Genomic DNA, 72089 nt, shown 5'->3' on the forward strand with positions numbered 1-72089 from the left:
TTTTTAAAAAATCGCTCATGACATAAATATTAGAGTTAAGAAATAATTTTTGTACCAAATTATAGCTTAAATCTTCCTCTTTCAGGAAATATTAAAGTTATTGTTTTAACACCAAAAAGATTTTGTATAAAAATTTTCACGTAATCATGTGTTTTTGGGGTTTTAGGAGAATCACAAAAAATAACGATAAAATTCAAAAAATCGTGGATGCTTTATTTTTGAAAATAATAAAATGAGTTTTTTGCCAAATTAAAGCTTAATCCTTCCTCTTTAAGAAAATATATAACCCGTTGTTTCAATTTGAAATCGATTCCATCAAAAAAAATTTAAAGAAAATACTGCGCATTTAGGTTAAACGGAAACATCTAAAAAATGATGATTTTTAAAAAATCGCTCATGCCATAATTATGAGAGTTAAGAAATAATTTTTGTAGCAAATTATAGCTTAAATCTTCCTCTTTCAGGAAATGTTAAAGTTATTGTTTTAGCACCAAAAAGATTTTGTAAAAAAATTTTAACGTAATCATGCGTTTTTGAGGTTTTAGGAGAATCATAAAAAATAACGATGAAATTCAAAAAATCGTGGATGCTTTATTTTTGAAAATAATAAAATGAGTTTTTTGCCAAATTAAAGCTTAAACTTTTCTCTTTAAGAAAATGTATAACTCGTTGTTTCAATTTGAAATCGATCCCATCAAAAAAAAATTTAAAGAAAATATTGCGCATTTAGGTTTAATCGAAAACATCTAAAAAATGATGATTTTTAAAAAATCGCTCATGACATAAATATGAGAGTTAAGAAATAATTTTTGTACCAAATTATAGCTTAAATGTTTCTCTTTCAGGAAATGTTAAAGTTATTGTTTTAGCACCAAAAAGATTTTGTAAAAAAATTTTAACGTAATGATGCGTTTTTGAGGTTTTCGGAGAATCACAAAAAATAACAATCAAATTCAAAAAATCGTGGAGGTCTTATTTTTGAAAATAATAAAACAACTTTTACACCAAATTAAAGCTTAAACCTTCCTCTTTAAAAAAATGTATAACTCGTTATTTCAACTTTAAATCGATCCCATCAAAAAAAAATTTAAAGAAAATATTGCGCATTTAGGTTTAAACGGAAACATCTAAAAAATGATGATTTTTAAAAAATCGCTCATGCCATAATTATGAGAGTTAAGAAATAATTTTTGTACCAAATTATAATTTAAATCTTTCTCTTTCAGGAAATGTTAAAGTTATTGTTTTAGCACCAAAAAGATTTTGTAAAAAAATTTAATGTAATGATGCATTTTTGAGGTTTTAAGAGAATCGCCAATAAAAACAATCAAATTCAAAAAATCTTGGTGGTCGTATTTTTGAAAATAATAATATGAGTTTTATGTCAAATTAAAGCTTAAACCTTCCTCTTTAAGAAAATGTATAACTCGTTATTTCAATTTGAAATCGATCTCATCACAAATAAATTTAAAGAAAATATTGCGCATTTAGGTTTAATCGGAAACATCTAAAAAATGATGATTTTTAAAAAATCGCTCATGCATAATTATGAGAGTTAAGAAATAATTTTTGTACCAAATTATAGTTTAAATCTTCCTCTTTCAGGAAATGTTAAAGTTATTGTTTTAGCACCAAAAAGATATTGTAAAAAAATTTTAATGTAATCATGCGTTTTTGAGGTTTTTGGAGAATCATAAAAAATAACGATGAAACTCAAAAAATCGTGGATGCTTTATTTTTGAAAATAATAAAATGAGTTTTTAGCCAAATTAAAGCTTAATCCTTCCTCTTTAAGAAAATGTATAACTCGGTTCAATTTGAAATCGATCCCATCAAAAAAAATTTAAAGAAAATATTGCGCATTTAGGTTTAAACGGAAACATCTAAAAAATGATGATTTTTAAAAAATCGCTCATGACATAAATATGAGAGTTAAGAAATAATTTTTGTACCAAATTATAGCTTAAATCTTCCTCTTTCAGGAAATGTTAAAGGTATTGTTTTAGCACCAAAAAGATTTTGTAAAAAAATTTTAACGTAATCATGCGTTTATGAGGTTTTAGGAGAATCATAAAAAATAACGATGAAATTCAAAAAATCGTGGATGCTTTATTTTTGAAAATAATAAAATGAGTTTTTTGCCAAATTAAAGCTTAAACTTTTCTCTTTAAGAAAATGTATAACTCGTTCTTTCAATTTGAAATCGATCTCATAAAAAAAAATTTTAAAGAAAATATTGCACATTTTGGTTTAAACGGAAACATTTAAAAAATGATGACTTTTAAAAAATCGCTCATGACATAAATATGAGAGTTAAGAAATAATTTTTGTACCAAATTATAGCTTAAATCTTCCTCTTTCAGGAAATGTTAAAGGTATTGTTTTAGCACCAAAAAGATTTTGTAAAAAAATTTTAACGTAATGATGCGTTTATGAGCTTTTAGGAGAATCATAAAAAATAACGATGAAATTCAAAAAATCGTGGATGCTTTATTTTTGAAAATAATAAAATGAGTTTTTTGCCAAATTAAAGCTTAAACTTTTCTCTTTAAGAAAATGTATAACTCGTTCTTTCAATTTGAAATCGATCTCATAAAAAAAAATTTTAAAGAAAATATTGCACATTTTGGTTTAAACGGAAACATTTAAAAAATGATGACTTTTAAAAAATCGCTCATGACATAAATATGAGAGTTAAGAAATAATTTTTGTACCAAATTATAGCTTAAATCTTCCTCTTTCAGGAAATGTTAAAGTTATTGTTTTAGCACCAAAAAGATTTTGTAAAAAAATTTTAACGTAATGATGCGTTTTTGAGGTTTTAGGAAAATCACAAAAAATAACGATGAAATTCAAAAAATCGTGGATGCTTTATTTTTGAAAATAATAAAATGAGTTTTTTGCCAAATTAAAGCTTAAACCTTCCTCTTTAAGAAAATGTATAACTCGTTGTTTCAATTTGAAATCGATCCCATCAAAAAAAAATTTAAAGAAAATATTGCGCATTTAGGTTTAATCGAAAACATCTAAAAAATGATGATTTTTAAAAAATCGCTCATGACATAAATATGAGAGTTAAGAAATAATTTTTGTACCAAATTATAGCTTAAATCTTCCTCTTTCAGGAAATGCTAAAGTTAAAGTTTTAGCACCAAAAAGATTTTGTAAAAAAATTTTAACGTAATCATGCGTTTTTGAGGTTTTAGGAGAATCATAAAAAATAACGATGAAATTCAAAAAATCGTGGATGCTTTATTTTTGAAAATAATAAAATGAGTTTTTTGCCAAATTAAAGCTTAATCCTTCCTCTTTAAGAAAATGTATCACTCGTTATTTCAATTTGAAATCGATCCCATCAAAAAAAAATTTAATGAAAATATTGCGCATTTAGGTTTAATCGAAAACATCTAAAAAATGATGATTTTTAAAAAATCGCTCATGACATAATTATGAGAGTTAAGAAATAATTTTTGTACTAAATTATAGCTTAAATCTTCCTCTTTCAGGAAATGTTAAAGTTATTCTTAGCACCAAAAACATTTTGTAAAAATATTTTAATGTAATGATACGTTTTAATATTTTAGAACAGCCACCAAAAAAAAACCATCAAATTCAAATAATCGTGAACGTCTTATTTTTAATATTTATAAAATAAGTTTTATAACAAATTAGAGCTAAAAAATTCCTCTTTAAGATGATATGACCCGCGTTTGATTTTATAATTAATTCTTCGAGATATACGTTAAATAATGAGGTGATTAAATTTTGAGATATCATTAATTTGTATGAATTAACATAAAGTTTAAAAAATCATTCTGAACCTATTTTTAGGTGTAAAGAAATGGTTTATATCTTGAATTAAAGCTAAAAGATTCCTTTTTAAGATGATATAATCCGCGTTTTGTTTTATAATCAATTCTTTGAGATATAGGTTAAAAAATGAAGTGATTAAATTTTGAGGTATCATTAATTTGTGTAAATTAACATAAACTTTAAAAAATCATTCTGAACCTATTTCTAGGTGTAAAGAAGTGATTTATATCTTGAATTAAAGCTAAAAGATTCCTTTTTAAGATGATGTAACTCGCGTTTAATTTTATAATTAATTGTTCGAGATATAGGTTAAAAAATGAAGTGATTAAATTTTGAGATATCATTAATTTGTATGAATTAACATAAACTTTAAAAAATCATTCTGAGCCTATTTCTAGGTATAAAGAAGTTGTTTATATTTTGACTTAAAGCTACAAGATTCCTTTTTAAGATGATATAACCCACGTCTAATTTTATAATTAATTGTTCGAGATATAGGTTAAATAATGAAGTGATTAAATTTTGAGGTATCATTAATTTATATAAATTAACATAAACTTTAAAAAATCACTCTGAACCTATTTCTAGGTGTAAAGTAATGGTTTATATCTTGAATTAAAGCTAAAAGATTCCTTTTTAAGATGATATAACCTGCGTTTGATTTTATAATTAATTCTTCGAGATATAGGTTAAAAATGAAGTGATTAAATTTTGAAGAATCATTAATTTGTGTAAATTAACATAAACTTTAGAAAATCATTCTGAACCTATTTCTAGGTGTAAAGAAGTGGTTTATATCTTGAATTAAAGCTAAAAGATTCCTTTTTAAGATGATATAACCCGCGTTTGATTTTACAATTAATTCTTCGAGATATAGGTTAAAAATGAAGTGATTAAATTTTGAAGTATCATTTATTTGTGTAAATTAACATAAACTTTAAAAAATCATTCTTAACTTATTTCTAGGTGTAAAGAAGTGGTTTATATCTGGAATTAAAGCTAAACGACTCCTTTTTAAGATGGTATAACCCGCGTTTGATTTTGTAATTAATTCTTCGAGATATAGATTAAAAAATGAAGTGATTAAATTTTGACGTATCATTAATTTATGTAAATTGACATAAAGTTTAAAAAATCATTTTGAACTTATTTCTAGGTGTAAAGAAGTGGTTTATATCTTGAATTAAAGCTAAAAAATTCCTTTTTAAGATGATATAACCCGCGTTTTGTTTGATAATTAATTCTTCGAGATATAAGTTAAAACGTGAAGTGATTAAATTTTGAGGTATCATCAATTTGTGTAAATTAACATAAACTTTAAAAAATCATTCTAAACCTATTTCTAATTGTAAGGAAGTAGTTTATATCTTTAATTAAAGCTAAAAGCTTCCTTTTTAAGATGATATAACCCGCGTTTGATTTTGTAATTAATTCTTCGAGATATACGTTAAATAATGAGGTGATTAAATTTTGAGGTATCATTAATTTGTGTAAATTAACATAAAGTTTAAAAAATCATTCTGAACCTATTTCTAGGTGTAAAGAAGTGGTTTATATCTTGAATTAAAGCTAAAAGATTCCTTTTTAAGCTGATATAACCCGCGTTTGATTTTGTAATTAATTCTTCGAGATATATGTTAAGTAATGAGGTGATTAAATTTTGAGGTATCATTAATTTATGTAAATTGACATAAAGTTTAAAAAATCATTTTGAACTTATTTCTAGGTGTAAAGAAGTGGTTTATATCTTGAATTAAAGCTAAACGCTTCCTTTTTAAGATGATATAACCCGCGTTTGATTTTATAATTAATTCTTCGAGATATACGCTAAATAATGAAGTGATTAAATTTTGAGATATCATTAATTTGTGTAAATTAACATAAACTTTAAACAATCATTCTGAACCTATTTCTAGGTGTAAAGAAGTGGTTTATATCTTGAATTAAAGCTAAAAGATTCCTTTTTAAGCTGATATAACCCGCGTTTGATTTTGTAATTAATTCTTCGAGATATATGTTAAGTAATGAGGTGATTAAATTTTGAGGTATCATTAATTTATGTAAATTGACATAAAGTTTAAAAAATCATTTTGAACTTATTTCTAGGTGTAAAGAAGTGGTTTATATCTTGAATTAAAGCTAAACGCTTCCTTTTTAAGATGATATAACCCGCGTTTGATTTTATAATTAATTCTTCGAGATATACGCTAAATAATGAAGTGATTAAATTTTGAGATATCATTAATTTGTGTAAATTAACATAAACTTTAAACAATCATTCTGAACCTATTTCTAGGTGTAAAGAAGTGGTTTATATCTTGAATTAAAGCTAAAAGATTCCTTTTTAAGATGATATAACCCGCGCTTGATTTTATAATTAATTCTTCGAGATATAGGTTAAAAAATGAAGTGATTAAATTTTGAGGTATCATTAATTTGTGTAAATTAACATAAACTTTAAAAAATCATTCTGAACCTATTTCTAGGTGTGAAGAAGTGGTTTATATCTTGAATTAAAGCTAAAACATTCCTTTTTAAGATGGTATAACTCGCGTTTTGTTTTATAATCAATTCTTTGAGATATAGGTTAAATAATAAAGTTATTAAATTTTGAGGTATCATTAATTTGTGTAAATTATCATAAACTTTAAAAAATCATTCTGATGTTATTTCTAGGTGTAAAGAAGTGGTTTATATCTTGAATTAAAGCTAAAAGATTCCTTTCTAAGATGATATAACCTGCCTCTAATTTTATAATTATTTTTTTGAGATATACGTTAAGTAATGAGGTGATTAAATTTTCAGGTATCATTAATTTGTATAAATTAACATAAACTTTAAAAAATCATTCTGAACCTATTTTTAGGTGTAAACAAGTGGTTGATATCTTGAATAAAAGCTAAAAGATTACTTTTTAAGACGATATAACCCGCGTTTGATTTTGTAATTAATTCTTCGAGATATACGTTAAATAATGAGGTGATTAAATTTTGAGGTATCATTAATTTGTGTAAATTAACATAAACTTTAAAAAATCATTCTGATCCTATTTCTAGGTGTAAAGAAGTGGTTTATATCTTGAATTAAAGCTAAAAGATTCCTTTTTAAGATGATATAACCCGCGTTTGATTTTGTAATTAATTCTTCGAGATATACATCAAATAATGAGGTTTAAATTTTGAGGTATCATTAATTTGTGTAAATTAACATAAACTTTAAAAAATCATTCTGAACCTATTTCTAGGTGTAAAGTAATGGTTTATATCTTGAATTAAAGCTAAAAGATTCCTTTTTAAGATGATATAACTCGCGTTTGATTTTACAATTAATTCTTCGAGATATAGGTTAAACATGAATTGAATAAATTTTGAGGTGTCATTAATTTGTGTAAATTAACATAAACTTTAAAAAATCATTCTGAACCTATTTCTAGGTGTAAAGAAGTGGTTTATATCTTGAATTAAAGCTAAAAGATTCCTTTTTAAGCTGATATAGCCCACGTTTTGTTTTACAATTAATTCTTCGAGATATAGATTAAAAAATAAAGTGATTAAATTTTGACGTATCATTAATTTATGTAAATTGACATAGTTTAAAAAATCATTTTGAACTTATTTCTAGGTGTAAAGAAGTGGTTTATATCTTGAATTAAAGCTAAAAGATTCCTTTTTAAGATGATATAACCCTCGTTTAATTTTGTAATTAATTCTTCGAGATATACGTTAAATAAGGAAGTGATTAAATTTTGAGGAATCATTAATGTGTATAAATGAACATAAATTTTAAAAAATCATTCTGAACCTATTTGTAGGTGTAAAGAAATGGTTTATATCTTGAATTAAAGCTAAAAGATTCCTTTTTAAGCTGATATAGCCCACGTTTTGTTTTACAATTAATTCTTCGAGATATAGATTAAAAAATGAAGTGATTAAATTTTGAGGTATCATTAATTTGTGTAAATTGACATAAACTTTAAAAAATCATTCTGAACCTATTTCTAGGTATAAAGAAGTGGTTTATATCTTGAATTAAAGCTAAAAGATTCCTTTTTAAGATGATATAACCCGCGTTTTGTTTTATAATTAATTCTTCGAGATATAGGTTAAAAAATGAAGTGATTAAATTTTGAGGTATCATTAATTTGTGTAAATTAACATAAACTTTAAAAAATTATTCTGAACCTATTTCTAGGTGTAAAGAAGTGGTTTATATCTTGAATTAAAGCTAAAAGATTCCTTTTTAAGATGGTATAACTCGCGTTTGATTTTGTAATTAATTCTTCGAGATATAGATTAAAAAATGAAGTGATTAAATTTTGAGGTATCATTAATTTATGTAAATTAACATAAACTTTAATAAATCATTCTGAACCTATTTGTAGGTGTAAAGAAGTGGTTTATATCTTGAATTAAAGCTAAAAGATTCTTTTTTAAGATGATATAACTCGCGTTTAATTTTATAATTAATTGTTCGAGATATAGGTTAAAAAATGAAGTGATTAAATTTTGAGATATCATTAATTTGTATGAATTAACATAAAGTTTAAAAAATCATTCTGAACCTATTTCTAGGTGTAAAGAAGTGGTTTATATCTTGAATTAAAGCTAAAAGATTCCTTTTTAAGATGATATAACCCGCGCTTAATTTTGTAATTAATTCTTCGAGATATAGGTTAAAAATGAAGTGATTAAATTTTGAGGTATCATTAATTTATGTAAATTAACATAAAGTTTAAAAAATCATTCTGAACCTATTTGTAGGTGTAAAGAAGTGGTTTATATCTTGAATTAAAGCTAAAAAATTCCTTTTTAAGATGGTATAACTCGCGTTTTGTTTTATAATCAATTCTTTGAGATATACGTTAAATAATGAGGTGATTAAATCTTGAGGTATCATTAATTTGTGTAAATTAACATAAACTTTAAAAAATCATTCTGAACCTATTTCTAGGTGTAAAGAAGTGGTTTATATCTTGAATTAAAGCTAAAAGATTCCTTTTTAAGATGATATAACCCGCGTTTGATTTTATAATTAATTCTTCGAGATATAGGTTAAAAATGAAGTGATTAAATTTTGAGGTATCATTAATTTATGTAAATTAACATAAAGTTTAAAAAATCATTCTGAACCTATTTGTAGGTGTAAAGAAGTGGTTTATATCTTGAATTAAAGCTAAAAAATTCCTTTTTAAGATGATATAACCCGCGTTTGATTTTATAATTAATTCTTCGAGATATAGGTTAAAAATGAAGTGACTAAATTTTGAGGTATCATTAATTTATGTAAATTAACATAAATTTTAAAAAATCATTCTGAACCTATTTGTAGGTGTAAAGAAGTGGTTTACATCTTGAATTAAAGCTAAAAGATTCCTTTTTAAGATGATATAACCTGCGTTTGATTTTATAATTAATTGTTCGAGATATAGGTTAAAAAATGAAGTGATTAAATTTTGAGGTTTCATTAATTTGTGTAAATTAACATAAACTTTAAAAAATCATTCTGAACCTATTTCTAGGTGTGAAGAAGTGGTTTATATCTTGAATTAAAGGTAAAAGATTCCTTTTTAAGATGATATAACTCGCGTTTAATTTTATAATTAATTGTTCGAGATATAGGTTAAAAAATGAAGTGATTAAATTTTGAGGTTTCATTAATTTGTGTAAATTAACATAAACTTTAATAAATCATTCTGAACCTATTTGTAGGTGTAAAGAAGTGGTTTATATCTTGAATTAAAGCTAAAAGATTCCTTTTTAAGATGATATAACCCACGTTTTGTTTTACAATTAATTCTTCGAGATATAGATTAAAAAATGAAGTGATTAAATTTTGAGGTATCATTAATTTGTGTAAATTAAAATAAACTTTAAAAAATCATTCTGAAGCTATCTTTAGGTGTAAAGAAGTAATTTATATCTTGAATTAAAGCTAAAAGATTCCTTTTTAAGATGATATATCCCTTATTGGGTTGTATACAAAATTCTTGGAATTATAAGTTAAAAATTGGAATTCAAAATTTTATTATTTATTACAAAATTACACACTACAAAAAAAAAGCTTTATAATCAGTCTTATCTTACACTAATAAAAAGATTAATACTTAAACTTAAAACCTATTCAAGTAATGGTCCCCAAAAATATTTGCTAATTCTAGTTTCATCCTCAGAAATAAAAAAATCTTTCCCATACTTCAAAAATTCGTGTTTATCAACACTCCCATCAGCGTTAGTGTCGATAATTCGAAAGGTAAAAACGGCGTCTTCATCTTCATGCCCAAGACATTCAAAGAACAATTTGAACTCTTTCAGGGTTATCTTTCCAGATTTGTCGCGATCAATCGCCTCAAACAAATATGGCAGAAAAGCGTCAACCTTTTTAATCCTGGAGGGGTCGTTAACAACGTGTTGCATATCTTCTAAGTAACGCTCCACCGTTACGATGTTGTAAGGGGAAATTTCACCCCATTGAGCCTCCCATGTTCGCTATAATCAACGAATAAATATAAAACGATTAAAAAAAAATTAAAAACGTACTTTGATAAGACCCCGAAACTCTTTGGCACTCTTCTCACTGATATGACCCAAATTGATAAAATTATCAACGAATAATTGGAAGTCTTCGTACGATATAACGCTGTCTTTGTTAAAATCAAGCAAATTATGAATGGTGCGCATTTTTCTTCTCCAAAAATCGCTTAATCCCTATTATTATTATTAATTTAAATTTATTAATTTAATGTGGTGATTAATTCTTACTCTTAATCCCTTTTTTGGGTCGCTTTTAGCATCTTCATCAGAATCTGATGATAAATAATATTCTGGTTTTTTCTGGATCGGTAATTTTTTTGTTGTATAACTCCTTGAAACGTAATTTCTTTCTTGATTTCTTTGAATATGATTAAAACTCGTTAAAGTCAATAATTTCTGGAAAGATCAAATTTTGTGATTTAAATTAATTTTATTATTAATTAATTAAATCTTACTTTATCGCCTTGTTTAACGATGGATTTGATGTTATTAACACCTTGGAGCTTCCTCAAAGTTCCAAAAACTCCACTTAACACAGCTTTGGAAGCCATCACCACACAAAAATTATTTTTTCTTCCTCGAAGTCGAGATAACGAAAATACTCCAACAACAAGAGGTCTTTGGCTCGTTCCATGCGTTTATGTACAGCTGGTTCAAGCACAAGACTCTCCCTCCACTTCTTTTGATATTTACAAACATAAAAATTAAAAGATACAAAGAAATTTTTACCTGAATTTTGTGAAATTTTCTTAGAAGTAATTTTTTTTTGTTTCGTTTTAAAAATGTTTAAAATTCTAAGTAAAAGGTGAAAAGAAATTTACGGTTTTTAAAGGTCTTTACGTGGTAAGCTGGGGTCAATGTCGTTCTAGGCCTTTCTAGTGCGTTGTGTCTCTGTGTACAAGCGCTTAGGCACGTAGCAAGCTTCAATTTCTTTAAAAATTGATGCAAAGCAATTTATGTAAGCAAATTAATATTTATTAATAAGTTGTTTATATGGTAGAAAAAATTTTTCTTTAAACGCGTTTAAAACAAATAAAAACAACAGATTAAATGTTCCTACTTATAATGAGTTTGAAAGATAAAAATGTTACATCATTTAAAAATAATTATTATTCGTTTCGTTATCTTCCTAATTATTGTTTGTATCGAAAAGTTTTTAAATAAAACTTGCAAAGAACTAAAAAATGAACAACTTTTATTAATACAATTTTTTCAAATTACTAATTTTTTGACTTAAAAATAATTATTATTTCTTTCTTTATTTTCATACTTATTGGTTGTATCAAAAAGTTCTTCAAATAAAACTTCTTCAGAATTGTGAAAGGAACAACTTCTATTAATACAATTTTTTGAAATTATTAATTTTTTAATTTCCCTCTGATCACGACTTAAATATGTATAATTACTATTTGTTTCGTTATCTTCATACTTATTGGTTGTACCAAAAAGTATTTGAAACAGTACTTGTTAAGAATTATGCAAGGAACAACTTTTATTAATACAATTTTTTGAAATTTTTTAGGCCCCCTAATTTTAATCTTCCTCTTTTTATCGAAACACTGGAGAGTACCCTTTGTGAGAGTATTGTTACATCTCACTCGACAATTATCGTGGGCGATATTAATGTTGATCTTCTTAAGCTTGATTCTCCCTCAACAACACTTCTTCACTCATTTGCGACTTCTATTGGCTTACATCAGTTAGTCACCGAACCCACAAGAATTACACAAAATTCGCAAACTTTACTCGATCCAGTTTTTACAACAAATGATAAGCTGTTTACTAGTATTGATGTTGTAAATGTACCTAATATATCTGATCATGAACTAGTAAAGTGTGAGCTGGCATTTGATATCGGTAGGCCTGCTGCAATTTATCGTACATACAGGGATGTGAAAAACATTAATTATCCTCAATTCTTGAACGATCTGAAATCAATTCCGTGGAGAAACATATATGATCAAGAAAATGTGAATGATAAAATAACTTTTTTCAATAATTGTTTACTTACTCTGATGGATTTACATGCACCTTTAAAAACTAGACGGTTTACAAAGTCCCTGGCTAACAGATAATACTAAACTACTAATGTCTATTCGAGATGATGCGCTTAAAAAATTCAAAAAGTCTAAACTAACTCAAGACTGGGTTTCATACAATTTGCATCGCAATCTGGTAACATCAACGGTGCGGGCTGAAAAGAAGGCATACTATGATTACGCCTTACGTAGTAAAGATCCAAAGGCTCTTTGGAGAAAGATTAAACTTCTAAGTATAAATAAAAAAATCGATAACAAAGTGCCTAACATTTTTCTTCCAAACGATTTAAATAATTATTTTGTTCACGATGATTCTTCACTTTATATCCAGACTGATCCCGAATTACCCATATTTTATCAAAATAATGTAAACCCTAGAGTGCAGATAATGCAAGCTTTTATGCCTGTTGATGAACATGAAGTATCTATAATAATTAATAACATTAAAACTGCAGCGGTGGGTTCTGATGGTATCTCAATCTGGATGATTGACTTGTGTACCCCTTTTCTCATTCCTTATATTGCTCACGTAATAAACGCTGCTGTTCATCAATCAGTTTTTCCGGATGCCTGGAAAATGGCTGAAGTAATTGCATTACCTAAAGTATCTTCCCCTTCTGCCTTAAGGGATTTTAGACCGATCAGTATCCTCCCAGTAATGTCAAAAATTTTAGAGAGAGTCTTGGAAAAGCAACTTAGAGCACACTGCGAAAGGTATAGTATACTGCCAGATCAACAATCTGGGTTTCGTTCGGGTTTCAGCTGCGCAACAGCTTTAACAGCTTTAACAGCGTCTCTTGTATGCCCATAGGGATGTCTTAAGTAAAAAATTAAAAATTATGCTGTGTGATAGCTTGGTTCTAAGCAAATTAAATCACTGCGACGTTGTTTATGGTCCAAATTTAACGGAGGCGAATGGGCGTCGTATCCAGAACCTTCAGAACGGTTGTCTGAGGTTTATTTACGGAATTCGTAAATATGACCATATTAGTCATAAGTTGGCAGAGAGTGGGTGGTTGAACATGAAAAACAGACGTAAACTGCATGCAACTTGCGTTTATCATAAAATCATTAAAAGTCAGCGGCCTCCTTACTTGCTGCAACGCCTATGTTTCAGAAGCGATGTCCATAACATTAATATAAGGAGGAAGGATGTATTGACGGTACCACGCCGCACCTCGCACCGATCCTTTTCCTACCAGATAGCTAAAACGTACAATGATCTACCTATGAACCTTATAGGATTGAACTGTATTTCGTTCAAGAGTAAGTTAAAATCCTCCCTCCTGCTTGAGTCATCATGATTTTTTTTTTATATTCTGAGTTACTAATGTATCGCTTTATACTGGCATGTCGTCGTATTTTGTTTTTTTTTTCATTTTGTTTATTAGTATTGTTAAAAACATTCTCATTTTTGCTTTATATATATATTTTCTATATATTCTGGATTAAGTGGAAGAGCAGTTGGTTAATAACCAAACTGAACTTCGTCCAGAAAATAAGTCTATTTTCTAAGAGTGTATTATTATTTTCTTTCCTTTTTTTGCGACTTATTAATAAAGGCATTATTATTATTATTATTATTATAAATTATTAATTTTGTAATTTCCCACTGAACATGACTTAAAAATAATCACTATTTGTATCGTTAACTTCCTAATTATTGGTTGTATCAAAAAGTTTTTCAAATAAAACTTGTTACGAATTCGGAAAGGAACAACTTTTATTAACACAATTTTTTCAAATAACTAATTTTTTAATTTGCCTCAGAAAATGACTTAAAAATAATTGCTATTTTTTTCGTTATGTTCATACTTAAAGGTTGTATCAAAAAGTTCTTCAAATAAAACTTGTTAAAAATTGTGAAAGGAATAACTTCTATTAATACAATTTTATGAAATTGTTAATTTTTTAATTTCCCTCTGAACATAACTTAAAAATAATTATTATTTGTTTCGTTATTTTCATACTTATTGGTTGCATCAAAAAGTTCTTCAAATAAAATTTGTTACAAATTGTGAAAGGAACAACTTTTATTAATACAATTTTTTGAAATTATTAACTTTTTAATTTTCCTCTGAACACTGCTTAAAAATAATAACTATTAATTTCGTTATCTTCATACCTATTGTTTGTATCAAAAAGTTCATCAAATAGAACTTGTTAAGAATTGTAAAAGGAACAACTTTTATTAATACAATTTTTTGAAATTATTAATTTTTTTAATTTTCCTCTGAACATGACTTAAAAATAATTACTATTTGTTTCGATATCTTCATACTTATTGGTTGTATTAAAAAGTTCTTTAAATAAAACTTGTTAAGAATTCTGAAAGGAACAACTTTTATTAATATAATTTTTTTGAAATTGTTAATTTTTTAATTTTCCTCTGAACACGACTTAAATATAATTACTATTGGTTTTGTTATCTTCATACTTACTGGTTGTATCAAAAAGTTGTTTAAATAAAACTTGTTACGAATTGTGAAAGGAACAACTTTTATTAATACAATTTTTTGAAATTATTAACTTTTTAATTTTCCTCTGAACACTGCTTAAAAATAATAACTATTAATTTCGTTATCTTCATACCTATTGTTTGTATCAAAAAGTTCATCAAATAGAACTTGTTAGGAATTGTAAAAGGAACAACTTTTATTAATACAATTTTTTGAAATTATTAATTTTTTTAATTTCCCTCTGAACATGACTTAAAAATAATTACTATTTGTTTCGATATCTTCATACTTATTGGTTGTATTAAAAAGTTCTTTAAATAAAACTTGTTAAGAATTCTGAAAGGAACAACTTTTATTAATATAATTTTTTTGAAATTGTTAATTTTTTAATTTTCCTCTGAACACGACTTAAATATAATCACTATTGGTTTTGTTATCTTCATACTTACTGGTTGTATCAAAAAGTTGTTTAAATAAAACTTGTTACGAATTGTGAAAGGAACAACTTTTATTAATACAATTTTTTGAAATTATTAACTTTTTAATTTTCCTCTGAACACTGCTTAAAAATAATAACTATTAATTTCGTTATCTTCATACCTATTGTTTGTATCAAAAAGTTCATCAAATAGAACTTGTTAGGAATTGTAAAAGGAACAACTTTTATTAATACAATTTTTTGAAATTATTAATTTTTTTAATTTCCCTCTGAACATGACTTAAAAATAATTACTATTTGTTTCGATATCTTCATACTTATTGGTTGTATTAAAAAGTTCTTTAAATAAAACTTGTTAAGAATTCTGAAAGGAACAACTTTTATTAATATAATTTTTTTGAAATTGTTAATTTTTTAATTTTCCTCTGAACACGACTTAAATATAATCACTATTGGTTTTGTTATCTTCATACTTACTGGTTGTATCAAAAAGTTGTTTAAATAAAACTTGTTACGAATTGTGAAAGGAACAACTTTTATTAATACAATTTTTTGAAATTATTAACTTTTTAATTTTCCTCTGAACACTGCTTAAAAATAATAACTATTAATTTCGTTATCTTCATACCTATTGTTTGTATCAAAAAGTTCATCAAATAGAACTTGTTAGGAATTGTAAAAGGAACAACTTTTATTAATACAATTTTTTGAAATTATTAATTTTTTTAATTTCCCTCTGAACATGACTTAAAAATAATTACTATTTGTTTCGATATCTTCATACTTATTGGTTGTATTAAAAAGTTCTTTAAATAAAACTTGTTAAGAATTCTGAAAGGAACAACTTTTATTAATATAATTTTTTTGAAATTGTTAATTTTTTAATTTTCCTCTGAACACGACTTAAATATAATCACTATTGGTTTTGTTATCTTCATACTTACTGGTTGTATCAAAAAGTTGTTTAAATAAAACTTGTTACGAATTGTGAAAGGAACAACTTTTATTAATACAATTTTTTGAAATTATTAACTTTTTAATTTTCCTCTGAACACTGCTTAAAAATAATAACTATTAATTTCGTTATCTTCATACCTATTGTTTGTATCAAAAAGTTCATCAAATAGAACTTGTTAAGAATTGTAAAAGGAACAACTTTTATTAATACAATTTTTTGAAATTATTAATTTTTTTAATTTCCCTCTGAACATGACTTAAAAATAATTACTATTTGTTTCGATATCTTCATACTTATTGGTTGTATTAAAAAGTTCTTTAAATAAAACTTGTTAAGAATTCTGAAAGGAACAACTTTTATTAATATAATTTTTTTGAAATTGTTAATTTTTTAATTTTCCTCTGAACACGACTTAAATATAATCACTATTGGTTTTGTTATCTTCATACTTACTGGTTGTATCAAAAAGTTGTTTAAATAAAACTTGTTACGAATTGTGAAAGGAACAACTTTTATTAATACAATTTTTTGAAATTATTAACTTTTTAATTTTCCTCTGAACACTGCTTAAAAATAATAACTATTAATTTCGTTATCTTCATACCTATTGTTTGTATCAAAAAGTTCATCAAATAGAACTTGTTAGGAATTGTAAAAGGAACAACTTTTATTAATACAATTTTTTGAAATTATTAATTTTTTTAATTTCCCTCTGAACATGACTTAAAAATAATTACTATTTGTTTCGATATCTTCATACTTATTGGTTGTATTAAAAAGTTCTTTAAATAAAACTTGTTAAGAATTCTGAAAGGAACAACTTTTATTAATATAATTTTTTTGAAATTGTTAATTTTTTAATTTTCCTCTGAACACGACTTAAATATAATTACTATTGGTTTTGTTATCTTCATACTTACTGGTTGTATCAAAAAGTTGTTTAAATAAAACTTGTTACGAATTGTGAAAGGAACAACTTTTATTAATACAATTTTTTGAAATTATTAACTTTTTAATTTTCCTCTGAACACTGCTTAAAAATAATAACTATTAATTTCGTTATCTTCATACCTATTGTTTGTATCAAAAAGTTCATCAAATAGAACTTGTTAAGAATTGTAAAAGGAACAACTTTTATTAATACAATTTTTTGAAATTATTAATTTTTTTAATTTCCCTCTGAACATGACTTAAAAATAATTACTATTTGTTTCGATATCTTCATACTTATTGGTTGTATTAAAAAGTTCTTTAAATAAAACTTGTTAAGAATTCTGAAAGGAACAACTTTTATTAATATAATTTTTTTGAAATTGTTAATTTTTTAATTTTCCTCTGAACACGACTTAAATATAATTACTATTGGTTTTGTTATCTTCATACTTACTGGTTGTATCAAAAAGTTGTTTAAATAAAACTTGTTACGAATTGTGAAAGGAACAACTTTTATTAATACAATTTTTTGAAATTATTAACTTTTTAATTTTCCTCTGAACACTGCTTAAAAATAATAACTATTAATTTCGTTATCTTCATACCTATTGTTTGTATCAAAAAGTTCATCAAATAGAACTTGTTAGGAATTGTAAAAGGAACAACTTTTATTAATACAATTTTTTGAAATTATTAATTTTTTTAATTTCCCTCTGAACATGACTTAAAAATAATTACTATTTGTTTCGATATCTTCATACTTATTGGTTGTATTAAAAAGTTCTTTAAATAAAACTTGTTAAGAATTCTGAAAGGAACAACTTTTATTAATATAATTTTTTTGAAATTGTTAATTTTTTAATTTTCCTCTGAACACGACTTAAATATAATTACTATTGGTTTTGTTATCTTCATACTTACTGGTTGTATCAAAAAGTTGTTTAAATAAAACTTGTTACGAATTGTGAAAGGAACAACTTTTATTAATACAATTTTTTGAAATTATTAACTTTTTAATTTTCCTCTGAACACTGCTTAAAAATAATAACTATTAATTTCGTTATCTTCATACCTATTGTTTGTATCAAAAAGTTCATCAAATAGAACTTGTTAAGAATTGTAAAAGGAACAACTTTTATTAATACAATTTTTTGAAATTATTAATTTTTTTAATTTCCCTCTGAACATGACTTAAAAATAATTACTATTTGTTTCGATATCTTCATACTTATTGGTTGTATTAAAAAGTTCTTTAAATAAAACTTGTTAAGAATTCTGAAAGGAACAACTTTTATTAATATAATTTTTTTGAAATTGTTAATTTTTTAATTTTCCTCTGAACACGACTTAAATATAATCACTATTGGTTTTGTTATCTTCATACTTACTGGTTGTATCAAAAAGTTGTTTAAATAAAACTTGTTACGAATTGTGAAAGGAACAACTTTTATTAATACAATTTTTTGAAATTATTAACTTTTTAATTTTCCTCTGAACACTGCTTAAAAATAATAACTATTAATTTCGTTATCTTCATACCTATTGTTTGTATCAAAAAGTTCATCAAATAGAACTTGTTAGGAATTGTAAAAGGAACAACTTTTATTAATACAATTTTTTGAAATTATTAATTTTTTTAATTTCCCTCTGAACATGACTTAAAAATAATTACTATTTGTTTCGATATCTTCATACTTATTGGTTGTATTAAAAAGTTCTTTAAATAAAACTTGTTAAGAATTTTGAAAGGAACAACTTTTATTAATATAATTTTTTTGAAATTGTTAATTTTTTAATTTTCCTCTGAACACGACTTAAATATAATTACTATTGGTTTTGTTATCTTCATACTTACTGGTTGTATCAAAAAGTTGTTTAAATAAAACTTGTTACGAATTGTGAAAGGAACAACTTTTATTAATACAATTTTTTGAAATTATTAACTTTTTAATTTTCCTCTGAACACTGCTTAAAAATAATAACTATTAATTTCGTTATCTTCATACCTATTGTTTGTATCAAAAAGTTCATCAAATAGAACTTGTTAAGAATTGTAAAAGGAACAACTTTTATTAATACAATTTTTTGAAATTATTAATTTTTTTAATTTCCCTCTGAACATGACTTAAAAATAATTACTATTTGTTTCGTTATCTTCATACTTATTGGTTGTACCAAAAAGTTCTTCAAATAAAACTTTTTAAGAATTGTGAAAGGAACAGCTTTTATTAACACAATTTTTTCGAACTATTAATTTTTTAATTTCCCTCTGAACACGACTTAAATATAATTACTATTGGTTTTGTTATCTTCATACTTACTGGTTGTATCAAAAAGTTGTTTAAATAAAACTTGTTACGAATTGTGAAAGGAACAACTTTTATTAATACAATTTTTTGAAATTATTAACTTTTTAATTTTCCTCTGAACACTGCTTAAAAATAATAACTATTAATTTCGTTATCTTCATACCTATTGTTTGTATCAAAAAGTTCATCAAATAGAACTTGTTAAGAATTGTAAAAGGAACAACTTTTATTAATACAATTTTTTGAAATTATTAATTTTTTTAATTTCCCTCTGAACATGACTTAAAAATAATTACTATTTGTTTCGTTATCTTCATACTTATTGGTTGTACCAAAAAGTTCTTCAAATAAAACTTTTTAAGAATTGTGAAAGAAACAGCTTTTATTAACACAATTTTTTCGAACTATTAATTTTTTAATTTCCCTCTGAACACGACTTAAATATAATTACTATTGGTTTTGTTATCTTCATACTTACTGGTTGTATCAAAAAGTTGTTTAAATAAAACTTGTTACGAATTGTGAAAGGAACAACTTTTATTAATACAATTTTTTGAAATTATTAACTTTTTAATTTTCCTCTGAACACTGCTTAAAAATAATAACTATTAATTTCGTTATCTTCATACCTATTGTTTGTATCAAAAAGTTCATCAAATAGAACTTGTTAAGAATTGTAAAAGGAACAACTTTTATTAATACAATTTTTTGAAATTATTAATTTTTTTAATTTCCCTCTGAACATGACTTAAAAATAATTACTATTTGTTTCGTTATCTTCATACTTATTGGTTGTACCAAAAAGTTCTTCAAATAAAACTTTTTAAGAATTGTGAAAGGAACAGCTTTTATTAACACAATTTTTTCGAACTATTAATTTTTTAATTTCCCTCTGAACACGACTTAAATATAATTACTATTGGTTTTGTTATCTTCATACTTACTGGTTGTATCAAAAAGTTGTTTAAATAAAACTTGTTACGAATTGTGAAAGGAACAACTTTTATTAATACAATTTTTTGAAATTATTAACTTTTTAATTTTCCTCTGAACACTGCTTAAAAATAATAACTATTAATTTCGTTATCTTCATACCTATTGTTTGTATCAAAAAGTTCATCAAATAGAACTTGTTAAGAATTGTAAAAGGAACAACTTTTATTAATACAATTTTTTGAAATTATTAATTTTTTTAATTTCCCTCTGAACATGACTTAAAAATAATTACTATTTGTTTCGTTATCTTCATACTTATTGGTTGTACCAAAAAGTTCTTCAAATAAAACTTTTTAAGAATTGTGAAAGAAACAGCTTTTATTAACACAATTTTTTCGAACTATTAATTTTTTAATTTCCCTCTGAACACGACTTAAATATAATTACTATTGGTTTTGTTATCTTCATACTTACTGGTTGTATCAAAAAGTTGTTTAAATAAAACTTGTTACGAATTGTGAAAGGAACAACTTTTATTAATACAATTTTTTGAAATTATTAACTTTTTAATTTTCCTCTGAACACTGCTTAAAAATAATAACTATTAATTTCGTTATCTTCATACCTATTGTTTGTATCAAAAAGTTCATCAAATAGAACTTGTTAAGAATTGTAAAAGGAACAACTTTTATTAATACAATTTTTTGAAATTATTAATTTTTTTAATTTCCCTCTGAACATGACTTAAAAATAATTACTATTTGTTTCGTTATCTTCATACTTATTGGTTGTACCAAAAAGTTCTTCAAATAAAACTTTTTAAGAATTGTGAAAGGAACAGCTTTTATTAACACAATTTTTTCGAACTATTAATTTTTTAATTTCCCTCTGAACAATACTTAAATATGTATAATTACTATTTGTTTCGTTATCTTCATACTTATTGGTTATATCAAAAAGTTCTTCAAATAAAACGTGTTAAGAATTGTGAAAGAAACGACTTTAATTAATACAATTTTTCGAAATTATTAATTTTTTAATTTCTCTCTGAACATGACTGAAAAATAATTACTATTCGTTTCGCTATCTTTCTAATTATGGGTTGTATCAAAAAGTTTTTTAAATAAAACTTGTTAAGAATTAAAAAAGGAACAACTTTTATTAATACATTTTTTCAAATTAGGTACTAAATTTTTAATTTCCCTCTGAACTTGACAAAAATAATTATTATTCGTTTCGTTATCTTCCTAATTATTGGTTGTATCAAAAAGTTTTTCAAACAAAACTTGTTAAGAATTAAGAAAGAAACAACTTTTATTAATACATTTTTTTCAAATTAGGTACTAAATTTTTAATTTCCCTCTGAACTTGACAAAAATAATTATTATTCGTTTCGTTATCTTCCTAATTGTTGGTTGTATCAAAAAGTTTTTCAAACAAAACTTGTTAAGAATTAAAAAAAAACAACTTTTTTTATTGATACAATTTTTTCAAATTATCAATTTTTTAATTTCCCTCTGAATAGTACAGCTTTATTGAAATTTCTTTTTTAAAAGTTAACCTAAATCTCAATTCGATTCATTAAACACTTTTAAATCTTAATATATGCCCTGATTTATTCCAGAAATAAAGTTTTAATCGATTTATTCCCCACAAATTAGATAAAACAGAAATCTTCTCATTATCAATCGCATTTGAGGTTAGTTTGACTTAACCTCAAAATATTCGTTTTAATTCTCATAAAACGAAGCATTTATATTAAGTGATTAAAATTTATCTCTATTATTATTATCACTTCTTTTCATAGCGAATAAAATGGGGTCCGAATCTGAATTTGGCCCCAAAAAGCACCCCGTTTGTTTAATTACTCTCGGAATGGCTGGATCTGGGAAAACCTCTTTAGTTCAAAGGCTAAGTAATTCCCAAAAGAAGCCTTATATCGTAAATTTAGACCCGGCTTGTTTACAAGTTCCCTATTTTGCTAATATCGGTGAATTAATTTTGAGGTTATGTTGAATAAAATAATAAAAAGTTGATTTTTAGATATAAGAGACACAGTTAAATACAAAGAAGTGATGAAACAATATAAATTAGGCCCAAATGGAGCTATAGTGACCTCGCTTAATTTATTTTCAACGAAATTTCCTGATGTTATCAAATTTATTGAGAAAACCGAACACGAATTATGCGTTTTAGACACTCCAGGCCAAATCGAAGTCTTTACTTGGTCCGTATCGGGTACAATTATAACAGAAACATTAGCATCGAGTTTTCCAACGGTCATTTTATATGTAATTGACACTGTAAGAAGCACAAACCCTGTTACGTTTATGTCAAACATGCTCTATGCTTGTTCAATTCTTTATAAATCCCGTTTACCTTTCATTGTTGTTATGAATAAAACAGATGTGGTTAATCATAATTATGCTAAAGACTGGATGAATGATTTTGAGTCATTTCAAGAAGCTTTAGAAGCCGATGAGAACTATATCAGCAATTTAACTCGATCCATGGCGTTAACTTTGGATGAATTCTACCAAAATTTAAGAGTTTGTGGGGTTTCTGCTGCAACAGGAGAAGGAATTGATGAGTTGTATCGATTAATCGAAGAAGCTAGATTAGAATATGAAAGGTGAGTCAAAGTAAAATCATCATTAAGCATAATTTAATTTAATTTTTTTAATTTAGTGATTATAGAGTGGAATGGGAGAGAATAAAAAAAGAAAGTGAGAAGAAAAAATCTGCAGTTAAAGAAAATGTTGAGGAAGGGACATCTTCATTATTAACTGATGAACCATTAGGTAGAGAGAGATCAGAGGTGTCTATAAGACCTTCTGGGAATGGGGAAGAGAGCAGTGAAGACTCAGAAGGGGAAGAAATCCATCCCTTTGAGATGGAGGAGGAGGCTGAAAACTTTAGGAAGGTGCTTGAAAAGCAACGAGAGATGCAGATTAAAAGGGCTAAAGAAGCTGAAACTAAAAAGAAAGGGGGTTAAAGAAATTAAAAAAAAATCATAAAAAAAAAAATAAAAAATAATCCTCAAATTTCAATTACTCATTCCTGCTTTAATTTTAGGAGTTAAGATGCGATTTATACATCAAATTAAAGCTAAAGGTGTACATTTTAATATTAATAAAGAATATTTGAGTTTAAAAAAGAAATTTTTGAGAAATTGCAAAAATCGAAATTGACGTTGATTTAACCCAACTTTTAAAGGAAGAAATTCCAATTAAACATCTCTGCTTAATTTTTGCGAGTTAAGATAAGATTTATACATCAATTTGTAGCTAAAAGTGTACATTTTAATATGAATAAAGAATATTTAAGTTTAAAAAACGAAATTTTTGAAAAACTGCAAAAATCGAAATTGACGTTGCTTTAACCCAACTTTTAAAAGAAGAAATTTCAGTTAATCATCTTTGCTTAATTTTTGCGAGTTAAGATGAGATTTATACATCAAATTGAAGCTAAAAGTGTACATTTTAATATTAAGAAAGAATATTTGAGTTTTAAAAAGAAATTTTTGAGAAATTGCAAAAATCGAAATTGACGTTGATTTAAACCAACTTTTAAAGGAAGAAATTTCAATTAAACATCTTTGCTTAATCTTTGCGAGTTAAGATGAGATTTATACATCGAATTGTAGCTAAGATTGTACATTTTAATATTAATAAAGAATATTAATGTTGAAAAAAGAAATTTTTGAGAAATTGCAAAATTCGAAATTGACGTTGATTTAACCCAACTTTTAAAGGAAGAAATTTCAATTAAACATCTTTGCTTCATTTTTGCGAGTTAAGATGAGATTTATACATCAAATTGTAGCTAAAACTGTACATTTTAATATTAACAAAGAATATTTGAGTTAAAAAAACGAAATTTTTGATAAATTGCAAAAATCGAAATTGACGTTTATTTAACCCAACTTTTAAAGGAAGAAATTTCAATTAATCATTTTTGCTTAATTTTATCGAATTATGATAAGATTTATACATCAAATTGAAGCTAAAAGTGTACATTTTAATGTAAACAAAGAATATTTGAGTTTAAAAAAGAAATTTTTGAAAAATTCCAAAAATCGAAATTGACCTTTATTTAACCCAACTTTTAAAGGAAGAAATTTCAACTAAACACCTTTGCTTAATTTTTGCGCGTAAAGATGAGATTTATACATCAAATTGAAGCTAAAAGTGTACATTTTAATATTAATAAAGAATATTTGAGTTTAAAAAAGAAATTTTTGAGAAATTGCAAAAATCGAAATTGACGTTGATTTAACCCAACTTTTAAAGGAAAATATTTCAATTAATCATCTTTGCTCAATTTCTGCGAGTTAAGATGAGATTTATACATCAAATTGAAGCTAAAAGTGTGCATTTTAATATTAATAAAAAAAATTTGAGTTTAAAAAAGAAATTTTTGAGAAATTGCATAAATCGAAATTGACGTTGATTTAACCCAACTTTTAAAGGAAGTAATTTCAATTAAACATCTTTGCTTAATTTTTGCGAGTTAAGATGAGATTTATACATCAAATTGAAGCTAAAAGTATACATTTTAATATTAACAAAGAATATTAAAGTTAAAAAAAGAAATTTTTGAGAAATTTGAAAAATTGAAATTGACGTTGATTTAACCCAACTTTTAAAGGAAGAAATTTCAATTAAACATCTTTTCTTAATTTTTGCGAGTTAAGATCAGATTTATACATCAAATTGAAGCTAAAAGTATACATTTTAAGATTAATAAAGAATATTAAAGTTTAAAAAAGAAATTTTTGAGAAATTGCAAAAATCGAAATTGACGTGGATTTAACCCAACTTTTAAAGGAAGAAATTTCAATTAAACATCTTTGCTTAATTTTTGCGAGTTAAGATGAGATTTATACATCAAATTGAAGCTAAAAGTGTACATTTTAATATTAATAAAGGATATTAAAGTTTAAAAAAGAAATTTTTGAGAAATTGCGAAAATCGAAATTGACATTGATTTAACCCAGCTTTTAAAGGAAGAAATTTCAATTAATCATCTTTGCTTAGTTTTTGCGAGTTAAAATAAGATTTATACATCAAATTAAACCTAAAAGTATACATTTTAATATTAATAAAGAATATTTGAGGTTAAAAAACGAAATTGTTGAGAAATTGCAAAAATCGAAATTGACGTTGATTTAACCCAACTTTTAAAGGAAGAAATTTCAATTAATCATTTTTGCTTAATCTTATTGAATTATGATAAGATTTATACACCAAATTGAAGCTAAAAGTGTACATTTTGATATTAATAAAGAATATTTGAGTTAAAAAAGAAATTTTTGAGAAATTGCAAAAATCGAAATTGACGTTGATTTAACCCAACTTTTAAAGGAAGAAATTCAATTAAACATCCTTGCTTAATTTTTGCGAGTTAAAATGAAATTTATACATCAAATTGAAGCTAAACGTATACATTTTAAGGTTGATAAAGAATATTAAAGTTTAAAAAAGAAATTTTTGAGAAATTGCAAAAATCGAAATTGACGTGGATTTGACCCAACTTTTAAAGGAAGAAATTTTAATTAAACATCTTTGCTTAATTTTTGCGAGTTAAGATGAGATTTATACATCAAATTGAAGCTAAAAGTGTACATTATAATATTAATAAAGAATATTTGAGTTTTAAAAAGAAATTTTTGAGAAATTGGGAAAATCGAAATTGACGTTGATTTAACCCAACTTTTAAAGGAAGAAATTTCAATTAATCATATTTGCTTAATTTTTGCGAATTAAGATGAGATTTATACACCAAATTGAAGCTAAAAGTGTATATTTTAATATTAAGAAAGAATATTAGAGTTTTAAAAAGAAATTTTTGAGAAATTCCAAAAATCGAAATTGACGTTGATTTAACCCAACTTTTCAAGGAAGAAATTTCAATTAAACATCTTTTCTTAATTTTTGCGAGTTAAGATGAGATTTATACATCAAATTGAAGCTAAAAGTGTACATTTTAGTATTAATAAAAAATATATGAGTTAAAAAAAAGAAATTTTTGAGAAATTGCAAAAATCGAAATTGACGTTGATTTAACCCAACTTTTAAAGGAAGAAATTTCAATTAATCATATTTGCTTAATTTTTGCGAATTAAGATGAGATTTATACATCAAATTGAAGCTAAAAGTGTACATTTTAATATTAATAAAGAAAATTTGAGTTTAAAAAAGAAATTTTTGAGAAATTGCAAAAATCGAAATCGACGTTGATTTAACCCAACTTTTAAAGGAAGATATTTCAATTTATCATCTTTGCTTAATTTTTGCGAGTTAAGATGAGATTTATACACCAAATTGAAGCTAAACGTGTACATTTTAATATTAATAAAGAATATTTTAGTATAAAAAACGAAATTTTTGAAAAATTGCAAAAGTCGAAATTGACGTTGATTTAACCCAACTTTTCAAGGAAGAAATTTCAATTAAACATCTTTTCTTAATTTTTGCGAGTTAAGATGAGATTTATACACCAAATTGAAGCTAAAAGTGTACATTTTAATATTAATAAACAAAATTTGAGTTTAAAAAAGAAATTTTTGAGAAATTGCAAAAATCGAAATTGACGTTGATTTAACCCAACTTTTAAAGGAAGAAATTTCAATTAATCATATTTGCTTAATTTTTGCGAATTAAGATGAGATTTATACACCAAATTGAAGCTAAAAGTGTACATTTTAATATTAATAAAGAATATTTGAGTTTAAAAAAGAAATTTTTGAGAAATTGCAAAAATCGAAATCGACGTTGATTTAACCCAACTTTTAAAGGAAGATATTTCAATTTATCATCTTTGCTTAATTTTTGCGAGTTAAGATGAGATTTATACACCAAATTGAAGCTAAACGTGTACATTTTAATATTAATAAAGAATATTTTAGTATAAAAAACGAAATTTTTGAAAAATTGCAAAAGTCGAAATTGACGTTGATTTAACCCAACTTTTCAAGGAAGAAATTTCAATTAAACATCTTTTCTTAATTTTTGCGAGTTAAGATGAGATTTATACATCAAATTGAAGCTAAAAGTGTACATTTTAATATTAATAAACAAAATTTGAGTTTAAAAAAGAAATTTTTGAGAAATTGCAAAAATCGAAATTGACGTTGATTTAACCCAACTTTTAAAGGAAGAAATTTCAATTAATCATATTTGCTTAATTTTTGCGAATTAAGATGAGATTTATACACCAAATTGAAGCTAAAAGTGTACATTTTAATATTAATAAAGAATATTTGAGTTTAAATAAGAAATTTTTGAGAAATTGCAAAAATCGAAATTGACGTTGATTTAACACAACTTTTAAAGGAAGATATTTCAATTAATCATTTTTGCTTAATCTTATTGAATTATGATAAGATTTATACACCAAATTGAAGCTAAAAGTGTACATTTTGATATTAATAAAGAATATTTCAGTTTAAAAAAGGAAATTTTTGAAAAATTGTAATTGACGTTGTTTTAACCCAACTTTTAAAGCAAAAAATTTCAATTAAACATTTTTGCGAATTAAGATGAAATTTATACATCAAATTGACGCTAAAAGTGCACATTTTAATATTAATAAAGAATATTTGGATTTAACAAAGAAATTTTTGATAAAAGTTGTTATTTGTGTACCAAATCGAAGATAAAAATTATCTAACACGGATTAGTTTTATTTGTTCAAATTTATTTAAGTTGCACAATTTCTACATATTTAATTATTACAACAACGGAGTGAATTAAACACGAAAAAATACAACAACAAATTACAAATACAGCTTTATATTATATTAAGTATACAAATGGAATCTTAAGGCAACAGGACACCCGAAAAGAGCAACCAAACTTTATTTTATTAAGTTACCCATCCAGGAAATTTAACAAACTCCCAAAAAAAGATATTTTTAATATACATCATAATAAGAATAGAAAAGAAAATACATAATATTTAATTTTAAGTTTAATCATTAAAGCCAAAAGTAAAATAGATTGTGAAATATTTTTAGGCAATTCTTTTTTTAATTTTAACGTTTTTTACTTCTCTATTTGAACTCGACAATCATCTGTTTGAGTTTATCATAATTAGCCCCGCTAAATTGTTGCACAACTTTCTTGCTTTTGATAAAAATAAAAGTGGGCATCGACGTGATGTTATATTCCATCGCGATATCCTCACATTCATCAACGTCCACTTTCAATACGAGAATATTGCTGTTCTCCTTCGCTAATTCCTCCAATTTTGGTGCAATCATTTTGCACGGACCGCACCATGTCGCGAAGAAATCAACGACTACCAAAGAATCTCCAGCGTCAGTTAATTTTGTTGAAAAATCGTCCTAAAAAAACAATTTATTAAAAAAAAAATCCTTTCACATAACCTTCAAATACAAATTAATGACAAATGACAGCCATCACCTAACCACACCTCGACACACATTTTTTTCAAATTTTTTAATTCATTACCAATTTATTAAGATAAATAAGATAATAACCCTACCTTGTCTTTAATGTGAACAGCCATTATATTGGTGTTTTAACGTTGAAATTCGATAGGATTATTCAAAAATTACGCGTGAATAACACGAAATCGTTTTGATGAATGAATGCAAATGGCGTCCGCGTCAAGCCGGTAATGAAACTGTCATTTTTATCCAATCGATTGGATCTTTTCACCCCCACCAAAACTAAAACCCGGTTTTTACCGCTTTGAGGTCATTTCCAGATATATTAAATACCCCCTCTTTATCATACTAAACGGGTTAAAATGAGACGCAAAAAAGAATTGATTTGTATTTCCTTGAAATTCAGGAAAATTACGAGTTAATAATGAATCCTAATAGATGGAGCTGTTGTAGTTTGTGCTAGTTCTGTCATTTTTATACTTAGACAATGATTAATTATGGATGACTCATTAATAATTAATGATCGCGTTTAATTTTCTTAAAAGAAATTGTTAGCTTCAAATAGATTTCCTAGGAGAATAATTTTGGGTTTTGTAATCACTTTTGAGGGATTGCATCATTTGTGGCGCTTAAGATGGGATTAATTAAGCGATAAGATGTTGATAAAGCATAAAAATAAACTATGGCTTATCATGATTGATTAAAAAACTTCGTTATGAAATAAAAATGAAGAAAATTAATTTGGGAATTGTGTTTGTAGATGAAGAGAATGAGAAATGTATAAAAAAACTTATTTAACTGAATTAATTTCGTTTAGATGACGCATATTATAGTGCAGTCAATAGGGTTGCCTAACTTGTGTTATATTTTTCAATAAATTATAGTAACCTTAATTATGGAAAATAAGAAATGAATTTTTAGAACGATGTATAATTATGTATGGGTTGAATTATGAAAATGTGGAGGAAAAAGATATTGAGTTAAAACGAAGATTTTCGCATAAAATAAGAATGTCGAAAAAGGTGAAGATTTAAAAATTCGTGGAAGTGTTGCTTTTGGAAATAAAGAAATGAGATTTATTGCAAATTAAAGCTTAAAGTGCTCGCTTTAAAATGATGTATAATAATGTATCGGTTGAATTATTAAAATGTTGAGTTAAAACTAAGATTTTCGCTTAAAATAAAAATGTCGAAAAAGGTGAAAATTTAAAAATTCGTGGAAGAGTTGATTATGGAAATAAAGAAATGATACTTATCGCAAATTAAAGCTTAAAGTCTTCTCTTTAAAATGATGTATAATAATGTATGGGTTAAATTATGAAAATGTGGAGAAAATAAATGTTGAGTTAAAACTAAGATTTTCGCTTAACATAAGAATGTCGAAAAAGGTGAAAATTTAAAAATTCGTGGAAGCGTTGATTATGGAAACTAAGAAATGATACTTATCGCAAATTAAAGCTTAAAGTCTTCTCTTTAAAATGATGTATAATAATGTATGGGTTAAATCATGAAAGTGTGGGGAAAATAAATGTTTAGTGAAAACTAAGATTTTCGCTTAACATAAGAATGTCGAAAAAGGTGAAAATTTAAAAATTCGTGGAAGCGTTGATTATAAAAACTAAGAAATGAGTTTCGTGGCAAATTAAAGCTTAAAGTCTTCTCTTTAAAATGATGTATAATAATGTATGGATTAAATTATGAAAATGTGGAGAAAAAAAATGTTGAGTTAAAACTAATATTTTCGCTTAAAATAAAAATGTCGAAAAAGGTGAAAATTTAAAAAATCATGGAAGCGTTGATTATGGAAAGTAAGAAATGAGATTTATCGCAAATTAAAGCTTAAAGTCTTCTCTTTGAAATGATGTATAGTAATGTATGGGTTAAATTATGAAAATGTGGAGAAAAAAAGTGTTGAGTTAAAACTAAAATTTTCGCTCAAAATAAGAATGTCGAAAAAAGTGAAAATTTAAAAATTCGTGGAAGCGTTGATTATGGAAACTAAGAAATGAGATTTATTGCAAATTAAAGCTTAAAGTCTTCTCTTTAAAATGATGTATAATAATGTATGGATTAAATTATGAAAATGTGGAGAAAAAAAGTGTTGAGTTAAAACTAAGATTTTCGCTTAAAATAAAAATGTCGAAAAAGGCGAAAATTTAAAAAATCATGGAAGCGTTGATTATGGAAAGTAAGAAATGAGATTTATCGCAAATTAAAGCTTAAAGTCTTCTCTTTGAAATGATGTATAGTAATGTATGGGTTAAATTATGAAAATGTGGAGAAAAAAAGTGTTGAGTTAAAACTAAGATTTTCGCTTAAAATAAGAATGTCGAAAAAAGTGAAAATTTAAAAATTCGTGGAAGCGTTGATTATGGAAACTAAGAAATGAGATTTATTGCAAATTAAAGCTTAAAGTCTTCTCTTTAAAATGATGTATAATAATGTATGGGTTAAATTATGAAAATGTGGAGAAAATAAATGTTGAGTTAAAACTAAGATTTTCGCTTAAAATAAAAATGCCGAAAAAGGTGAATATTAAAAAATTCGTGGAAGCGTAGATTATGGAAACTAAGAAATGAGATTTATCGCAAATTAAAGCTTAAAGTCTTCTCTTTAAAATGGTGTATTATAATGTATGTGTTAAATTATGAAAATGTAGAGAAAATAAATGTTTAGTTAAAATTAAGATTTTCGCTTAAAATAAGAATGTCAAAAAGGTGAAAATTTAAAAATTCGTGGAAGCGTTGATTATGGAAATAAAGAAATGAGATTTATCGCAAATTAAAGCTTAAAGTCTTCTGTTTAAAATGATGTATAATAATGTATCGGTTGAATTATGAAAATGTGGAAAAAAAAGTGTTGAGTTAAAACTAAGATTTTCGCTTAAAATAAAAATGTCGAAAAAGGTGAAAATTAAAAAATTCGTGGAAGCGTAGATTATGGAAACTAAGAAATGAGTTTTATTGCAAATTAAAGCTTAATGTCTTCTCTTTAAAATGATGTATTATAATATAATGTATGGGTTGCATAATGAAAATGTGGAGAAAGAAAATATTGAGTTACAACTAAGATTTTCGCTTAAAATAAGAATGCCGAAAAAAGTGAAAATTTAAAAATTTTTGTGAGCGTTGATTATGGAAATAAAGAAGTGATACTTATCGCAAATTAAAGCTTAAAGTCTTCTCTTTAAAATGATGTATAATAATGTATGGGTTGAATTATGAAAATGTGGAGAAAAAAATGTTAAGTTAAAGCTAAGATTTTCGCTTGAAATAAAAATGTCGAAAAAGGTGAAAATAAAAAAAATCATGGAAGCGTAGATTATGGAAACTAAGAAATGAGTTTTATTGCAAATTAAAGCTTAAAATTTTCTCTTGAAAACGATGTATAGTAATAATAATAATAATGACTTTATTGCCCATACAAATACAAATATATAAAAGATAATATAATTACAATTAAAACATAAAGATAACTACAAAAGAAAAAAAATGGGCAAAAGGCGAAGTTCAGATCATCCATCCTGAGATGGATGATCTGTTCTTCCACTTGACCTGAGCTTCACTTATCAAAATAAAATTTTATGAGAATTTAAACAAAATAATTCCACCCGCTATACGTGCTCTACACCCTGACTTCGCAATAGATGGTTTCGATAATGACTTCTAAAAGTAACTAAGCTGCATAGGGACCAACCGGGAGACCGTTCCACATCTTTGATATCTGATATGAGAAAGATCTTTCATACAAAGTAGTTCTATGTATCGGAGGTGCAATCAAATTTTTATTTCGCAAATTGACAGTATGAGCATCTCTACGGAATTCGATCCTACTATATAAATAAAATGGTTTCTTAGATTCGATAATTCTTCGACAGAACATAGCGTATCTCAATTTTCGACGATACATGATACATGATTGCGCCTTCGCAAACCACACACGCGCATTTTGGACTCTTTGTATGAGAACTGATCTGCTACCGTACAGTTTCTTTAGATTAGCAAAAGCTATTCTAATGCATTTTCCTACATGCTGCTCAAATCAGAATCTAATATAAGTCCCAAGTCGCGAGCATTATCACATAACTCAATTGGCCTATTTCCCATAACCAAATTAAGTTCATTTTTAAGTTGCGTTGGGACTTGTGATCTTGCAAAAATAATAGCAACGGACTTGGTGGGATTTACAATTAAATAGTGATTCCTTGAGAATTTATCCAATGACTTCAGATCGTCATTAATTCTATTAGTTTCTTGTAGAGCATCATGAAGTGCAAAGCAGTGATATATCATCAGCATATTTATGTATGTTCATAATGTAGGGGTTAAATTATGAAAATGTGGAGAAAAAAAATTTAATTTAACATTTTCACTTAAGATAATTCAATTCCTATGATTAGATTTATTGTTAGGTTTTAAATTTTGAAGATATTAATTTTTATTATTAAAATAATTCATTTAAAACAAATTTTATCTAAAAAAAACTCTGATTTAACACAAATTAAAAATAAAAACATATTAATTAAAAAAAAATCGTTTTAGAATTTTTATTAATACAAAAACCACGAAATGATAAATAACTTTTACATTTAATTTTTTTTTAAACAACTCTTCTCACTTCAAAGAACCTCTTCAAATAATAAATTTGCCCCACAGTCATCCCCGCGATAATCAAAGCCTCAAAAAACGACCAAAGCACAACTCGAGAGTTCGTACTTTCATTAATAGCTCGATGAATCCGATCCCGAACTTGCATATATTCTTGTTCGTGTTTAACGCTAGCTAAAGACCCACTTAACTCTCGAATCATATCCTCTAATTTACTTGCAGATTCCCCGTCGGCTGATTTCTCCTCTTTGGGAGCTTCCCCAACCAACATATTAAACATAACCACCTTAGGGGTCATCGTGGACATCTTATTTGAGAAGCAATACGTGTAAACGCCAGGTTTGTCAGCCGAAAAGATGTATTTTCCTGAAGATTCCCTTTCGCCTTGGGTGATAACTTTGTTGTCTGGGCCAACGATGCGAAAATCGATGTCTAAGAACCCTCCTTCGGCGATTTCGAACGTTAAACCTAAACGAATAAGGTTAAATTTAAAGATATTAAATAATATTTTGTGGATTACTCATTTTTGTGCCGGCTTCAACTCGGTCGAAAAAACATTCTTCTGCGTGTGCATCTACGGTTATAAAATACGAATAAACCGGCGTTAACGTTGAAATTATTAAAAGGGTGAGATAAATTGAGATTTTGGGCATTTTGTTGGTAAATTAACGGCCACGTAACCTTCTTAACCCTACTTTCTTTGACGTTTATAAACACGTAGAAAATTGTGCCATCTATAATTTCTTTTAAAAAAAAATTTAGATCGGTAATAAAGATTGCATTCATTTAAAATTTTATTTATTGTAATAATATTTATTATTAATAACATTTACAATCATTTTAGTAACTAACGTTATTTAAACTAAGTCTATAATAATCAGTGAGAAATAAACAAGCTTACGGTGAAATATCAATATAAAGCGGATTTTTTAAGTTATATTTTTGAATTTATATCTTAAGAACAAATTGTGATATCAAAGAACGGTTTGTTACGTTAGATTTGTTGCTTAATTCTGTATATGTCAACAAAATTTAGTTTCTCCATTTTTAATAATTAGGGAGAAATAAATTTTTTAAAATAAGCTTACAACGAAACGTCAATTTGAGGCGAATTTTTAAGTTATCTTCATGAATCTATTTCTCACGAACTAATTGAGATATCAAAGAACGGTTTTGTACGTTAGATTAGCTGATTAATTCTGAATAAGTCAGCAAAGTTTAATTTCTCCATCTTTAGTAATTACGGAGAAATAAATTTTTTAAAATAAGCTTACAACGAAACGTCAATTTGAGGCGATTTTTTAGGTTATCTTTATGAATCTATATCTCAAAAACTATTTGAGAAATCAAAAAGCGGTTTTCTGCGTTGGATTTGCTGATTAATTCCGAATATGTCAACAAAATTTAGTTTCTCCACCTTTAATAATTAGAGCGAAATAAATGTTTTAAGATTAGCTTACAATGAAACGTCAATTTGAAGCGAATTTTTAGGTTATTTTTATGAATCTATTTCTCAAGAACTGATCGAGATATCAAAGAGCTGTTTTCTACGTTAGATTTGCTGATTAATTCTTAATAAGCCAACAAAATTTAGTTTCTCCATCTTTAATAATTAGAGAGAAATAAATTTTTTAAAATAAGCTTACAACGAAACGTCAATTTGTGGCAAATTTTTAGGTTATTTTTATGAATCTATATCTCAAAAACTAATCTAGATATCAAAGAGCGGTTTTCTGCGTTAGATTTGCTGATTAACTCTGAATAAGTCAGCAAAGTTCAGTTTCTCCATCTTTATTAATTAGGGAGAAATAAATTTTTTAAAATAAGCTTGCAACGAAACGTCAATTTGTAGCGGATTTTTTAGGTTATCTTTATGAATCTATTTCTCAAAAACTAATCGAGATATCAAAGAGCGGTTTTCTGCGTTAGATTTGCTGATTAATTCTGAATAAGTCAGCAAAGTTTAGTTTCTCCATCTTTATTAATTAGGGAGAAATAAATTTTTTAAAATAAGCTTGCAACGAAACGTCAATTTGAAGCGGATTTTTTAGGTTATCTTTATGAATCTATTTCTCAAGAACTAATCGAGATATCAAAGAGCGGTTTTCTGCGTTAGATTTGCTGATTAATTCTGAATAAGCCAGCAAAGTTTAAATTCTACATCTTTAATAAGTAGGGAGAAATAAATTTTTTAAAATAAGCTTACAACGAAACGCCAATTTGAAGCGGATTTTTTAGGTTATATTTATGACTTAATTTCTCAACAACGAATCGAGATATCAAAGAGTGGTTTTCTGCGTTAGATTTGCTGATTAATTCTGAATAAGTCACCAAAGTTTAGTTTCTCCATCTTTAATCATTAGGGAGAAATAAATTTTTTTAGATAAGCTTATAACGAAACGACAATTTGAAGCGGATTTTTTAGGTTATATTTATGAGTTAATTTCTCAAGAACGAATCGAGATATCAAAGTGCGGTTTTCTTCGTTAGATTTTCTGATTAATTCTGAATAAGTCACCAAAGTTTAGGTTCTCCATCTTTAATAATTAGAGACAAATAAATTTTTTAAAATAAGCTTACCACGAAACGTCAATTTGAGGCGAATTTTTAGATTATTTTTGTGAAACTATTTATCAAGAACTAATCGTGATATCAAAGAGCGGTTTTCTGCGTTAGATTTGCTGATTAATTCTGAATAAGCCAGCAAAGTTTAAATTTTACATCTTTAATAAGTAGGGAGAAATAAATCTTTTAAAATAAGCTTACCACGAAACATCAACTTGAAGCGATTTTTTAGGTTATCTTTATGAATCTATTTCTCAAGAACTAATCGAGATATCAAAAAGCCGTTTCATGCGTTAGATTTGCTGATTAATTCTGAATATATCAACAAAATTTCGTATTTTCATCTTTAATATCTCAGCTAACGTTCATTCAAGGAAGCTGTACATTGGCACGATTACTTTTCAGATGCTATCAAATGAATTATCATTTGGTGTATCAGAGTATTTTATGTATACAGGCTTGTCAAAAATTGAATTACCGTTTCTCCATATTCAATGCAAGAAAGTCGAAAATTTTAAATAGAACGCCCTATATTTTATTAGCCTATCAGATAGGGAATTTAATACTGCGTTGAAAGAAATGGAAATAAATAAATTAACAAGAACATGCACAGACCTTCTATTTACTTCTACAACACTTTAAATTAGGCGAAAGTCTTTCATTTCGAACGATTTAACCGTAATCAATAATTGATTAAACCGTTTCCACAATTCGCAAAAAGAACTATATCAGAAAATCAATAATTGAAGATAATTGAATCACATTGTGCTCTACATAATTGTGGCGATCAAATCACTCAAGTTACTCTCCTGATCGTCGGGTAGTATATTGTGTACAATGGGAAAACATTATGTAATACGTATACAGACATACATATTCATACAGGGTCCCACGTAAGCAGCAAAGTACATGAATGGCATTAAAGAGCTGAGATAAGCAGTTCTTCCTTAGACAAAAGTTGTAGCAAATTTACCACACTATAAACGGAAAACATTTTTATACATACAAAGTGTTCCATAATGACGTACCGAAATAAATCAGTTATTTTAATAGGAATAATATAGTTTTTATTGCATGCTCTGATTCTACACACAAAAATATGTTGACTTTGATAAGATATGTTAATACCTAGTGGTTTTAGTTTTTGAGTTATTTTAATTAGAAACTTATTCTAGCAATTAACACTGTGTCCTTTAAATTTGAATTTATATAATATAAATTTTATTTATGAAATCATATCTCAAGAGCGAGTTGAGATATTAATATGGAATAAAATAAAAGGCAAGTTGAAGCAAATTTAATCAATATTTATTGTGATGAATATCATTATTTTGTTTTTACAAATTTAGGCGTGATCATTTTTTTTTAGTGCGTCTCTACGAATCAATGTAAAGGTTATTTATATAGAAATTTTAATAAAACATATCTCAAAAAGTAAATGAGATATCAAGTTGAAATAAACACCATTTTATCACAAATTTAATGTAGTTTCAACGTACAAAAAATAATTTCTTCGCTCCCATAATTTTAGGTGGTACGATTTTTTTAATTCGACCATGCGGGTGTTGAGGTTAAATTGATAAAAATTTTATTTGTGGTATCGTATCTCAAGAACGAGTTGAGATATTAATATGAAATAAAACGTATTTTGAAGCAAATTTAATCATTATTTATTATGATGAATATCATTATTTTGTTTTTACAAATTTAGACGTGATCATTTTTTTTAGTGCATCTCTACGAATCAATGTAAGGGTTATTTATATAGTAATTTTAATAAAAGCATATCTCAAAAAGTAAATGAGATATCAAGTTGAAATAAACACCATTTTATCACAAATTTAATGCAGTTTCAGTGCACAAAAAATAATTTCTTCGTTCCCATAATTGTGGGTGATACGATTTTTTTAATTCAACCATGCGGTTATTGAAGTTAAATTGATAAAAATTTTATTTGTGATATCGTATCTCAAAAACGAATTGAGGTATTAATATGAAATAAAAAGCATTTCGAAGCAAATTTAATCAATATTTATTGTGATGAATATCATTATTTTGTTTTTACAAATTTAGACGTGATCATTTTTTTTAGTGCATCTCTACGAGTCAATGTAAGGGTTATTTATATAGTAATTTTAATAAAAGCATATCTCAAAAAATAAATGAGATATCAAGTTGAAATAAACACCATTTTATCACAAATTTAATGCAGTTTCAGCACACAAAAAATAATTTCTTCGTTCCCATAATTGTGGGTGATACGATTTTTTTATTTTAACCATGTGGGTGTTGAGGTTAAATTGATAAAAATTTTATTTGTGGTATCGTATCTCAACAACGAATTGAGATATTAATATGATATAAAAAGCATTTTGAAGCAAATTTAGTCAATATTTATTGTGATGAATATCATTATTTTGTTTTTACAAATTTAGACGTGATGATTTTTTTTAGTGCATCTCTACGAATCAATGTAAGGGTTATTTATATAGTAATTTTAATAAAAGCATATCTCAAAAAGTAAATGAGATATCAAGTTGAAATAAACACCATTTGATCACAAATTTAATACAGTTTCAGCGCACCAAAAATAATTTCTTCGTTTCCATAATTTTAGGTGGTACGATTTTTTTAATTCAACCATGCGGGTGTTGAGGTTAAATTGATGAAAATTTTATTTGTGATATCGTATCTCAAAAACGAATTGAGATATTTATATGAAATAAAAAGCATTTCGAAGCAAATTTAATTAATATTTATTGTGATGAATATCATTATTTTGTTTTTACAAATTTAGACGTGATCATTTTTTTTAGTGCAACTCTACGAGTCAATGTAAGGGTTATTTATATAGTAATTTTAATAAAAGCATATCTCAAAAAGTAAATGAGATATCAAGTTGAAATAAACACCATTTTATCACAAATTTAATGCAGTTTCAGCGCACAAAAAATAATTTCTTCGTTCCCATAATTTTGGATGATACGATTTTTTTAATTCAACCATGCGGTTATTGAAGTTAAATTGATAAAAATTTTATTTGTGATATCGTATCTCAAAAACGAATTGAGGTATTAATATGAAATAAAAAGCATTTTGAAGCAAATTTAATCAATATTTATTGTGATGAATATCATTATTTTGTTTTTGCAAATTTAGACGTGATCATTTTTTTTAGTGCATCTCTACGAGTCAATGTAAGGGTTATTTATATAGTAATTTTAATAAAAGCATATCTCAAAAAGTAAATGAGATATCAAGTTGAAATAAACACCATTTTATTACAAATTTAATGCAGTTTCAGCACACAAAAAATAATTTCTTCGTTCCCATAATTGTGGGTGATACGATTTTTTTAATTTAACCATGTGGGTGTTGAAGTTAAATTGATAAAAATTTTATTTGTGGTATTGTATCTCAAAAACAAATTGAGATATTAATATGATATAAAAAGCATTTTGAAGCAAATTTAATCAACATTTATTGTGATGAATATCATTATTTTGTTTTTACAAATTGAGACGTGATCATTTTTTTAGTGCATCTCTATGAATCAATGAAAGGGTTATTTATATAGTAATTTTAATAAAAGTATATCTCAAAAAGTAAATGAGATATCAAGTTGAAATAAACACCATTTTATCACAAATTTAATGCAGTTTCAGCGCACAAAAAATAATTTCTTCGTTCCCATAATTGTGGGTGATACGATTTTTTTATGTTAACCATGTGGGTGTTGAGGTTAAATTGATAAAAATTTTATTTGTGGTATTGTATCTCAAAAACAAATTGAGATATTAATATGATATAAAAAGCATTTTGAAGCAAATTTAGTCAATATTTATTGTGATGAATATCATTATTTTGTTTTTACAAGTTTAGACGTGATCATTTTTTTTAGTGCGTCTCTACGAGTCAATGTAAGGGTTATTTATATAGTAATTTTAATAAAAGCATATCTCAAAAAGTAAATGAGATATCAAGTTGAAATAAACACCATTTTATCACAAATTTAATGTAGTTTCAACCTACAAAAAATAATTTCTTCGTTCCCATAATTGTGGGTGATACGATTTTTTTAATTTAACCATGCGGGCGTTGAAGTTAAATTGATAAAAATTTTATTTATACATATCTCAAGAACGAGTTGAGATATTAATATGAAGTAAAAAGCATTTTAAAGGAAATTTAACCAACATTTCTAATCTTAACCAAGCTTCTTATCTCGCAACTTTCAGGATCCAGTTGTAAAATACATAAACCTTCTTGTACTCCTTCAAAATAAGTTTTAATTCTATCATTTTCGAATCATCTAACGCACAACTTACATCTGCCGCTGCTGTGTGTGATAGGTTCCCAAACAAGGGCAATTCCACCGTGAGCGGTTTTTGGCTGATACACAACATAATCACCACATCTTTTCGTGTTGAGACATCCGCGTCGTACCAGTTCATGTTATAAATTGCTTCTGGTATATTACTTGCCTATATATGTATATATATATTTATGTACACCAAACTCTTTTTTTACACGGTCTTTTTTAACACGGTTCACCAATACATTTTTTTATACGAATTTTTTGTTATAGCACGAATCCCAAAAAAAAATTTTTAATTCTAATTTTGATGGCGTCTTACAGAAAGTTATGTATACAGTAACAAAATACAATGGGGGAATACCGTGGTCAGAAGTCAGATACCAGAATTTTATGATCACTTTTTTTCTTTATCTCGTTGTGCTTCAACTTGAACACAGGATTTCGTTATTCAGTACTTATTTAGTGTTAAGAGTGGTCAGTTTGTGAGACGTAATAAATAACCTCGATAAAGTTCTAAAAGTGGATGTTTAAATTAAAGTTTTTTTAATTCGATGGTGAAATTTCCAGTGTATTATTTGTAATGATGATAATTCTTTGCTACTAAAAAAGATTATATGTATTGTGTTATATTGTCGCTTTAGAATAATTCTACAGGGTGTTCCGGTGACTCGGGGCATAAAATTAACCTCATATAGTAGAGCAAAAATGATGACGATTCGTGAAAAAAAATTATTATAAAAGTCTTCAAATGGCCAAGATATGGGCCATCAAAGTTCAGAAATTTTAACACATTTTTCTAAATATTTTCAATACCATTTATGGTAGAGCGTTGAAATTTGGTAGAGGGTAAACAAATATCAAGCAAAATCATTGAACCAATTTTGACTTTGATCGGGCGGCGGCAACCATGCTATACAGCCTGTCCCTAAAATTTGTTTGCTCAGAACTTTTTTGTTCGCTCGTAACCCTACATTTATTTTTGTACCTTTTAATAGAAAATTTATTTTAGAAACTTTTATCACTCTTTGAAAATTTTGATAACATTGACTGTTTTCGAGTTATACGCGAAAATATTAAGCTTCGATTTCAATCGTAACAAACAAAAAAAGGAAACATATTCCGCAAGATCTGAGTTGGCGATGACAATTGAAAAACGAACTGAGCTAATAACCATTATTTGCATAAATTTCTAAGTGCAGATTTAGTTAAATCCAGCGTTAATTTATTTTAGTTGAATAAAAGAATGTAATTTCCAAAACGATAAATTTAATTTTGACAGTAACAACAAACAAGAACATAACAAAAATTCTAACAAAAATGTTAACCCTACATTTATTTTTGTACTTTTTAATAGAAAATTTATTTTAGAAACTTTTATCACTCTTTGAAAATTTTGATAACATTGACTGTTTTCGAGTTATACGCGAAAATATTAAGCTTCGATTTCAATGGTAACACTAAAAAAACGAAGTCTTCGAAAAAGTCAAGGTTAGCCATGGCAATTAAAAAAAACAACTTGCTGTCAACTTGCTTACGTCGTTTAAACACAAACGATAGTTCTGTTAGTTAGTTATTATTAATTTTAAGTGTTCAAAATGGAGAGTTACACATTTAGTGAACAAACTGACATGATTTTGACATTAGGGCAATGTCAATGCATATTGCAGTCGCAGTGGGCAATTGACCAGTCTGCGCATTTGGCATATTGCCAAATAATGCAGCACAAAATCCAAATTGATGATCAGTTTTTAGAAAAAGTACTTTTTACAGATGAATCCACTTTTTCTAAAGATGGAATCATCACTTTGAGAAATTTACATAGTTGGGCAGACGAAAATCCAAGATTTAAGAAAACTTGGAAATCACAATGGAGATTTTCTCATAACGTTTGGGCTGGCATTGTGGGCGATGTAATTATTAGACCCGTTTTCTTATCATCAAGGCTGGATGGACATTATTATTATTATTATTGCTGCCGGGCTGAGGAGGGCGGCCCCTCTCGTTACCGCGACCTATAAGATCTATTGTAACTTTAGCCCTCCAAAGGTTTAGGGCAAATGTAGGTCCTTAATGAACCTTAGTATTGTCCTGAGGTCTTGAACCTTTATGTCGGTAGGTAACAGGGGAGTTTTACCGAAGACGTTGTGCCTTAGACGGCCTCTGGCGACGCAATTGCACAGTATATGTTCAGCAGTTTCTGACTCGCCGTTGCATAGTCGACAAGTTTGATCCTCAGCTTGTCCAATGTGGAAGAGGTGGCATTTTAGGGGCACATGGCCGGTTAGGTAGCCTGAGAGCGTTTTTAGATCCCCTTTGCTGAGGCATAAAACCTCTTTGGTTTTGTTTTGCGACGGAGTTATCATACTCTTCGCTTGTCTGTGACCTGGAAGTTCTTTCCAGCGTAAGGCTATCTTTGAAGCCTCCCAGTTGTTGATTATTTGTTTTAGGTGGCTTTTTTGTAGTCCACATCCAGGTTGGGGTCCAATGAAGGGCGTGTTTGCTGCCTCTTTGGCCAGCTTGTCGGCCTTCTCATTGCCCTCAATGTTGCTGTGACCTGGAACCCACCATAGGGTAACATCATTGCCCCTAGCGAGTTCTCTCAGGTTGTTGGTGCACTCTCTGATCAGTGCGGAGCCACACGTGTAGGCCTGAATTGCCTTTAAGGCGGCCCGACTGTCTGTGAAAATGTTTATGGATGCACCTTTTTGTCCCTTCTGTAGGTTCAAAGCGGTGCAGAAGTTTATAGCAAGAACATCTGCTTGGAAAATTGTTAAGTCCGAGCTGAGGGGCAATTTGATGTGGCTATTTGGTCCACTGATGCCCATGCCTACTCCAGATCTTACTGTCTTTGAAGCATCGGTGTACCAGGCTAGGGCTCCTCTTTTTAGTTGAGGCCCTCCTTTCGCCCAATCATCCCTGCTACTAAATATGACCTTATACGGTTGGTTGAAATTGTATTCCGTCGGTATAAGGTCCGTTTTAATTTCAATCAGGTGATTTAGACATGGGTCTTTGAGGATCTCGAGGTGTCCTCTGAGATTACCCTGCATCAACTTGAGTGAAAAAACTGTTTTCAGTGATAAGGCACTTAAGGCTGCCTCCTTTTGTATATATATGTGGAGCGATGTGAGACCGAGTAGGGCTTCCAAAGCAGCCGTCGGACAGGATCTCATTGCACCCATTATGTTAAGACTGGATTTGTGCCAGCTGTTGTTGAGCTGTCTTATGTTTTGTTTTTGGCCACCAAACCAATGAGGCGTAGGCGATCATGGGTCTGATTATTGCTACGTAGGCCCAATGAGCCATTCGTGGTTTGAGACCCCAGTTCCTTCCTAGGAGCCTGCGGCAGATCTGGTTTGCCATGATGGCCTTTTTCCTCACCTTATCTTAGTGTGAGTTCCAGTTTAGTTTACTGTCAAGTATTACCCCTAGGTATTTAGTTTCTGTTTTGAGGTTAATAGTTCTGCTTTCAATGGAGGGTGCTTTTATTTGTAGCTTCCTTCTCCGAGTGAAAGGGACTATTTCGATTTTATTGGGATTGATGCTGAGCCCATTGCTTCTGCACCAAGTACTGGTGAGTAGTAGGGCTTTCTGCATTAGCTGAGTTATGATTGAATCATATTTACCTCGGATTGTGATTACCAGGTCATCAGCATACCCTTGTATCTTAAATCCGTTTTTAGTTAGGGTGTTCATCAAGTCATCAACTACCAGGCACTATAATAGAGGTGATAGTGGATGGACATACATACAGGCGACATTTAGAGAAATTAGATGATTTTTGAGATGATGTTCTTTTAAACACAAGGCAAGCAATGTGGTATATGCATGATGGTGCTCCTGCGCATAACACACAGGCTGTCCAAGAATTTCTGAGGGAACGTTTTCCGGGACGGTGGATTGAACGAGGAGTAGGTGCACCCATAAGTTGGCCCCCCGATCGCCGGATCTTACACCTGTAGATTTTTATTTATGGGAACGCGTTAAATCGCTAGTTTACTGCGTTGAAATAACTTCACTTGATCAACTGAGGTTGCGAATTGTTGATTCATTTGATCAACTTCGAACTGAGATCAATGGTCTCCGCAGAGTGCGCTTTAATTTAAGACGGCGATATCAGGCAGTGTTTTTGAAGTGTATCTTGTTAATATTTTTATTAGAATTTTTGTTATGTTCTTGTTTGTTGTTACCGTGAAAATTAAATTTATCGTTTTGGAAATTACATTCTTTTATTCAACTAAAATAAACTAACGCTGGATTTAACTAAATCTGCACTTAGAAATTTATGCAAATAATGGTTATTAGCTCAGTTCGTTTTTCAATTGTCATCGCCAACTCAGATCTTGCGGAATATGTTTCTTTTTTTTGTTTGTTACGATTGAAATCAAAGCTTAACATTTTTGCGTATAACTCGAAAACGGTCAATGTTATCAAAATTTTCAAAGAGTCATAAAAGTTTCTAAAATAAATTTTCTATTAAAAAGTACAAAAATAAATGTAGGATTACGAGCGAACAAAAAAGTTCTGAGCAAACAAATTTTAGGGACAGCCTATATAGCATGGTTGTCGCCGCCCAATCAAAGTGAAAATTAGTTTAATGATTTTGCTTGATATTTGTTTACCCTGTACCAAATTTCAACGCTCTATCATAAATTGTATTGAAAATATTTAGAAAAATGTGTTAAAATTTCTGAACTTTGATGGCCCATATCTTGGCTATTTGAAGACTTTTATAATATTTTTTTTTCACGAATCGTCATCATTTTTGCTCTAGTATATGAGGTTAATTTTATGCCCCGAGTCACCGGAACACCCTGTATAAGCAATATTATTTTGGATTCTTTTTATAGCACCCTTATTGTTTAATAAAATGTCTAAACAACAAATTCCGAAGAGACAAGTTACAGTCAAAAAGAATATCTATTGATGGGAAACATATAAAAGAAAAAACACTTAGAATGTATAACCAACTTCAAGAATTGGAACCATCAACAAGCCTTCAGGCAACGAAGAAACTGGCATTTAATGCAAATGAGGGATGGCCGACAGGTTTTATAAAAAGACACGCATCTCACAATGTAAAAATAAAGGGAGAAGTAGCATCAGCAGACGAAAATGTTGCAAAAACCTTTCCGGATAAACTAGCAAAAATCGTTGAAGAGGGCGGTTATACTCCAGAACAAATATTTAATGCCGACGAACCGGGATTGTTTTGGAAGAAAATGCCCGAAAGGACTTACATAGCAAAATCTGAAAAATCAGCTGGTTTTTTTAAAGAGGCCAAAGATCGAGTGACGTTCTTGTTATGTAGTAATGCATCTGGTGATAAAATGTTAAAGCCTTTGTTAATCAACAAATCTCTTATGCCACGAGCATTAGGAGGTAAGAACATTAAACAACTTCCAGTCCATTTCATGGCGAATAAAAAGGCATGGATGACGGCTGATCTGTTTACAAATTGGTTCAACAACTGCTTTGTTCCTGAAGTCCAGAAATATATGGAAGAAAAAGGTTTGGAATTCAAAATACTTTTGCTCGTTGATAATGCTCCCAGCCACCCAGTGTTGGATTATCCAAATACTCAAGTGCTATTTTTACCTACCTCGCTGATTCAGCCATTCGATCAAGGCATTATAGCAATATTTAAAATGTACTATATAAAGAAACAAATTTGACTATTTTGGAAGCATGGAGAAAGTTTACGATTATGGATTGCATTACACTTGCTTCTGTTGTCATTAAACAATTGCGCCAATCAACCTTAAATGCTTGTTGGAAGAAAATATTGCCAGCATGCGTCAAAAGTAGAAGTTTTGTAGTAGAAAAATTAGCTGTGTGTTTTGAAATTATAACTCTATCAAATACAATTTGTGGCAACGGTTTTAACAACATTCAAACGGCTGATATTGATGAATTGATGCGAGAAAGCCCCTTGGATGAAGATGATTTGATCGAATTTGTGAAAATAAAGAAATCGATAATGACAAGGTAGAAGATGAAGTTCAGCTATTAACGGCTGATTTAATTCGCGATGGCTTGAAATTTGCTACAAGTATGGATCAACATTTTCTTACTAATGATTCTGACATGGAGCGTGCATTGAAATTTAAACGTAGTCTTAAGTTATGTGTAGCTGGATATCATCAATAAAATTAAGTTTCTGGAAGATAAAATAAATAGATTGTCAGTTCAATTATCTAAATCAGTGAAATTATTAAAACTTAAATCAATTAATAAGATCAGCAAAGCTGTATCCTGCCCGACAACAAGAGGGTGAATACTAGGGGCTTCGTTCAGCCAACTGTAACTCGACCATCATCAAGGCCGGACACTTCCTGTCAACGAAGGCCGCGCATCCTAGTCTTGGGCGACAGTCATGTGAGAAATGTGAGCGAAATTCTTGATGACGGTACTTTTAATAAATTCGAATTAATAACTTTTTGTAAGCTTAATGCGTTCTTTGTTCAAGTAATCGACGACATTGTCAAGCTAAGAGCAGACTTTAATAAGCGAGATTTTGTGGTTTTGATGGATAAAATTAAGACTATACGAGATCGCTGTAGCTTGGTCTGTATATCGGTTCCATATTAGCTTAATAAACCACAATATCATTGTCCGATCTATGACATAAATTGTGCCCGAACCTACTTTATTGATTCAAACTCAATTATTAAGCATATTGACAAAACTAGGCATGGGTTGCACATGACTAGTCAGGGTAAGCGTAATTTATTTTCCTACATCGCAGAGAGAATTGTCAAGCATTAACATAATTGTTAGTAAGAAGTAAGAACGTTATCAGTTGTATGAATATTGTTAATGTAATAATAGTGAAGAATATAAATATAATAAGTAACGGTGTTGAAGTTTAATTAATTTAACGAAGTATTAAACACTCGTGGAGTGGTGATGAAAAGGAACCCATTCCACTTTGCGTAATTTGTTTTGAAAACCTTACCAATGAAAGTATGCAACCATCGAACTTAAAGCGACATTTTGACCAAAGCACTTTAAATACAAAGATAAACCAATCGAATTTTTTAAACATAAACTCAAATATTTAAATCAATCTCAAAAAGTAATGAGAGGTTTAACAGAAGGTGGCAATCAAAAAATCCTAGAAACCTCTTTTAATTGCGAAATGCACCACACAGCGGAGACGATTGGCGAAACTTTAATCAAGCCGGCTGTCAAAATAATGGCAGAAGTAATGATAGGTGATAAAGCAAAACAAACTCTTGATCGTATACCCTTGTCAAATAATACAGTTCATCGACGAATAATTGATATGGCCAATAATGTGAAACAGATGTTATTCTCTGATATTTCTCAAAGTCGTTATTATGCATTACAAGTCGATGAGTCCAGTGATACCACAAATTTTGCAAATCTTATGGCGTTTGTTAGATACGAAAAGAACCAAGAAATTCATGACGACTTTTTATTTTGCCAGCCTTTATTAGGTCATACAACAGGAGAAGATATCTTTAACGTTATGAATAAATTTATGCAAGATAACAAAATTAGTTGGACTAAATGTGTTGGAATAAGTACAGATGGTGCAAAAAGTATGGTCGGCATTAATAAAGGATTCATTGCAAAAATTCGGAAGGTTGCACCAAATGTCAAGTCCACACATTGTTGCATTCACAGAGAGGCTTTGGCAACACGTAAGATGCCTGCTGATCTGCAAAAAATTCTTGATGAAAGCGTGAAAATCGTTAATTATATTAAAAGCCGACCTTTAAACGCAAGACTTTTTGCACAAATGTGTGAAAAAATGGGAAGCAGCCATACCAACTGCTTTTTCGTACTGACGTATTGAGAAACCAAAAAAACAGCAGCTAATAACCGACTTCACAACTACAAAAAAAAACAATAGAGACCATTAATAACGAACGAAATTCTTCATTTGAATTAAATCCGACAGTTGTGCTAGACATATCTACTGTTGATGCTGATGATAGCGCTTTTGGTCAAGTCCGTAATAAACGTGCACGTTTGTTATCAAGTAGCGATGAAGACTATTTAAGACGATTTATTGTTATGTTGGAGTTTTGACTGTACAGGGTGTCCCAATTTCGATGTCCACATAGGCTATCTCCGAAACTAAAAGAGATAGAAAAAAAGTAGCTTACATGTCATGATCTCGTTTTTCGAGAAAATGCTAATGCCGAAAACTCCGAATAGCTATCGTCTTTTGTTTTTACCCTATCGGCAAAAATTTTGCAAAAACGACAATCGCGAATATCTCACTTATTATCAAAGATGGAGTATTATAAATAAAACATTATATGGGCAACTTTTTACGAAGAATTCAGTGGTGTAGGTGGAATTTTTTTCCCATCTTTTATTTTCGAGATTTGAGACATAACTTTATTTTTTTAAATGGAAACCATAGTTGGCTATGACCTAAAATAATTTGTTATTTTCTTCTGATAACAAATATATATAGTTTGTGGGGTATATTTCTTATAGTTATTGAATAATTAATAAAAATTCATTTTGTTCTATCTAAAACTAATGTATGTATTTAAAAGTTAATGTTGCTAATGTATCAATTTTTTTTGTTCTTTCTAAAACTATTGTATGTATTTAAAACTTAATGTTGTTATGGTGATAACAATGCCACGATGGGAAACATTGGGTACGTTCAGCAGGTGTCAACAGTTGAATTAAATCAATCAGCTAGTTGTATGAGCTTTAATACAGCGGAACGAAATCGGCTGAACAAGCAATTGAGAATTAGCAGTTCAGCATAACCTAAAACTATGGCCAACAATAATATTTTTGAAAATTTTGTGTTATTAGATTAGATTTGAGATAATGGATGATGATGTTGATTTTAAGGCTCATTTCATTTTATACAGTTCTGCCAGTTTTCAAAATTAAAGGGGAGAAACAAAAAATATTAATCCTAACCTAGAATTTCACAACCGCTGACAAATTAAGCGCAGATTACTTACGCTGAGATATTTACTAAACTGCTGCGTAACAGCGCTGACTTAGCATATCGTTCAGCTGCGACTGCTAATATAGCAACTTAACAGTTGACACCGGCTGAACGTGCCCATTGTTTCCAATTATTGCCAAAGTTTGTAGTAGTATTTAAAAATTCACTGACAACTCTGGCATTATGTGCTGGTGCTCCGTCATATTGAAAATATATCATTTGAGACTTATTTAATGGCAAATTGTGGACCAAAAGCACAATGTGCTGCCTTGATATATTGAGGTATTACCTGAGTTTAAGTTTTTATGGTAGATACTATATGCCAACATTCTATTATCTAAAAGGGCACACCATCCAGAGCTGGGCATACTTAAAATACTTATATTTAAAATATGTATTTTAAGTATCAAAAGTATTTTGGGCTTAGTATTTTAAATACTCTGTAAAATTGGTACTTATATTTAGTATTTAAAATACTTCGACAATATATTTAGTATTATTTATTAATTAAGTTTATTGCTACCAAATCAGCAATACATTCCACAAACAATTAAATTTTTAGCAATACTACAATTACATATATCACAATACAATACAATACATTTTATTTCCCTCCCCATCTCCTCCCCGCATCTCCCTACGCTGCCTTGTCGCCACCACCTCCCTCATCCATTCTCTTCCCTCTGCCCCCTCCCCCAGCACCTGCTTCCAGCCGATCACCTCCTCTCTTAGCTCGTCACACTCCCTCAGTAGGTGCTCCAACGACTCCCACTCCCCCCCACATAGCCTACAACCCCTCTCCTCATGTCTCATCCAATACCTATTCGCTCTCTCCTCATTGCCGCATCTGAATCTTGCCATCATCCTCTTCCCCTCCTCATCCCCCTCCACCGACAGGTACTTCGGCAATCCCTCCGTTATTATTTCCTCGTACTTAGGGTTGTACCTGCTCTCCCTTATCTGCCCCCTTCTTTCTTGCCTCTGTACATCTCTATCCCTGCTCTCCAGCTCTTTCCACATCTCAATCCCTTCCCTCCTTCTATCATCTACCGCTTTCACTGAGTACCCCACCCTTCTGAAATATTCCTCCCTCCCTCGTTGCCCGTAACCCCCTTTCCCTGCCTTAATCTCTTTCCAGCACTCCCCCAAAATTTTACATTGAGACCTCCCTTCAACCTTCTCCTCAAAACGTACCGCCCTTTTACCCGCCTCCACTCTTAACTTATCAACCTTCACCTCTTCTCTGACTATGTACTCCGGCGTCTCTTTTGCCAACCCCAAAACCCATCTCCAATACCTAGCCTGTACGCCTTCCAACAGCCCTTGCTCTTTCCACCCCCAAAGCTCCGCCCCGTACATCATAACACTTCTAATCAAGCACTCGAATATCATCTTCCTTTTTCCCATATCCCTTCCAAATAATCTCTCTCCCCACCCCCAGACCTGCCCCATCACCTTATTCGCCTTCTTTGCCATTGCCCTCACATGCGCGCCTTCCTTGTTGTCCTCTCTAAATCTGTACCCCAAATATGTGTACTCCCTCACCTCCTCTATCTCCTTCCCTTCCCACCTCCAGTCTTCGCTCTTCCTTCTACCCCCTTTACAGAACTTCATAACCTTTGTCTTTCCTACATTCACCTCCAGAGCCTTCCCCCTAAAATAACTCTCCAAACTCCGCATCATCGCCTTCATCTCCTTCGCCTCTCTCGCCACTACCACCAAATCGTCCGCGTAAGCCAGTGAATGCACCTTCCTCCTCCCTACAACCACACCTCCCATCTGCCCACCGGTCAATCTGTCTTCCATGTCTGCGGTATACCAGGCAAACAGAGCGGGACTGAGTGGACATCCCTGCCTCAAACCCCTCGTTGTCCAGAACCTATCCGTCAACTCGTCCCCCACCTTTACCCTAGCTATCGTCTCTGCGTATATCTCCCTCACCCTGTTTATTGTCCCACCAGTAATCCCTCTCCTCCTCATCTCCTCCCATAACTTCCCTCTATTCACCTTATCAAACGCTGCCTTTAGATCTATGAATAGGGCGTAAAGCTTCCCTCCCTTCCCTTCCAGCTCTTTATCCACCAAGTGCTTCAATATGTACACGTTATCTATCGCGCCCCTTCCCTTTCTAAATCCTGCCTGTCCGTCCGGTAAGATCCCTTTCTCTTCTATCTCTTCCTCCAACCTCTGCAGCAGCACCTTCGCATATATCTTGTACGCCGAGTCCATTAAGCTAATTCCCCTATAACTTTCCACTACTCCCTTCACTCCCTTCTTGTACAAGGGGCTTATTATCGCCGTCCTCCATCCAATCGGAAACCCTTCTCCTTCCCAAACTTTGTTCAGCGCTTCCAACAACTTTCCCCTCACTTCTCCCGTTGCCTCCAACCATGCCTCATTCTGGACACCGTCCTCCCCTGGAGCCTTCCCCCTCTTTAATCCCCCCAACGCCGCCTCCATTTGTTCCCCGGCCATCTCCTCTCCTCTCCGTCCCCCTGTATCTACCTCCTCTACCCGCTTCTCCTCTTCCCCCTCCAGCAGACCCTTGAAGTAATCTCTCCACTCCGTCATTTGTATTTCACTGGTTATTTCCTCTCGTACTTTCCTTATTTTGTTTATATATTTCCAAACTTCACCCTCTTGTCTCACCCCTCTAATCTCTTCCGCCTCCCTCTCCCTCAATTCTTTCTTTTTTCTTTTGCATATCTCTTTATATCCCCTTAATGCTTCCCTATATTCTTCAGTTCTTTCTACTGATTCTCCCACCCTGAAGCTTTCCACCCTATCCCACATCTCTTGGTCCACCACCACGTAATCAATTACCGACGCCCCCCTTGCCCCTGCATATGTGTACTCCCCTTCTTCTCCCTCCTCCTTATTGCCGTTCAGTATCTCCCATCCGTTCTTCTCCACCCACTGCAGCAATTCTCTTCCTTCCCCATTCTGCACCTTATCCTTCGACCCTCGACCCTCTCCTCTCCCCATGTCCCCAGCCTTCCTCCCCCTTCCCCCACTCTCGCGTTGAAGTCTCCTCCCATTATTATATACCCCTCCTTCCCTTCTCCCACCATCCCTTCCCATTGATTCTTTGTCTCCTTCAAAGATCTGCTGTACACCGTGACTATTTGCACCTTTTCCCTTCCCAGCCTGATCTCCCTCTTCACCATCCCTTTTTTTCTCCACTCCGCCTCCATCTCGCTTTCCTCCGCCGCTATTATTAGTCAATAACTATAAAAAATATGCCCCACAAACTATATATATTTGTTATCAGAAGAAAATAACAAATTATTTTAGGTCATAGCCAACTATGGTTTCCATTTAAAAAAATAAAGTTACGTCAAAAATCTCGAAAATAAAAAATGGGAAAAAAATTCTACCTACGCCACTGAATTCTTCGTAAAAAATTGCCTATATAATGTTTTATTTATAATACTCCATCTTTGATAATAAGTGAGATATTCGCGATTGTCGTTTTCGCATAATTTTCAGTTTTTGCCGATAGGGCGAAAACAAAAGACGATAGCTGTTCGGAGTTTTCGGCATTAGCATTTTCTCGAAAAACGAGATCAAGACATGTAAGCTACTTTTTTTCTATCTCTTTTAGTTTCGGAGATAGCCTATGCGGACATCGAAATTGGAACACCCTGTATAATATACATTTTATTATAATTTTTTTTACACGATTTTCTTTTGCACGGTTTTCTAAGAAACGTATCTACCGTGTAAAAAAAGAGTTGGGTGTACTTATACATAAAATTGTTCTTACCGCTGTAGTAAATCTTTGCCCAATTGTATGACTTATAAATAGCCCTAAGAAGTTCGCTACAATCACGAAGATACTTATTAAGTTCTTTTTCTAAAATATACCTATATATTATATTAATGTACGTAAATCAAATTAATGATAATTCAAACCAAAGCGAATTCCGTGATAGATGCGGTTAAAGAAATTAAACCAAAAATTTTTACGGGGACTAAAAAGTTAATAAAAAAATGTTTGGTAACTTGAAACACCCTAAAACGTTAATTTCCCTTTAACAAAGACGTTAATTAATCATAGATATCATTACCTGAACATATTCTGTTGATACAAGATGATAGGTCGCAAAATCTTGCAGTTATTTTTCTTAATTTGGGTGAAACTTGCTTTCGAAATCAGCTCGATAAGATTTTCAGTACGGGTAATTAATAATTCGAACGAATACGCGTAAAACAACGCGCATAAAAATAATACTTTAAACATAACGCTCAAACTGTGTATTTGAAACAACATTATCAACGTAACCCCCCAATGTTTCAGCTGAAACGGGGCATAATACTCAACTATAAAGCAATGTTTAGTAGTCAAAAATTCACCACATCCTCTCGCAATCATAATGTAATAACTCAATAAATGCGCGGCAATAAATGCGGCGTAATGAATAATACTCAATAAAGTTTTCATGTTTTTCCCAAGAAAATTAGTTTTGTTTGAAACATCGCTTAATAGATTAATCATTTTAAATAAAGCATCGCGATTCCGAAATACCTGGATGTTATAGGACATAACAAGCCCCGCCGTTGCAAGAACTTGCACGTTAAACATGCATTTAGCAACATCCGCCTTGAAATCTGCAAAAATATTTAAACTAAAATAAAAAAAATATTTATTAATTAACACCAACCTATAATATCCAGAAATAAAGGATATATCATCCATATCATGTTAGTAATAACCAAAATTGTTGGGTAGAGTCCTCGTAAATCTCGCGAAATGGGCCAAATTTCACATTTTGAAAAGTACTTTTCTAAGAGGTAAAACCCGAACGTTTTCGACATTTTAATTCTTTGCTGGGCGAAACGTATATGCATTAAATCAAAAGTGGTTAAGAAAATTTCGTTGTAAATGCAACAAAGTTAATAGTTTTCTTGGTAATGGATTTAATGGTAATGGTGTTCCTTGTAATTACTTTGGTTTAATGTTTCCATAATCCATTAAGTCTTGCATTATAAAAAATTATCCACTTCATAATTGTGGGAGTTAAGAAATAATTCTTCGGTCAAGTTATAACTTAAATCTTCCTCTTTCAGGAAATATTAAACTAAAGATGCGTTTTTTGAGGTTTTAGGAAAATCCCAAAAAAATGATCAAATTTAAAAAATCGAGGAGGTTTTATTTTTGATATTAATAAAATGGCTTTTATATCAAATTAAAGTTTAAACCTTCCTCTTTAAGAAAATATATTGTTTCAATTTGAATCAATTCCAAAATGATGATTTTTTAAAAATCGCCCATCTCATAATTGTCGGTAAAGATAGTACAAAAAAATCAATTGAACAAAGAAAAGTAGACAGAGTAATAATACTAATAAATAATTAATGGAGTTAAAGAGGGCCAAATCAATTAAAGAAAACTGTTTTTCATTGGCCCTCGAAAGTGATTTTTTTAATTAAAAAAAAATTGAAAATTCAAATTTTTTAATTGGTGTTGAAGTTAAATTGATAAAAATTTTATTTGTGGTATCGTATCTCAAAAACGAATTGAGATATTAATATGAAATAAAAAGCATTTTGAAGCAAATTTAATTAATATTTAATGTGATGAGTATCATTATTTTGTTTCTACAAATTTAAACGTGTTGACTTTATTAGTGCATCTCTACGAATCAATGTAAGGGTTATTTCTATAGTAATTTAAAAAAAGGTATATTTCAAAAAATAAATGAGATATCAAGTTGAAATAAACACCATTTTATCACAAATTTAATGTAGTTTCAGCGCACAAAAGATAATTTCTCCGTTCCTATAATTTTAGGTGGTACGATTTTTTTAATGCAACCATGCGGGCGTTGAAGTTAAATGATAAAAATTTTATTTGTGGTATCGTACCTCAAAAACGAGTTGTGATATTAATATGAAATAAAAAGCATTTCGAAGCAAATTTAATCAATATTTATTGTGATAAATATCATTATTTTGTTTTTACAAATTTAGACGTGATCATTTTTTTTGTGCGTCTCTACGAATCAATGAAAGGGTTATTTATATAATAATTTTAAAGGAAGCATATCTCAAAAAGTAAATGAGATATCAAGTTGGAATAAACACCATGTTATCACAAATTTAATGCAGTTTCAGCGCACAGAAAATAATTTCTTCGCTCCTATAATTTTAGGTGGTACGATTTCTTTAATTCAACCATGCGGGTGTTGAGGTTAAATTGATAAAAATTTTATTTGTGGTATCGTATCTCAAGAACGAGTTGAGATATTTATATGAAGTAAAAAGCATTTTGAAGCAAATTTAATCAATACTTATAATGATAAATATCATTGTTTTGTTTTTACAAATTTAGACGTGATCATTTTGTTTAGTGCGTCTTTACGAATCAATGTAAGGGTTATTTATATAGTAATTTTAATAAAAGCATATCTCAAAAAGTAAATGAGATATCAAGTTGAAATAAACACCATTTTATCACAAATTTAATGTAGTTTCAACGTACAAAAAAAATTTTTTTCGTTCTCATAATTGTGGGTGATACGATTTTTTTAATTCAACCATGCGAGTGTTGAGGTTAAATTGATGAAAATTTTATTTGTGGTATCGTATCTCAAAAACGAGTTGAGATATTAATATGAAATAAAAAGCATTTTGAAGCAAATGTAATCAATATTTATTGTGATGAATATCATTATTTTGTTTTTACAAATTTAGGCGTGATCATTTTTTTTAGTACGTCTCTACGAATCAATTTAAGGGTTATTTATATAGTAATTTTAATAAAGGAATATCTCAAAAAGTAAATGAGATATCAAGTTGGAATAAACACCTTTTTATCACAAATTTAATGTAGTTTCAACGCTCAAAAAAATAATTTCTTCGTTCCCATAATTTTAGGTGGTACGATTTTTTTAATTCAACCATGCGAGTGTTGAGGTTAAATTGATAAAAATTTTATTTGTGATATGTGATATCGTATCTCAAGAACGAGTTGAGATATTAATATGAAATAAAACGCATTTTGAAGCAAATTTAATCAATACTTATTATAATAAATATCATTATTTTGTTTTTACAAATTTAGACGTGATCATTTTTTTAGTGCGTCTTTACGAGTCAATGTAAGGGTTATTTATATAGTCATTTTAATAAAAGCATATCTCAAAAAGTAAATGAGATATCAAGTTGAAATACACACCATTTTATCACAAATTTAATGTAGTTTCAGCGCACAAAAAATAATTTCTTCATTCCCGTAATTGTGGGTGATACGATTTTTTTAATTCAATCATGCGGATGTTGAGGTTAAGTTGATAAAAATTTTATTTGTGGTATCGTATCTCAAAAACGAATTGAGATATTAATATGAAATAAAAAGCATTTTGAAGCAAATTTAATCAATATTTATTGTGATGAATATCATTATTTTGTTTTTACAAATTTAGGTGTGATCATTTTTTTTAGTGCGTCTCTACGAATCAATGTAAGGGTTATTTATATAGTAATTTTAATAAAAGGATATCTCAAAAAGTAAATGAGATATCAAGTTGGAATAAACACCATTTTATCACAAATTTAATGTAGTTTCAACGTAAAAAAAATAATTTCTTCATTCCCGTAATTGTGGGTGATACGATTTTTTTAATTCAATCATGCGGGTGTTGAGGTTAAGTTGATAAAAATTTTATTTGTGGTATCGTATCTCAAAAACGAGTTGAGATATTAATATGAAATAAAAAGCATTTTGAAGCAAATTTAATCAATATTTATTGTGATGAATATCATTATTTTGTTTTTACAAATTTAGGCGTGATCATTTTTTTAGTGCGTCTCTACGAATCAATGCAAGGGTTATTTATATAGTTATTTTAAAAAAAGGATATCTCAAAAAGTAAATGAGATATCAAGTTGGAATAAACACCATTTTATCACAAATTTAATGTAGTTTCAACGTAAAAAAAATAATTTCTTCATTCCCGTAATTGTGGATGATACGATTTTTTTAATTCAACCATGCGGGTGTTGAGGTTAAATTGATAAAAATTTTATTTGTGGTATCGTATCTCAAAAACGAGTTGTGATATTAATATAAAATAAAAAGCATTTCGAAGCAAATTTAATCAATATTTATTGTGATAAATATCATTATTTTGTTTTTACAAATTTAGACGTGATCATTTTGTTTAGTGCATCTCTACGAATCAATGTAAGGGTTATTTATATAGTAATTTAAAAAAAAGCATATCTCAAAAAGTAAATGAGATATCAAGTTGAAATAAACATCATTTCATCACAAATTTAATGTAGTTTCAACGTACAAAAAATAATTTCTTCGTTCCCATAATTGTGGGTGATACGATTTTTTTTAATTTAACCATGCGGGCGTTGAAGTTAAATTGATAAAAATTTTATTTGTAGTATCGTATCTCAAAAACGAATTGAGATATTAATATGAAATAAAAAGCATTTTGAAGCAAATTTAAGCAATACTTATTGTGATAAATATCATTATTTTGTTTTTACAAATTTAGGCGTGATCATTTTTTTTAGTGCGTTACTACGAATCAATGTAAGGGTTATTTATATAGTAATTTTAATAAAGGAATATCTCAAAAAGTAAATGAGATATCAAGTTGGAATAAACACCATTTTATCACAAATTTAATGTAGTTTCAACGCTCAAAAAATAATTTCTTCATTCCCGTAATTGTGGGTGATACGATTTTTTTAATTCAACCATGCGGGCGTTGAAGTTAAATTGATAAAAATTTTATTTGTGATATGTGATATCGTATCTCAAGAACGAGTTGAGATATTAATATGAAATAAAAAGCATTTCGAAGCAAATTTAATCAATATTTATTGTGATGAATATCATTATTTTGTTTTTACAAATTTAGGCGTGATCATTTTTTTTAATGCGTCTCTACGAATCAATGCAAGGGTTATTTATATAGTTATTTTAAAAAAAGGTATATCTCAAAAAGTAAATGAGATATCAAGTTGAAATAAACACCATTTTATCACAAATTTATTGCAGTTTTAACGCACAAAAAATAATTTCTTCGTTCCCATAATTGTGGGTGATACGATTTTTTTAATTTAACCATGCGGGTCTTGAAGTTAAAGAGATAAAAATTTTATTTGTGGTATCGTATCTCAAAAACGAGTTGAGATATTAATATGAAATAAAAAGCATTTCGAAGCAAATTTAATCAATATTTATTGTGATGGATATCATTATTTTGTTTTCACAAATTTAGGCGTGATCATTTTTTTAGTGCGTCTCTACGAATCAATGTAAGGGTTATTTATATAATAATTTTAATAAAAGCATATCTCAAAAGTAAATGAGATATCAAGTTGGAATAAACACCATTTTATCACAAATTTAATGTAGTTTCAACCTACAAAAAATAATTTCTTCATTCCCGTAATTGTGGGTGATTCGATTTTTTTAATTTAACCATGCGGGTGTTGAGGTTAAATTGATAAAAATTTTATTTATGGTATCGTATCTCAAAAGCGAGTTGAGATATTAATATGAAATAAAAAGCATTTTGAAGCAAATTTAATCAATACTTATTGTGATAAATATCATTATTTTGTTTTTACAAATTTAGACGTGATCTTTTTTTTTGTACGTCTCTACGGATCAATGAAAGGGTTATTTATATAATAATTTTTAAAAAAGCATATCTCAAAAAGTAAATGAGATATCAAGTTGAAATAAACACCATTTTATCACAAATTTAATGTAGTTTCAACCTACAAAAGATAATTTCTTCGCTCCCATGATTGTGGGTGATACGATTTTTTTAATTTAACCATGCGGGCGTTGAAGTTAAATTGATAAAAATTTTATTTGTGGTATCGTATCTCAAAAACAAGTTGAGATATTAATATGAAATAAAAAGCATGTTGAAGCAAATTTAATCAATATTTATTGTGATCAATATTATTATTTTGTTTTGACAAATTTAGACGTGATGATTTTGTTTAGTGCATCTCTACGAATCAATGTAAGGGTTATTTATACAGTAATTTTAAAAAAAGCATATCTCAAAAATTAAATGAGATATCAAGTTGGAATAAACACCATTTTATCACAAATTTAATGTAGTTTCAACGTACAAAAAATAATTTCTTCGTTCCTCTAATTGTGGGTAATACGATTTTTTTAATTTAACCATGTGGGTGTTGAAGTTAAATTGATAAAAATATTATTTGCGGTATCGTATCTCAAAAACAAATTGAGATGTTAATATGATATAAAAAGCATTTTGAAGCAAATTTAATCAATATTTATTGTGATGAGTATCATTATTTTGTTTCCACAAATTTAAACGTGTTGATTTTATTAGTGCATCTCTACGAATCAAATTTACATAGTAATTTAAAAAAAAGCATAATTTAAAAAGTAAATGAGATATCAAGTTGAAATAAACACCATTTTATTACAAATTTAATGCAGTTTGAATGCACAAAGAATAATTTCATCGCTTAATTTTTTATTGATTAAATTATCCATTAGCAACCTTTGTTTAAGTCAATTTAAATAAAAACAAATTTTCCCTCTTTCTTGCTTTTTTATTTTATTGTATTTCTATATCGATTTCGAAGAAACAATCCTCATCTTCAGTAGAATTGTCAAAAAATATTAAACATTAAATCCAACATATCATCCAAAGTAAAACTTCAACAACTTTAATCCAAATTTGAAACTTTTTCCTTTTATATAATTGAATAAATACAATAGAATATCAAAAAATCATACATTTTAATATTTATCGTTATGATATAGAGCTGAGTTTTCTCCAACGTTGTTTCGACTTTATATTTATTTCTGCTACGCTTTAAATTAGCAAAAGTCTTTCATTTCGAACGGTTTAGTCGTAATCTATAATTTAGTAAACCGTTTCTATGATTTGCAAAAAAATCTATATCAGGAAATTAATAATTGAAGATAATTGAATTAGTGTATTCTGTAATAAAAATGGGGGATTGCCATTTGAAATATGTATTAAAATTTCTCCTAAAAGAATCTTATTACAAAACTTGCTAGTTTGGAATATTCCAAAAAAAAGAATAAATTAAAAAAATCATATCAACCTTGTTTTGAGGAATTACGAAACGATTTATGTCTCAAATTAAAGCTAAAAGACTATATTTTGGGATAAGATGTAAAAATAATATGATTTCTTATAACAAATTCTTAAAAAAAAACAATTATAAGAGAACCTATTAATTTGGGTGAAGTCAAAATAGAATAGAATTAAAAAATTCATATTAATCGCATAGTGGAGAATTATGAAACGATTTATACCGTAAATTAAAGCTAAAAGACTCTATTTTTGGATTAGTTATAAAAATAATACGGTTTGTTATAAAAAGTTTTTCAAAAAATAATTTATAAGAGAAGTTATGTCAAAATAGGGAAGAATTAAAAAAAATGATGATTTTATGATTTAAATAATTAATTTAAAACATCATTTTATGCAAGCATTATTTAAAGAAAATTTTTAGTTATCCACGTGTGATGGAAATATTTATAACTAATAATAATTGATGAATTGCTGACCCTTCCCATTGAAAGTTTAAACAGTACTCAGTGTTTATCCATGTCTCATTTCCACCTGGCAAACCTTAATCCTATAATTTGCAGAAAAAAATCAATATTACAACTAGTATATAACATATCTCAATGCGCATAACTTTTTAGTTTTATTGATACCACAACCCTTATTATTGTTGAAATCATATTTCGTGCTTAAAATGGATTACATGCCAAGAACGAAAAAACTTATCAAATTCATGGGTTTTGCGCCACCCGATCGTGATAACACAAGTTACGTTTTAAGTCAAAAAATTCAGCAAATCATGCTAATTTATTTATTAATCGGCACTATAACATATACAATTGAAATCATCGCCGAGTCAAAAATTCAAATACAAACGAAGATTGAAACAAGCTTGGCTCTATTTATTTTATTAACTCTTTGTTACGGTTACTTATCACTTTATTGCATCAAAAACGACGTTGTAATCATTTTCGACCAGATTCAATCATTAAACGAATTCGGTCATCTCGAAAAAGCTGAGCGTAAACACGAATTAATCGATTACTTTAACGTTTTTTTGGTAGGTTTTTGTGGATTTGGCGCCTTTCTTATTATCGTAACTCCTTTATTTGACTTGAAAAATTGTGCGAGATTAAATTTGGAACATAACACGACGATTTTGTGCGGATTTGCGTTGGGGTTTAAATATCCTTATGATATTAGCAGTGGATTTTTGTATTTTTTTCATTGGGTGTTTGAATTTTTCGCCGGGATTTTATTTATTACGAAGGGAACCGTTTTTATTGGATTAATAAATTCTTTCTATATGGCGATTGTATCGCGTTGCGAAGATTTATGTGATCAATTAAGATTGTTTAACTCTTACGATGATTTTTATGAAAGGAGGAAGTGTTTATATCATTGCATTTGTTATCACAACCGAATTATTAAGTAAGTTAATAATGATTGAAATTATTTATATATGTATTGTAATAAAATGTTTCCGAAGAAACTAAAAAAAAAGACTAATTAAATTTAAGAAATTTACAATTTTGGATTAGACTATAAGTAGTTAGTTTTGTTATGATTTTCGTTTAGTTTTAAGCTTTGATTATATATAATATGGATTGAGCTAATTGAATATATCTACTAACAAAAATGTGGCTCAAGGTGAATAGACGCAGATGGAAAGCGATAATGTGAAAGTGTAACAAAGATAGACATAAAACGGTACTAAACAGACGGGGGCATGCGCATAAAACTGACGTTTATCGTTTTGTTGTGTCACAGCCAGTCACACCGTTATGTTTAAAAATGTATTGTTTCGTGTGCAAAGTTCGCGATAATACAGTTTCACATCACCTGTAAGTATTATAAATGTTACTTCTAATTGATAGTTTATCTTATAAATTAACGCACGCCCATTATATGTCAGTACGCTTCTATGTCTATCTCGGTTCGATCACCTTGCGTAAGCTATCTCTCTCGTTGGCTCAATCCATATTATATATAATCAAAGGTTTTAAGAAAAATTATTACGATGCGCAAGAAAAAGGTAATTCATTGAAGTCTATGACCTTCAAATTTTGACCTTGACATTTACATTTTGACAGGTATTGATTTTGGCGACTTTTCAGACGATTTTCGATTCTAAAACCATGCGAGATCGATAGATCGTGTCGATTTAGTCCTTAGGCCGCAATTTCATCCATTTCTGAATCATTTTATATACAGGGTGTCCCATTAAGCGTACGGAGCGGCTGTATCTCAACAACGGTAAGGCCTAGAGATTTGGGAAAAAAATCCTTATAAGCAAAGTGGGCAAGAGAAATAGCTGAAAATTATTTTGAAGTTCGTAATTCGACCGCTAGGGGGCGTAACTGCCATAGAGAAACATAAAATTCCCGCTATCTCAGAAAGTTAGACGATGAGCTATAACTTTGACAACATCATTTGATAGCTTGGATAATACCGCATCGCTTTTGTTTTGCGATATTTCTCATAACTGTCATAATAAGGGAGGGGGAGGCCAATGCGTTTTCAAATGTTTACATTTGAATATCTCCTGGACCATTCAACCGATTTGAATATTTTTAGTCTTGTTTGAAAGAGCATTTCATGCTCTTTTAAAAGATTTTCAGTAAGACCGCTTGGTTTAAAACAAATAAGCTAGAGGGCGTTATCTGCAGCGGTTGCATATTTTTGTGATTTAAAAAAAAAAGTTAAATGGAACGGTACTATTTACTTGACAGACCGTTAATCAACATAAAATTTGCTAAATATTAGTGAAAACCGCATCTCGATATCTCCATCCATTCTCGAATTATAAAAGAAAATGTTAAAAATTCGTATATCTTAATCGGATCAAGTTACCTTAAGAAACAAACAAGAGAGAACAATAATTTTATTATCTAGAACCTTCTAGAACACTTTATCCAAGCTTAGAACTGCTTTAAAACTACTTTTGAGGCGTGTTCAAAGTCAACAGATCAATGAAACATCAACAATGATAATAAAACAAAATAAACCAAAACACTTAGAATAACTTAAATTTTTGGCAAAAATAACTCGCTAATGTGCTAAATGCCTTTCATAAACCTCGATGCATTTATTTAATCTAGTTTCGACGAAAAAAAAGCGCTGCTTAAGTCTCGGCTCTAGATACGTTTCTACTGGTATTTAGTGTTTTGTCATATTTTCCCTGGTTATTGGTTTTTCTTGAAAAGTCAGGTCGTTTAGTCTACCCAATAGATAAAGGGGTGAAAGCAATGTGGGTTTTCGAACCAAGAATGCATATTATGCAAGTTTACATCAGCTTGTGGACAGATGCTTCATACATCCATAGCATTTGTGATAAATGGTTTGGATTTGCCCAAATCATATTTAAAAGTCAATGGTAATAGTTCAGTCTGTTATTATCATCGGTATCTGTTAAGGCCTAATGTAAAACAACGTGGTGGAGATATTATTCTCTTGAGAACTCTTGTGGACAATTGTTTTCGGAGTTCCCAGAGAATGAGCAATCACATTACGCACCAATGTGATTTACGAATTCATAGAGATCTCTGATTGGGCTACACGTTGCCAGTTTTTCGTAATCACTAAGTCAATCTTAAAAACACTTCTAGAAAAAAATGTCTTTCTTTGTCGTAATTGCATTGCACATTTTTGCCATGCAGTTGTATCGTATTCGAAACATTGAAAATAAATCATCATACGCTCTATCATACGCTTTTGCGTTAATAAATGACATGTTTACAGTTACCATGGTTATGTGATTTGTTTTGCTCGATGAGATAACTGGATCCGATTGATGACACTCGAGTTTTTGACATTTTCTTCTATAATTCGAGAACGGGTGGCGATATCGAGATGCGGTTTTCACTAAAATTTAGCAAATTTTAAGGTGACTAAGGGTCTGTGAAGTAAATAGTATCGTTCCATTTAACTTTTCTTAAAAAATATCAAAGATATGTAATCGTTGCAGATAACGTCCTCTAGCTCATTTGTTTTAAAACAAACGGTCTTACTGAAAATATCTTTAAAAAGAGCATAAAATGCTCTTTCAAACAATACCGAAAATATTCAAATCGGTTGAATGGTCTAGGACTAGGAGATATTAAAATGTAAACATATGAAAACGCATTGGCCTCCCCTTCCCTTATTATGACAGATATGAGAAATATCGCAAAACAAAAGCGATGCGGTATTATCCAAGCTATTAAATGATGTTGTCAAAGTTATAGCTCATCGTCTAAGTTTCTGAGATAGCGGGAACTTTATGTTTCTCAATGGCAGTTACGCCCCCTAGAGGTCGAATTACGAACTTCTAAATAATTTCCAGCCATTTCTCTTGGTCACTTTGCTTATAAGGATTTTTTTCCCAAACCTCTAGGTCATACCGTTCTAGAGATACAGCCGCTCCGTACGCTTAACGGGACACCCTGTATATCTAAATTCCATTTTTTTCTTTCCAAACTTTAAATCTTAATCAAATTTAAAGTTTATTAATAATTTCGAATATTTTCAAAGTTGATAGTTATTTTCTTTAAAAAATCAATCATTTTGGCCAACCTGTGTAATTTATAATTCCCGCCATTTTATCAACCAATCAGAGAGCCCAGATTCAAACTGAGGCGACCAAATTCGAATATCCAAGAAGCCTTTGTCCAAAAAGGGTATATAAGGCCGCGCAAATTTGACACCGGGAGAGCATGGTGTGCAATCTTACTACTATAAAAATGTAGAGCGAGATTTAGTACCCTCACAATCCACTGGATGACGTTGTAGACTGAATTTGCAGCAATCTGCATTATCTACACAAACAAAGCGCTTGAAACCATAGAAAAATTTATGTGTAACGTCAAATCACGTCAAACTCAGAGGTGAAAGCAAACGTCACATTTTTGTTTTGTCGTTTAGTGTGATAACCCCGTTGTATAAGCAAATTTTCTTCCTTACGTTCATTTGGCTTAGTGTTTTATATTCTTTAGTTAAGTATTTAAATAAGTTAGGGCCACTTTTACCACCTCTTGATAAGTTTATCCGATAGATAAATTGGCGCTCTCAGCCAATGAGAGCAATATACGTTAAAAATTATGAATATTATCTTGGAAAAACTTTAAATTAATATTTTGGCATATATCAAGATTAGGAGTCTCTCTTAAAAATCGATGATTTTTTTTTTAATCGATAGGAAATGAGTCAAAAGAGGCGTAAATGATAAAAAAAAGTGCGGAAAAGTGTAGTACTTACCGAAAAATCACTTTAAAGTTGCGATTTGACGTTTTGTTTTGGAAGTTAAAAGCAATATTAAATATGCATTTTCGTATTAAATCCTAACCTCAAATTGTTTAATTTATACCCACGCACTAAATAAAAACTTATTTTCACTAAACTTGTTGAGATTACAACATATTTTCGGATGAAAACCTTATTTCTTAGGCTATCAAAGCATAACGACAATTACCTGTCGTTAGATAGAATTGTTTCTACCAAATGTGTGCTAATAGACTTTATGTTAATAGATTGTGTATCAATTGATATGTCAAACGACTGAAATATCTTTGTATTGTAAATATAAATGATAAATAAGTATAATAGCTTATTTAATAGTACCTTACTTAAGTTAAAATAGTTAATTAATTAAAAATTAATATTAAACAAGACGTTACAAAATAATAATAAAAAAATAACCCGTGTGACGATGGCAACAAACTGTGCATTTAACCAAATGACAACACAAGCAATGTTAACCATGTATTTTCGTATTAAATCCTAACCTCAAATTGTTTAATTTATACTCACGCACAAAATAAAAAGTTATTTTCACTAAACTTGTTGAGATTACAACATAATTATTCATAATGACACCTATGTGAAGTTAGCCCCCAATTAAATAGCATTTTACATGTATAGTATTTTGATTATAACATGAGAACCAGTGAACCGATTTCGATAAACAATGTCTCATTCGAAAGCTTAATCCTTGGCCAATACGAAAGTGGAAATGCCCGATTTGAAAACTCTTTCGAATTTCGCTAAAACGCCAAAATAATGCGAAGATACACGAAAATAACACAAAATTGACCTTCTTTAAGTGGTGATAACTCGTAAACAATGTACCCGATGATCAAGATCTATACGTCACTCGATTCGTCATAGTGTCTTCTATCGAAATCACAAAATGCTCGATTTCAATTCTCTCTCGCTAACTTTATGCAGCCCTCGGAACGACACCGTCTTCGGCTCGCTGTTTATGCACGTGTGAACGCTCGTGCTAAAAAATTAATTTAATCTAAATCGACTATAATTAGAGAACAGTTTGACGGATTTTAATGTTTTATATCTCAATCGAAAGTTTGTGTCTGGCTGAATGCTGTTGTCGAAATGCCCGATTCGAAATATTTAAGGATTTTGATTAAAACACAACAAACGAATTAATTAAACACATCAATTATCTCCGTAACTAATTGACCAATTTTAGTCATCAAAATCTCGGTCGAAAGTATGATCTGCAATGAATGCGAAGGTGGAAATGCCCGATTTCAAAATTTACTAATTATGTGCGTACAGCCATTGAAATGACCCCGGAGAGATTTCGAGTCGGGCATTTCCACTTTCGTATTGGCCAAAGATTAAGCTTTCGAATGAGATTTTGTTTATCGAAATCGGTTGACTGGTTTTCTTGTTATAATCAAAATACTATACATGTAAAATCCTATCTAATTGGGAGCTAGAAAAATTTGGAGCTAACTTCGCATAGGTCATAATGACTAAGTGCCTGTCGTTACATAGACTGTGTGTCTATTAACTATGTACAAAAGCGTCGCCAGATAGGAGCAAAGATAGATTCGAAAAAAGAAATTGAATAGAATATAAGATACAAATAGATTCTAAAAATCTATTTGAAATGTTTATAATGTTTGTTTTTTTTTGTATGTTCTAACTCAAAATCTAATTTCTACACAAAATTCTTATTTGGGCGATATTACATCGATAAAAGCAAGATTGACGATTTTTAAGCAACATGTATATTGTAAAATTATACGAAGATGGCTTTATGGAAAAGTTGAACTTGTTCATTCATAAGTAGATAGTTATTATTATTTTTATAATTTGTTACACGAATGTAAAAGCTCAACTCCTCCATAATTTATATTATGTTCAGTCTTTATGTGGTGCTTAGAAATATTGGAATTTGCTTTAGTTTTATGTTTCTAGTTTTCAGCCTCCTCCACATTTGTCCGATAGCAACAAACTTTCCAGCAACAAACTTGTATCTGTAATTTTTTATCTACTTTCTTAACTGATATCTTTCTTATTATTAGAGATAATTCGAGATAATAATTAGAGATTCTTTCTCTATCTAAAACCGGTCTTTGTCTGTCGATAAGTTAATACTAAGATCAATCTGTACTTAAACTACAAAGCGGTGGCTCTGTACTTAGATTAAATAGCTTAAAATTACCAAACTTCAAGCCTTTGTGCAATTGTTATCAAACCGAATTTTAAAAAACTATTATCACACTCGGAAAGAGCGCTCTTTAAATTATCTTAACCCGGGTTTTCGTTGGTAAATGTCTATCGGCGAAATGCTTAAATCGCCCTTAATATACATCCCTACACGCAAAAACGCTTAATTACTATTCCTTTAAACAAATTTCTTATTTGATAGGGGGAAAACTATAGAAGTATAGATCTATCTTATCTACAATTTTCTGCTCTCTCTAATGGTGTATAACACGCGGCTATCGCTGCTTGGTTATAGAGTTTTTTCCTGGTGATATAAGAAAGTTATTGATCCCAACAATGTTTAAAAGTAGCTAAAACGTGTGAATTTGGTAATTTTTTGACCAAAAACGTCCTTGTGTAAGTCTATAACTTCATGATATACTTCTATAGTTTTCCTCATATCAAATAAGAAAGTTGTTTAGAGGTAGAGCAATTAAACGTTTCTGTATATAGAGATGTATATTAAAGGTGATTTAACCATGATGCTAATTGATATTGACCGACAAAAACCCGGATTAAGATATTTGAAGAAGCGTTCTTTCTGATTGTGAACACAGTTTTTTAAAATTCAGTTTGATAACAATTGCACAAGGGCTTGAAGTTTGGTAATATTAAGCTATTTTACGTACAGAGCGGTGTTCTTCATCTTTTATTGATTTTAATATTAACATATCGGCAAACGAGGACCGACGATTTCATAAAGAAAGAATCAAGCTTTCATATGGTGCATTTAGTGTTCTGCTATATCTAATAATACGAAAGATATCAGCTAATAAAATAGATAGGAAATTGCGGATAAAAGTTTGTTGCTATCGTCAATCGGGCATTTCCACTTTCGTATTGGCCAAGGATTAAGCTTTCGAATGAGACATTGTTTATCGAAATCGGTTCACTGGTTCTCATGTTATAATTAAAATACTATACATGTAAAATTCTGTTTAATTGGGGGCTAACTTCACATAGGTGTCATTATGAATAATTATGTTGTAATCTCAACAAGTTTAGTGAAAATAACTTTTTATTTAGTGCGTGGGTATAAATTAAACAATTTGAGGTTAGGATTTAATACGAGAAAATAGATGGTTAACATTGCTTGTGTTGTCAGTTGTAATTGTCATTTGGTTAAATACACAGTTTGTTGCTATCGTCACACGGATTATTTATTTATTTTTATTTTGTAAGCATGTCTTTTTTAATAACTATTTTAACTTAAGTAAGGTACTATTAAATAAGCTACTATACTTATTTATCATTTATATTTACAACATAAAGATATTTCAGCTTTCAGTCATTTGACAGATCAATTGATACACAATCTATTAACACAAAGTCTATTAATACACATTTGGTAGAAACAATTCTATCTAACGACATTTAATTGTCGTTCTGCATCGATAGCCTAAGAAACAAGGTTTTCATCCGAAAATATGTTGTAATCTCAACAAGTTTAGTGAAAATAAGTTAGTGCGTGGGTATAAATTAAACAATTTCAGGTTAGGATTTAATACGAAAATGCAATTTTAACATTGCTTTGAACTTCCAAAAAGAAACGTCAAATCGCAACTTTAAAGTGATTTTTCGGTAAGTACTACACTTTTCCGCACTTTTTTTTTATCATTTACGACTCTTTTGACTCATTTCCTATCGATTAAAAAAAAAATCATCGATTTTTAAGAGAGACTCCTAATCTTGAATTATTCATAACTGAATATATCTACTAACAAAAATGTGGCTCAAGGTGAATAGACGCAGATGGAAAGCGATAATGTGAAAGTGTAACAAAGATAGACATAAAACGGTACTAAACAGACGGGCGCATGCGCATAAAACTGACGTTTATCGTTTTGTTGTGTCACAGCCAGTCACACCGTTATGTTTAAAAATGTATTGTTTCGCGTGCAAAGTTAAGATAATTTCACAATTTCACATCACCTGTAAGTATTATAAATGTTACTTCTAATTGATAGTTTTTTATCTTATAAATTAACGCACGCCCATTATATGTCACTACGCTTCTATGTTTATCTTGGTTCGATCACCTTGCGCAACCTATCTCTCTCGTTGGCTCAATCCATATTATATATAATCAAAGGTTTTAAGAAAAATTATTACGATGCGCAAGAAAAAGGTAATTCATTGAAGTCTATGACCTTCAAATTTTGACCTTGACATTTACATTTTGACAGGTATTGATTTTGGCGACTTTTCAGACGATTTTCGATTCTAAAACCACGCGAGATCGATAGATCGTGTCGATTTAGCCCGTAGGCCGCAATTTCATCCATTTCTGAATCATTTTATATATCTAAATTCCATTTTTTTCTTTCCAAACTTTAACATCAAATTACGAATTTCTCAAAGGAATTTGATACCCGAAAGCGCGATTATCTAAAAGAACGAAAAATTGTCTACAAAATTACAAAATCTTAATCAAATTTAAAGTTTATTAATAATTTCGAATATTTTCAAAGTTGATAGTTATTTTCTTTAAAAAATCAATCATTTTGGCCAACCTGTGTAATTTATAATTCCCGCCATTTTATCAACCAATCAGAGAGCCCAGATTCAAACTGAGGCGACCAAATTCGAATATCCAAGAAGCCTTTGTCCAAAAAGGGTATATAAGTCCGCGCAAATTTGACACCGGGAGTCGGGGGGGGGGATCTCAAATGAATGAAAATTGTAACCGTCGTCAACGCCATCCGATGTCACCGTCGATAACTAATTCTACACAAATTCAAATTTAATCAACCTTTAAGGTGGCTTATATTTCATTTCTTTTTTTTGTATTCATCTTTGATTAATTAAGTCAAATTAAGCGATGTCAAATATAAATGATATTGAAAAATCAGTTAATTTGTTTAATAAGTGTAATTTATGAGTGTAATTTTGTAATTAAGTGTAAAAAAGTGTAAAAAACATTTAAAATTATTTAAATGATAAAAATGTCGGTTATTAATCCTTGCTGTGTACCATCTTGCGATGATAGACATTAAAAGGTAAATTATAAAAATTATTATTGAGATTGAGAAAAATGGCGACGTGTGCGTAACTCGTGTGAAGATCGGGGCGATAAAAAGTTGATTTTTCAATAGTAATTGTGTTTGAAAATAGTGTATGTGACTTTCAAGCGTTTCCTCTAACCTTTTTCTATTGGGGTGCGGTTATTTGATTAACTCTTTATTGACATTTATCGCGGGTGATATAAATTTCTTTTCGTTATCATTACGTTTTCCTGAGCGGCGATTAAATTTTCGACCCGGTGACCTTGACCGGACCTGTTGTGATCTAAATAAATAAGATAAAATAAAATCATGGCCGATAAGATCAGCGGCGACGCCGGGGTTGTTGTTAAATCGCTGGAAAATAAATTCGCGCAAACAATGGTAATGTTTGAGACGAAGTTAAATGCAGCTCGAAAAGGAAAAGCTGGCGACACTCCGCTTATTACCCTGGAACACCTGGTTAAGGAATATTATGAATTTAAAGACCATATTATTGGGTGTTTGAATGATATTAAATCTCTAATTGATGGATTGGAAGTACGCGTGGATGACTTGGAAACGTATTCTCGCCGAAATTGCTTACTTATACATGGCATAGGTGAGAGGGAAAACGAGGATACTGATGCTGTAGTGGCGAATTTCTTTGAGCAATATCTTAAGGTACCCGGTTTCACTTTCGATTTAAATCTCCTGGATAGATCACATAGAATTGGTCCAAAGAAAAAAAAAATTGGATCCTCTGCAACACCTAGACCCATCATAATCAAACTGATTTCTTATAAGGATCGCAAAATTATATGGTCTAATAAGAAACTGTTGAAAGGTACGAAGTTTTTAATAACTGAGTCACTGACCAAGAGAAGAATGAAGTTGTACGCTGCCGCGAGAAATACTGTGGGTCCAAGGAATGCCTGGACTGCTGATGGGCGTATATTTGTGAGATCTCCAAATAATGAGATTAAGAGAATTAACGAATTCACTGATCTACCTAACAGCTCTGTGGAATCAGCTAAGACGGAACAAAATCGTTACGAGAGGAGAACTCGTCGGCAAGTTAACAAACCATAAATTATCATAGTTATTTTTTTGTTTTTCTTTTTTTTTAAAAAAGCATTATTTTCAAAAATGTTCTTTTTTTTTTAGTAAGTCGCTTCGGCTTCAAGCATTTTTTTTTTTCTATAACGCCTATTTTTGTTATTCCTGCGTTATTTAGCATTCTTTAGCTTAGTAAAATTTTTTTTTTGTTTTGTCTT

At 29.1% G+C, this 72089-nt stretch overlaps 5 protein-coding genes across 5 annotated transcripts; 2 read left to right on the forward strand and 3 right to left on the reverse strand.

Annotated features, from left to right (window-relative positions):
- Positions 1-9825: 9825 nt before the first annotated feature.
- CB (sarcoplasmic calcium-binding protein) lies at positions 9826-11207 on the reverse strand. The gene is made up of 4 exons (XM_023050387.2): positions 10799-11207; positions 10572-10739; positions 10350-10517; positions 9826-10298 (listed from the first exon to the last, which is right to left on the reverse strand). The coding sequence occupies exons 1-4, from the start codon at positions 10892-10894 to the stop codon at positions 9930-9932; spliced, it is 801 nt and encodes a 266-aa protein (XP_022906155.2). The 5' UTR covers positions 10895-11207; the 3' UTR covers positions 9826-9929.
- Positions 11208-22085: 10878 nt separating this feature from the next.
- Positions 22086-23575, forward strand: LOC111417952 (GPN-loop GTPase 1). The gene is made up of 3 exons (XM_023050386.2): positions 22086-22406; positions 22460-23048; positions 23105-23575. The coding sequence occupies exons 1-3, from the start codon at positions 22232-22234 to the stop codon at positions 23409-23411; spliced, it is 1071 nt and encodes a 356-aa protein (XP_022906154.1). The 5' UTR covers positions 22086-22231; the 3' UTR covers positions 23412-23575.
- Positions 23576-28196: 4621 nt separating this feature from the next.
- On the reverse strand, positions 28197-29053 carry LOC111417957 (thioredoxin-2-like). Its single transcript, XM_023050389.2, has 2 exons — positions 28928-29053; positions 28197-28766 (listed from the first exon to the last, which is right to left on the reverse strand). Exons 1-2 carry the CDS (start codon positions 28949-28951, stop codon positions 28473-28475), a joined length of 318 nt encoding a protein of 105 aa, XP_022906157.1. The 5' UTR covers positions 28952-29053; the 3' UTR covers positions 28197-28472.
- Positions 29054-33352: 4299 nt separating this feature from the next.
- Positions 33353-34173, reverse strand: LOC111417951 (transmembrane emp24 domain-containing protein 2-like). The gene is made up of 2 exons (XM_023050385.2): positions 33959-34173; positions 33353-33906 (listed from the first exon to the last, which is right to left on the reverse strand). The coding sequence occupies exons 1-2, from the start codon at positions 34089-34091 to the stop codon at positions 33431-33433; spliced, it is 609 nt and encodes a 202-aa protein (XP_022906153.1). The 5' UTR covers positions 34092-34173; the 3' UTR covers positions 33353-33430.
- An 11106-nt stretch (positions 34174-45279) lies between these two features.
- On the forward strand, positions 45280-49701 carry LOC111423220 (zinc finger BED domain-containing protein 5-like). The gene is made up of 3 exons (XM_071200927.1): positions 45280-45703; positions 47401-47889; positions 49679-49701. The coding sequence occupies exons 1-3, from the start codon at positions 45280-45282 to the stop codon at positions 49699-49701; spliced, it is 936 nt and encodes a 311-aa protein (XP_071057028.1).
- The last annotated feature ends 22388 nt before the right edge of the window (positions 49702-72089 follow it).

Source organism: Onthophagus taurus, unplaced genomic scaffold (genome assembly GCF_036711975.1).
Source record: "Onthophagus taurus isolate NC unplaced genomic scaffold, IU_Otau_3.0 ScKx7SY_15, whole genome shotgun sequence".
Classification (NCBI taxonomy): Eukaryota; Metazoa; Arthropoda; class Insecta; order Coleoptera; family Scarabaeidae; genus Onthophagus; species Onthophagus taurus.

Excerpts from the sequence above, each read along its gene's own strand:
- LOC111417951 (XM_023050385.2), bottom strand. The coding sequence starts at position 34,091 with ATGCCCAAAATCTCAATTTATCTCACCCTTTTAATAATTTCAACGTTA. Across the intron at positions 33,907-33,958 it reads TGAAGCCGGCACAAAAATGA|GTTTAACGTTCGAAATCGCC; the intron begins GTAATCCACAAA and ends TTATTCGTTTAG.
- LOC111417952 (XM_023050386.2), top strand. The coding sequence starts at position 22,232 with ATGGGGTCCGAATCTGAATTTGGCCCCAAAAAGCACCCCGTTTGTTTA. Across the intron at positions 22,407-22,459 it reads TCCCTATTTTGCTAATATCG|ATATAAGAGACACAGTTAAA; the intron begins GTGAATTAATTT and ends GTTGATTTTTAG. Across the intron at positions 23,049-23,104 it reads GCTAGATTAGAATATGAAAG|TGATTATAGAGTGGAATGGG; the intron begins GTGAGTCAAAGT and ends TTTTTAATTTAG.
- LOC111417957 (XM_023050389.2), bottom strand. The coding sequence starts at position 28,951 with ATGGCTGTTCACATTAAAGACAAG. Across the intron at positions 28,767-28,927 it reads CTGTTCACATTAAAGACAAG|GACGATTTTTCAACAAAATT; the intron begins GTAGGGTTATTA and ends TTGTTTTTTTAG.
- CB (XM_023050387.2), bottom strand. The coding sequence starts at position 10,894 with ATGGCTTCCAAAGCTGTGTTAAGTGGAGTTTTTGGAACTTTGAGGAAG. Across the intron at positions 10,518-10,571 it reads ACCCAAAAAAGGGATTAAGA|GGATTAAGCGATTTTTGGAG; the intron begins GTAAGAATTAAT and ends TAATAATAATAG. Across the intron at positions 10,299-10,349 it reads AGTTTCGGGGTCTTATCAAA|CGAACATGGGAGGCTCAATG; the intron begins GTACGTTTTTAA and ends CGTTGATTATAG.
- LOC111423220 (XM_071200927.1), top strand. The coding sequence starts at position 45,280 with ATGTATAACCAACTTCAAGAATTGGAACCATCAACAAGCCTTCAGGCA. Across the intron at positions 45,704-47,400 it reads TATGCCACGAGCATTAGGAG|TAATGAGAGGTTTAACAGAA; the intron begins GTAAGAACATTA and ends AATCTCAAAAAG. Across the intron at positions 47,890-49,678 it reads AAGTACAGATGGTGCAAAAA|TATCAAAAGTATTTTGGGCT; the intron begins GTATGGTCGGCA and ends ATGTATTTTAAG.